Source organism: Pecten maximus, chromosome 15, assembly GCF_902652985.1.
Source record: "Pecten maximus chromosome 15, xPecMax1.1, whole genome shotgun sequence".
Classification (NCBI taxonomy): Eukaryota; Metazoa; Mollusca; class Bivalvia; order Pectinida; family Pectinidae; genus Pecten; species Pecten maximus.
This window is the reverse complement of record NC_047029.1, coordinates 10,797,290-10,869,378: the sequence shown is the minus strand read 5'-3', so window position 1 is coordinate 10,869,378 and position 72,089 is coordinate 10,797,290. Positions and strand designations below refer to the sequence as shown.

Genomic DNA, 72,089 nt, shown 5'->3' with positions numbered 1-72,089 from the left:
CGGATTCGACACATTACCCGTTCGATTTAACCAGTCTGGGGATGCTGTATGGGAACCAGGGGACGTGTTTGAGACAAGTTGTGACGCAAAGATTAGCAAATTCCCTTTTGACGTCCAAACATGCACGATAGACATTTTCCCGTATGGTAACTTAGAAAACGAAATTAATTTTACATCTACAGGAATTGATCAATCTAATTACGAAAAGAATGGTGTATGGGATATCGTCACTATAAGTATTTTTGAAGTTCAAGGCCATGCTGGAAATGGAGGGAAGGTTATGATAGAGATACAGTTTAAGAGACGATCTAGCTATCATATCATAAATATCCTCGTTCCATTAATCATTATGAGTCTTCTGAACATACTGGCGTTCATTATTCCAGGAGATAGCAGCTGTAGAGTGGACTATGCAGTGACAATGCTATTGACTTTGTCAGTTTTTCTGACAACGGTCTCGGATATACTTCCGGATTCGTCACTAGACGAAATCTCGTATATTTCAGTATTTGTCCTTGTTCAGATACTAACAAGCTCCCTGATACTTGCGTGTGCAATTGTAAGCTTTTCTGTGGGGTCACACAGCAAGACCAGTCTTCGAGTATTAGCTTCCGTTTTGAAGCCATTCATGGGTGTCGTAAACGTGGACGGAAATGAGAAACAGGAAGTACCTCCAACGGGTACAGATTTAGAATCGCCAGACGGAGGCAACGACCTGGCTCGTGAAGGGAGTGGCCAATCACTGGAGACTCAGATTAAGGACGTTTCAACAGTATTTGATTATGTCTGCATTGTCTTGTTCTCTTTCGAAGTCGTTATTGTCAATCTGGTTTTCTTCGTTATAACAAATGTGTAGTTGAATAACTGACAATAAAAAGAGTCAGGCTAGGTAGTGATTTATTTACTGAGGATATCAACTTTTGCTCAAAAAGGACCTTTATAGTAAAACTACTTTAGTATGTATGTTCTGAAACACAGAATAATTAACTATATCATTACTTTTTCACATGCAATGTTGTTTTATTTGACATTTTTAAATGTGTAAAAACCCTATTTCAGTATCACTTTTTTTGTGACTCTAGGTAACTTATGTATTAACTATCACTCACTTAAAATAGTTTTTTTAAGTTTCAAACTCAGAAAACCTACAAAAACAACAAAATTCGAACGTAATATGCAAGAAGTCATATTGAAATTATAATGAGTTATCGTTCTAGAACCGTACTTTTTTCATTTGAGTCGTTTTGCAGTAAGCTTGGTAAGTAACGCTACGAAAACGTCTACAGCAAGCGAATTCGATAGAATTTTAATCTTATGTAAAGATCAAATGAATTGTTGTATATTTGGGGTTATGCATAAGGTTATGCACAAAACTTGGAGGAACCACATCAAAACATAAATCAGCACAAACAGGAAAAAGAGATACGCACAACACCAGATATCAGCATGTGTTTAGCAGATTCCTTTTCCTAAAATAACCCACCAATAAATTAAACAGATGATTCCACCGGGAGGTATACTAAGATCATCCAGATGTATTTATACAAGATAAATCACGGGGGTATTAATGATATAAAAATTACATCACACACATTTACAATTTCTCAAGTTGATTTGTTTCACATTCACTGCCGTTCTCAACATCAAGTCATGCACTGGCATAATGTTAAAAAATATATAATGATAAAAAAAAATCCGGCGATGAGTTGAACAGGCTTTAGAACGTTACATTTTTGTTACATGGTTCGGTTTGTCATCTTTTAGAATAATTTTCGTATTTTGTTGTAGGAGAGATTTTTCATAAAGACAGCGAATTGCGTTGTGTTCTTGTACTTACCATTTGCATACACCGAGAGAATAGGGTAACGACGGGTAACGAATTCACATTTAAATGTTAAATCAACGTTCATACTAGGGTACATACTGTTCTCCCAACATGTAACCATGGTGACTGGATACGTTAGCTTTAGACACGCCCCCAACGTGACGTGATTGATAGTTATTTATATGTTTTCACACGTATAGGTAGACTGTATAACATAAAACGTTCGAACATTAATAAAATTAATATTGTTTTCTGTATAATTGTTATATTATTGATGCATCGGCTAATTATCCAAGAAAGTTTGTACCTACGAAATAATTCGAAGGCACCAAACCTCGAAAGAAAGTACTCACGAACATTTTATGTTATACAGTAAAACGCACTCTCTCGCGATGTGTAACTATGGTGACTTGCTTTGTTATTTAGTTATGTATCATCACGGTTTGTAGCCATGGTGACGGGATACGTTAGTAACTGTTCCTTCATGTCAGGTTACCATGGTAACAGGTTAGGTAAGTTATTTACTCTCAAAATGGTTGTACATTTTTAGCGTAATATGTTAATCAAATATACCCTCAGCGTTGTTTAACTATGTAGACTGAATATATAAGTTGTATGTACTCTTATGCTAGTTACATCTATACTCTATCTGAACTGTAATGTAATGCACTATATTATAAAGGAGGAATGAGATTATACATGTCTAGACCACAGGCGTCTGCTTCTTGTTAAAACAAATATTAGTATAGTAGGAGCATTGGCTTATATTTTCCCAACTATAGAAGGAGTAGGGGCTTATAGTTTTCCTTCAATAGTAGGAGTAGGGGCCTATATTTTTTCCTACTGCAGTAGGAGTGCGGCTTAGATTGTTCCTACCATACTAGGAGTACAGCAGGGACTAATATTTTTCTTATAAATACTAACCAGGAGCAGACGCTTGTGTCTAGACTCTTATCCCTAACTTTGTAAAGAATTATCGAGCTCTGTTCTTCAAATATCTAATGAATCGTAAGAATAGTAGCAGGGAGCATAAATAAAATATACGGCTATGATTATTCAGTTCTATGGTTTGGCTGTGACAGAGAGATTTCTGTAGAGTGCGGCTGAAGGCTGGAGGGGTTGTCTCCCCTTGGCGAGAAAAACAGAAACAATATGCCAAACTCCAGATACACTGGATAAATGTATTCCAAAATCTCTGGTCGAGTAGTAGCCGAAATATGAGATCACATAGATACATCTCAGCCGGATAGGTTTGCGTTGTATTTCTACCTTTAATATGTTAGTTTTGTTATTTTGAGTCCTAAATATAATATATTATTTTTGTTTTCCTGGGTCCAACCTTTATGATATTATTAATTTTGTAATAATTAATATGCAGTTTTACTAGAACGGTGTATATTTCCACTCCATGACATTTACCTACAACATTGGAAAGTTGTGGTCGCACAAAGCTCTGAATATGTCCTCTTCTGGACTTGGTATGGATTGTCATTTTTGATAGCTTTATTTTAATTTTAAATTAACTCATTCGTATTGATATCGATTGACACTTCTGCAATGTTCAATAAGTTTGAATTATAGTGTTCTTTAATACAGGTACAATAACCTGGATACATGGTATTGTGTTATTATGTCATCAACCATTGTAACAAGTAGGCATGGTATATAATCAGTATAATTACTATCGACGGGTTGGAAAAACACATCAACTAATTAATTGAGATTGCATCTGCTGTCTAAGGATACAAAAAAACAAAAAAACCCACCCCAAAAACAAAACAAAACAAAACGAAAAAAACAAACAAAAAAAACAACAACGACTAAAAAACAAAACATGCCGCCTCATTTTGTACATATATGTCTCTCGAGGGGCATTCTAAAGGATAATATCAAGCCAAATTTCATATTCGGATATGTTAGCAATTCCATATGTCACCAACGTGTTCATCACTCGGCCTTCGAAGTAAACCCTTTACCCTATACGAAATCTTTGGTAATAAGGACAATGTTGCCATTCACGAGTAATCAGCAGAAACAGAAAACGGCATACCATTTGTTTCATTTATATATTTACATTTGTGCTGCAGTAAATTACTTCATAAACCTACATCTTGTAGTAGGAACCGAAATGGTTACAAATACGAATGTAAGATTAATGTAAATAAACAATACAAGTCATACTTGATCTCGTTTGAAGCAGCCCATATTTCCTCTAGCCCTGACACCATGTCTGGAATAGGCTACACTAGACATAGTGACAGGGCCAAGGGAAACTTAGTGTAGTTTGAACGGGAACTTAGAAACTCGTCAATCTGGAACGAATTGCCCGAACATGTTATATCAGCATTAAATGTAAACTCCTTAAGCTAGACGATCACTGGAAAAACCAAGAACTTTTCTTTAACTACAAAGCATCAATTCAATCATAAAAAAACATTGTACACTAGACCGGACAGAAATACTGTATCAATATGTATTATGTATTATTTTGAGTCTGGTATAGAGGGCTTAAAAAGTCCTGAACCTGAAATAAACTTAACTTAACTGAACTTAAAATGCTATGGCAGTTCACGCTGTTTTCCTGCTATACAGTGGGCGTTCCTTTGCATAAAACCCGAAACGGAAGGTATGCAGCTTATTGCTTAATTAATCTCGCGTCATTCTAGTGTAAACAAATATGTTTCTAATGACTAGTGTATAGACTAAATCATTATATCAACGTTGAATTTTTTCTTCTGTACACGGTGCATCTCGCACCATAAAAACATGCTATTTGTATTACTTTTTCATTGTTTGGACATAATGTCTATCCAGTCAGGAGAATTAGGTACAATGCTAGTTTTATTGTTTGTCCCTGAACCTTTCCGCCCATGGCGTAGAAATACAATTGTCACTCAGATTACTAAAGCTTATTTTGCGAAGCATGCATTTTTCTCTATGTTATTTCCCAACTTCATCATGGACTCGGCAATCAAATAAAGTGAGAACTGATTAACAAGGCCTAGTGCTGTGATGCATACAATATGTAATCACCGACATCGTATATTTACAATAGTCGGTGTACCGTTAAGTAAAATACACCTGAGATTTCAAACCTGTCGTATTAGTGTCATCATTTAATCCCTATGTCAATGCATCAAACATTATCATCCTCTTGCAGCGGCGGCATTTCGTCTGTAGGATTAAGGATTGTGTCACACGCAGGTGAATCGTACATAGACCCTATATATATAAATATATATATATATATATAAAAAACTGATAATTAACAAAAGAAGACGTTACATTTTGCACTAGCATGTCGTCAACTTAAACATTTTCTAAATATATATATATATATATATATATATAATTGTCAAGTAAATTGTCGAATTTTCGAGGCAATCTGCCCTTTATCAAAACACAGGTAAATTACATACGATCATACACCTGTGCCTTGATAAAGGGGCAGATTGCCTCGAAAATTCGACAATTTACTTGCATGGGTATAACACACAACAATAATTATGACTATCTAACCACGATTTACTTTTGATTTTCATTTCCCGCCAAGCCATCATTTAAGCATACGATAGATATGGTAAACTAGAACATTTCGAGATTCAGATTCTTCATTTGCTTAAGTTTTACAACTTATCACAATAACACAAGACATGATACATTATATACAAAAGCAAACATAACAGCACAAGTATCTACCTGGCACACAACTTTCACCACACGCCTCTCGCCCATTCAATCTATTTGAAATTAGATGTAATTAGTGTGTTTGATGGAAACTTAATTACACATAACTTCAATCAGATTATGCCCATACTCACCATTCATACAATCTCAAATGTATCCCCTACCCCTCCCCAGCCACATACAAACCCAATATACACATATGAGATAGAGTGAGAGTACAAAAAATACACCTGGTCTTAAATCAAATTTGACTTTCTTCTTTCAAGGGCTAGACCGATATATTTCCCTAACTTACACAATTCTTTTATATTTTCTGTAGTTAATAACTGGACAAACTTGAACATACTCGGGTTCCTTCTGTAATATGGTTTCAAATATTTGTATCTAATATCACTATAAAAATTACATTTAATTATGAAATGAAATCCATCTTCTATGTCGTTATTATCACATAATGTGCATATTCGTTCATTTCTCTGTAAATTTCTATATCTCCCTCTTTCAATAAGCAAATCATGGGCCGATAATCGTATTTTGGCAATATTTCTCAAACATCTAGTATTAATGGGTTTATGTAAATATGGTTGCAAACAGAAACACATAGTTAAATATTTATACAAATTTCCTTTAGAAGAATTATTTACTATTGTTAAACATTCTTGCTGGAACATATCTTTTAACCTTAACTTAAAAATCTCTAAATCAACCTTCTGAACTGTGGGTAAATTGAATATGTATCCGATTCCAATTTTGTCTAACTCGTGTCTTAAATTTACTATCCAGTTATCATTATTCGCTACCATATCTTCAAGACACTCCTTTAAAATGCAATTATTAGTATTTTTGAGCTTCATCCAATAGGAGAATATTCTAATTTTTCTAACTATTAACAATGGGACTCTACCAAGTTCAAAATAAACCATTGAATTTGTAGTATTTTCCCTTACACCTAATAGTCTTTTCAAGAAACCGATATGGATCTTTTCAATGTCTGGAGCTTTGTGAAAACCCCATATTTCACACCCATAATTTAATATACTACTAACATATGTATTGAAGACTGCCAATGAGGTTTCTATATTAAAATAATTACGTTTACAAACATTAGACATAGCAAATAGAGCTTTGTTTCCTTGTTCGGCAATTTTCTTTTGTGTCTTAAAAAATTTCCCGTTATAATTCATCATTAGCCCAAGATAATTGAATTCGTTCACTATTTCGATTTCTTCATTATTGTAAAACCATTTCTCATTATCCCTAATATTGCCCCCGTTTCTAAATACCACAATTTTGGTTTTATTAATATTAACAGTTAAGCTCCATTTCCTTGTATAATTTTGTAACGAGTTCAGCATGCTTTGTAATTCTTCAGGGGATTAGGACACCAGCACCGATAACACAGATAAAAATAAGTGTGTGGCATGCAAGTCAAGGGGCTCTGTATAAAATAGAGTTTCAGTCTTTCCCCAAGTGTCTTTATTTAAAATTGCCTGTTAGTCAAGTCAAGATAAGCCCCAAAGGGGGACATAATTGCAACAAAATTTATTTCCTGGTTTTAATAATGATTGGTACCTACATTACAACAGGGGAAAGTCTTCCACATTCAAACTTTTTTTAAAATGCCTTTTAGGACGATCAAGTGAATAGAAAACATCTTCCAACCCGAGTGTAATATATATCTCTTCAAAATCATTTTAAACTTGTCGATAATATCCAGCATTATTCAAGAATCAGATATTACAGTTCAAAGTTGTTGCAGTAAGCAATTATTGTTTCTTTGCCCCAATCACAGGTAGGACGAAAAAAGCCTTTTCATAACGTTGAGATTTTTGTAGACTTTCTTTAGTTATAATATACACACTATTGATCATGTTAGCAAAACCATATGTTGCAATTACGTAGAGGTTAAACCCTATATTGATGGACTATGTTCATCAAGTCCATACAATAGGAATGTTATCTCTCCCGGCTTTACATACGCGACGATTAGGGCATGACAGTACATAGTCATTATCACGTGACCGGATGGAGCGTCATGCGTAGAATTTCAGTATGATGACACTAAAATACCCTTGAGTGATTCTATTGAAGGCGGGCGTCTAGGGATACGTCACTGAGAAATTCAGTAAATATGTTACAAAAAAAACAGAATAAATATATATTCGTTCTCCTTAAATGAAGATAAAAAAAAATATAGGTTATGATAAGCTAGCACGCAAATTTATATCTGAAAACAACCTCCAACATGCGGTATATAAGTGTATATGCAAGAAACAAATTCATCAAAAATGTTGTATACACTTGATATTTCGTTAAAGATCTACACCATGAATAAGCAATATAACACAAAGTGATTAGTATATTAATTAATTATCAATATAAAACCACGAGTGAATATCATGTATATGCACTTAATTTCAACAAATTTACAAAAGTAGAAAAGGATAAGATAACAGACATAGCATATTTAATCCGCACTGGAAGTATTTTTACACAATAACCCTGTTGTTATTACAATAACACCCCTTACATTATGTTATGAATACCGATTTGATAATTAGAAGGAGATTCCATTTTTTCAATGTTGACAAGATAACATCTTGATATATATATCTATATATATATCTTGTGACGTAACAAAAGAAAATAGTGTGGTAAAATAGTCTTTTCAGTAATGTTTACAAAACATATCTTATGTTATCAACACAATCTTACATTTGTTTCCATTTTGTCTGCCGCATTGTTTGTAATTTTTACCGAGTGAAACGTTTCAGTGTAAAACATGGAACAGAACACAAAGTCTACTTCACTCGGAGAGCTCTAGAACACATTCTCGTATTCCATTAGTAAGCTCTGGAACACATTGATTATCTCATTTGGTGAGCTGCAGAACACATGGTCTACTTCACTCGAAGAGCTCAGGAACATATTATCTCATTCACTTGATGAGCTCTAGAACACATTCCCTTATTCCATTAGTGAGCTCTGGAACACATTGCTTACCACGTTCGGTGAGCTCCAGAACACGTTACTCCATAACTTGGTGAGCTCTAAAACACATTCTCTATTTCCTAAAATGAAATGGCCTAATCTAGTAATCTAGGAAATGAAATATGCATATAATTCAATTAGTTTCATAGTATTCATCATTTTATTTTAAAGGAACTTCAAACACATGCGGTATGGATTAAATCGTTGCTTGTATGTAATTCGTAATTGCCCCACATTAGATGTCCCCTATAATACCTAACATGAAGTTGGACACGACAGGACAATCTCTGAACACGAGTGAGAGGAGGAAGGAATCAGGCTGTGCTGTCCAATAAGAAGGCGAGTCTCACATCCTGAATTCCCGGATCGAAACAGGGGTAAAATCACGAAGGAAGTTAGACAATATGATGGCACGGTGCCAGATGGAGATAAATATTACTTCTAGGCCCACGTCCATATTCTTCAGTCCTCGCTGTCCGAGTTATTATAAGTTTATGGTACAGGTATATTCTATAGAATGTTTCACCACCTTTAATTCACATAGGAAGATGTCTTACCGACATGTATAACCATATTATTCAGTCACAGGTATATTCTATAGAATGTCACACCTTTAATCACCTAGAGTCTTACCGCCCTGAATCACCATAGCAATAGTGACGAAATCCAGAACGCCGATCAACAAAATGAAGACGACGAAAGAAAACCTGTCAAAAGAAGATCCAACATCGCTCCAGGTAATGTTGGCATATACATCCTCCGTGGGGTTGAGATCATCTTTGTCATCCTGATTGTTGTGTTTTCCATCGCCGTTCATTTCATTTTCATCTGAACTTCTAATCCATTTCGGTCTCTCAAACTCCTGCACTTTAGTGAGTTCCTGATTTGCGGGGTATACGACTGTAATGTTATCTCGTCCTCTTCGCATCATCAGTTTCGTGAAGAATTTCGCTGAAATAGATACTTCCTCCGTGTCAGACTTGTGATAGAGCTGAACACTCTTGACAGTGAATACCATTACCAGCATACTAATGAACACGTGGATTGACACCATGTAACACATGATAGAGATCTGAGGGAGAGAAGACTGCGGAAGGTAGCTACCCACGACTGTCATAGAAACGGATATAGTCAGCAGCATGGTGGTCGCAAAGTCTACTCTGTTTCCTTCTTCAGCAGGGAATGAAGAAGACAGCGAGATTCACGAGACTCATTAAAACCACAGGCATTATGATAAGTAGGACAAAGACGAGCCCGCGTCTTTTGAATGTTACAGAGACATGTAGCATATGTTCATGCTGTTTTTCCGTTACAAACAGCTTCGTGTGAAGGATTTCCCACATGGTGTTCAATGTCTCGTCGTCTGTAGAAGCAATTGCGGCATCAACAGTAATATTGAGTTCGTCCATGTTATAGCCATACGAAAGGAAATCCATTGTACAACGCTGAATATCGAAAGGAAAATATGTGACGTCAGCATTACATGACGTCACAAACACCTGTCCAGGATTCCAAATTACCAAGCCATCAGAAGAAACTCTAACTGGCGCATCAGCAAACCCAATCTTGGCCAAGGACGCGTCGGAGTTCCAAAGCACAAAGCAAGGAGTCCAAACCTCACCCTGATTCAAACGAAGCGAACGAATATCGTCATGATTCGAAGCCAGCCATTTCAGTCGTTCATCTCTCCATGACGAGGTGAGAAAACCGGAAACAGCAAACCGGCTCATCTGGACATCAAAATCCTTCAGTGACATCAGACTAAAGTGGACAAATATCTGGAAAAAGACATCATTGTTAGATGTTATTACCTAATTACTCAATCTGCGAATTCGGAACGTCTCATACAGAGGAAAGCAGTTTGTGACAAGAACATTGAATTTATGTACAGAACAGACGTTTTTTCCCATTAGAGAACAATTCGAGAACTACCGCACAATAGATATGTTATTAATCGTTAATCTCTATATTATCTGTAATATTTCTTACCTGAACTGGCCCACCACCCGGACCGTCAGGGATAGGCTCTACGGTTATACCCATTCAGAAGACTGTCATGGAGAATGCTTCTCTGAGTTGAGTTTGAAGCTTCACAGAGAGTAGTAGCCAACAGGATAGCAATAAGACATTGTAATACCAATTCCCTTAGCGAATAGGAAATCATTTTGAAAGTCCTGCTAAACACACACAATTGGAGCCACACACCCCGATGTAAAATACCTCAATTCAATGCTACTGAGAACTGTGAAACGTTATCCAGGAGGAACACCAGTGGGAAAATCAGATTTTCATTTAGTTGAGGAATCTCTTCGTCATCTTCATGCTCCATCAGTATAGTGGTTTTTTATGTTCTCGATACACAACGGCTGTAAAGACATGGAAGATAACGGACTTCACGCTAGTTCAGCACAGCATTGTCATTCTCTAGCGACACCAAATATAGACTGATGGTTCATCGCGTGACAGGATTCTAAACTCGCACAATTGTTTGGTTTACGCCGGTGAAGTTATCACTGCCACGCCATCTGTAGTCATACACCAAGTACGAAATCCATAACGGGTATTGTCTAGGAGAATCACCTAATTGTATAGGTACATATCTAAGTATTTATCTCTAATCTGACCGTCAACGGTCAAACTAAAAATCCATATCGCCTTCCCGGAGACAGGACGACTGTTGATTCATTAACAATTAAGCGTCATATCAAACAAAATCTGGCCATTACTCGAAAGGTGGTTGTAGAAAGCTGGGTTTAGTTCAAATATAGAACGTGAAGCGCGTAAGACTGGCATGACTGTTTAAGTTGATCGATATCAAAAAGTCGTGTGATATCCGGTAAAAATCAATAAGCGATAAGTTATACTTATTAGTTACGAACACAAATAGACGTATGCAAATACAAGGTATACAAATGTATTGGGTCGGTGATGGATTGCTTTATTTTATCATAATACAGAACTTCGAAACCTTGTCATTTGAGGCTTCTCAAAAGCAAGCACGTCAATCATACACCAAAATGATAAATAGGTACAAAACTCTAATTTTTTAATAGTGATAATATAGTTATTAATTACACCGAAGCAACGTCTTATACATTTGAAATTTCCAACGTCATATCTAAAATCTGTGTACTTATTAATTAAACATAAAACGTTTGACCACAAATGTCGATCACAATGTGTCAATGACATCATGTTTCTTAAAATAAATGTGAAATTTCTTCTTTGCCAAATTGAAGGAACGCTTTCGTTCTTTTGTTGGAAGAGCTAGGAATAGACAAATGACAATGCAAAGGGTGTTTAGGGGCGGCTTCGCGCAAATCATTTAAATTCCTGGTTGATAGCACCCTTGTTTAGTTTGAAGACAGGATCGACCAACATACTATTGTCATAACCATGAACAAATAGTGCTCTCTCGGTCGACTTGTCTTTACCGTTTCCAACAGTATACACATATTGTTCACAATTTGATCTCGTTTCGTCAATTTTGAATTAGAATTATGGTTTTGTCAACACGTCACCATTCTCTTGTTTCCACAATCTTCGACCTGCGTGGCGCGCCCTATAAAGCGCATTGGATTATCGGATGTATCATTTTCCAATTACCCGACATGCATTTGAAGATGTCTGTTTCCAACAGACAACTATCATTGGAGGAATGAGCTATTCGTCGCCATTATGGATAGCCGTAGGCTGTTTCACTTATCTGTTTACACTAAAACCTGTCTTATATTGGATTAGAATAATCACAAGATATGGATATACCCACACATTAGAGAGTAGCATTCACGTCGACAATTTGTGGTATTCACACTGACAGCCCGTGAGAGTGCACACGATAAATCACAGATAATCTAAGAGTATGAAATAAGCAAATTGCGTGTTTTATGAGACTTCAATCAGAATACTCATTTAAAATTAATTCTATTTGAAGATGTTTCGAAAATTTCAATATCAACTTTACGTTGAAACAAATTATCAATACAGTAAAACTCGTTTATAACGAATTTCAAGGGGCCTGGAAATTTAATTCGTTATACAAGTAGTTCATTGTATAAATAGAACGAACGGGAAAAATGATACAAATTTCATAATAAGTGTTTATTGAATAGTATTTGTTCAGAAACGGTAAACCTCATGTCAGTTCGAATCGACGGATAGTTCGAACACATATTTTTCCCAATAAAAGCAATAATTTTCTAGCTAGTGTTAGTTCAAACTCTGTATAAGAAAACCAGATTTGGTCTGACGCCAGATACCGTAGGTTTGTGCATGAGATTCGCCACCAAGCAATTCCTAGTTAGTCCTTTGTTAAAACAAATCTGACCAAAGTACAGCACCGTTCGTTTCGGGTTTTAAAGCTCATATTTAGACTGTGTTCCATTAAACTCTGCAGATTGGGACTTGAGAAATTAATATCCCTGCTGCAATCTACAACATGTCGGAAACCAAGTGTGGGTATCCTCTTTGTCGAGTTAAAATTTTTTTTTTTTCATTCTATGTTTTTCCTCTATCCTCTCCACTCTTAGCTAGTTTTAATTACCGCCTTGCCAAAACTATACATTAGTCTAAAAATGGCGTCTGAGTGGGGGACGTTTTTAATTTTCTGACCAGGTCTAGCAAGGTAATTTAAACTGGTACTTACAGCTCTCTGTGTTACCCTCAGCTTTATACGGGTGACAGTTATAACTGAATTACACGTTGTCAGTATCATATCACCGGTTACATTGCCTTGACCGCACTTCATTATGACAACACTTTAAAAGTATACCATCATCTGTATGCACAATCTTTAAATGATGCACAGTGTCGTCGAGGAAGCAACAGACGCTAGGTCTTCCGCCACACCTGGTCTAAATTTCCTTGTAGGTTTCGATGGGTCTACATGTAGATCTGTGTTTTTGTTGGAACCCCCCCCCCCCCCCCCCCCCGGTTTATAGATTTCGAGTCAGAATTACGGTTTCGTTTTTTCATGTCGGTATTTTGTTTTCGTTGTAGCTGTAATAACCACGGCTGCTAATGTTTGTATAACCTGGATTCAGTACTATATTGTAGTCTGTACTAATTTGTGCGTGTTATCTGTCAACGTCAGACAATTTACAATCAACCCAAAATTGGATTGGGGTTTGCGTCCTGGCTCAACTCAATGTAGACCAACTTACACATTTTTCTATTGATATCGACCTTCATCAAAGGCAATATTGACTGGATCTTTCACTCGGGGAAATCTATTACTTTAAAAGCACTAAATAGGTTTGTTACGATCATCAGGTTTTACTTCTATTATTTGATTGACGGGAAAGCCCACACCTCATGATTTCCTAATGATCCAATTTAGCGCTTGGCGTCATCAATTGCTTGTTGTATTGGCAGGCATGACAGTGCGCGTAAGCTCAGGTGAAGATCCGAGGGTCGTGGTTCGACCCTCCCTACCAGTGTCGTTTGTTCCTTGGAAAGCCGAGAAGCTGGCCTGTCTGCGCTGTCGTGGTTGTGTCCTTGGGCAAGACACGCTAACCTAATTGATCTGGATGGCATGCGACAGGCCTCCCGTACGTTGTTCAATGAGGTGGTCACCAACTACTACAAGCAGACCCAGCCTCAAAATGACCCTGGCTGTTCACGGGGCGATAACCCCAGGATACAAACAATGTAATAATTTGGGTAGGCCGTCGATATTGAAAATGCAGATCATCCAGATTGGGGAAATTTTGTCAAATTATTAATATTTTAGGAATGTAGTCTGCGAGGTAATTGATATGTAGTATAAAACATAGGATAAGATTTTATGATACAAGGGTTTCCTTTAACCGTAATTTTGATTTTCGTATTTAGCTTTAAAACAGGCTATAATCTGGATTCGTTTAAATAAAGTGTATACGGTATACAAGATCGTTAATACCAATTATCCACCAGTAATAATGTTGACCAGCTGATTGATCCTTGGAACTTCTCTTGAGAAATTTTGATTTTGCAATAATAGAAATTTAGAGACCTTATTATGATCCGATATATTATCCTGTAACCATAATAATTATATCTCTCTATTCTATACACCAATGTATAACTACATATATATAGATGTGTATTGACATAATGATAGTATGTACTGTTCCGGGAGAGGGCTGGTATAGATTACGCTTGCTGCCTGATTCGCTTTTTTTCCTTTGTGCCAAGATCTGCACAAAAAATATTCTGAAAATAAAACAGGTGAGCAAAGTTAAAAGTTTCCTAAAGATACAAAACTGGGACCTTATGTTGCCTGCTGTGTTCTGCTTGTCGTTCTGCTCTACAGGCGGAGCCAACATCTAGAAAAATAATGAGTTCGCTTCCTCGGAAGGTTTACACAGAGTAACTACTTGTTTACTTCAGCTGTTCTTAAGCTATGTATTATAAATATCTATATTTACATTTATTATTGGTTTGCGTTATATTTTAAATATGAGTACAACACACAATTTAATGATAAAATCCATAGCAATCAATTCATTCAAAGCTTAAGATTGCACGGCGCTAACGATTCTACTATGTATTTCGTTGTCAAACTCCCATGTCGTAAATAGTTATATGAAGAAAACGGTGACACTGGCGCCAACATGTTACGAGTAGACATATCTTTGAATTATTTATTCTGTTCCTTGATCTACAAAAGGAATTGTTGTATATTTATTGATTCTTATTTCCAGTTGTATTTTGGCGACGACAAGGGCTGGCTATTGAGTTGTCGGTGTAATGTGACAAAGTAGAGTGCAATGCTTACTGTCCCGTCTATGGCATTTCAGTGGGATAGCACTGTAAAATTGCCTTTTAACTTCTTTGATCTCAATCTGTTACGGATCTGTCACAAACACAATTACAATTTTCAAAATTAGATCCTTTGGCTTGTGGTACACAATCTATGCTCAACTGGCTGGTTATAGTTAAAATGTGATATTTGTCCTGGTGAACTCATTGAAAACAAAAAAATAAAACTGTCTTTTGTAAAACATGTTTTACTTTAATCATGCATTGCATGTCCCTTCACACATCAGGTTCATTTTCTTAGTACATGTTACAGTCATACACACGGGTACAGTCGGGGGGCATCTCAAAGCCACCCTATACTGACAGTCGGGGGGCATCTCAAAGCCACCCTATACTGACGTCACTTTGAAGATCACACTCTTACACAACAAAGGTAATCTCAAAATGCTGCATACTAATATTATGACAAGGTTTTGAGATGACCCCCATCCATAACAAATGTAACCGATCTCAAAAACTGCTACATATTATCACAACTTTTGGAGACCTTTTCTCAAAATTCATGTTTCTAACATTATCACAAGATTTTGAGACTTTCCGTAAGGTACAGAACAAATATCAACCAAAAACCAAGTACATTGGTTTCTCAAATAAGTCCTTGGCATAACCTATGTCTCAAACAGTGGGTATTCCCAGCACTACTGCCAAGAACACCACCAAGATTTCTTCAACAGAAAAGATATTACACTGTGTGAAACGATCACATATCTCATACCTTGACCATTGTCAGTTCATTAAGGACAAATTGGGACCTAATTCTGGTCATCAAGCAATTCGATAAATGGAAACAAATCATGAATCAAATGTCATGTTTTACAAACTTTAATATTTTATTAAGATTGGAATTCTTAAATAAGAGAGCAAGAGAACACATGTATACAAAAGTTCTGTGTTTAAAACACATATCGCTATCATTACAGCTAACTTCACTGGCAATAAAGGGCAGTAACTTTCCCTCAAACTTCAGACATAAAATTGTATATTTACATATAAAACCATTGGGGATATGAGGTTTTAGGAATGCAGGGATATATTGTAATTTTTTCTTTCTGTCTTTAACAAATTTTAAGCAGATTTTTCTGTCCATAAAAAGCCCATAAAAAGCAATAAAGTATCTAAGCAAACTTGTTTTATATAGGTAAATGTGAAAACCAGATTCCATTCAAGTATAAAATCATAACAATTGTTACTAGCCAATGATACAGCAATTGACTTGGGCTACTGGTGATGATTCACAGAAAACGATGCTTACAGCCATGATAAATCACATTATTTCATTTCGCATCAAATTCTAAAATGTTCTAGCTCTCATACAGACTTAAGTAAGTGGTAGAATTGTCAACCGTTCTACCTGTTTATCACGGGGTGGGTATATTTGGTTAGTATTCAGGTAGATGGTAGTGATAATGAAATTCTCTGAACTAAAGAATTGTACAAGTAAAATGCATTGATGATCTTTATGCTGAATACCAGAAACCCAGTATACTGGTAATGTTCCGAGGGGTTCAATTTTAACAAGGACAGATGCTTCCTATTATTTTTGAAAAAAAAAGAAAAAAAAAAGAAAAATGTCTTCATCTTTGTATAGTCAATACAGCTCTTATTACATAACACTTTTTTTTTAGCTTTCCCAGAACTTGTATACATATACTCCAAATTTTTAGTGCAAAGTTTGAATTTACCTTGTTTTGTGACTGAAGATGTAGGCATACAAAGTATTCATAAAAAAAAAAAACAACAAAAAAACAATTTTAGAACATCTATGTAACGTCATATAATGACAGTCATTTAACCACAAGTAACCTGATAGGAACAATTTCAAAGATGAAATGAAACTTTTCTCTACTTGGGTTCAACTTAATAGTAAAGTATTCAGGTATCTTGAGATGCGTTTTTAAAATAAAATTTCATTGCAAGAAATCACTGTCATATAGTTAAATACTAAATTCTTTCCATGTTGTTCAACACTGCAACCTGATAATCATATTTAACTTTTTGTCAAATCCTAAAAATCCCTTAAAAGTTTGGATGTAAACTAATTTTAAGTGTGTAGAGTATTTCATTATATGCATAAATATCATCCTCTTGAAAAGTAACCTTAAGGAAAAATAACCTAAAGGAAAAAATAAAATCTATCAGATTTTTATCACTTGTAAATTATTATCAGATTTTTATCACTTGTAAATTATTATCAGATTTTTATCACTTGTAAATTATTATCAGATTTTTATCACTTGTAAATTATCATCAGATTTTTATCACTTGTAAATTATCATCAGATTTTCTATCATCACTTCTAATGTAAATGCTCCATATTTCAACTAACCAGTATCATCAATTAGTAACTGTTTAACAATCTTGAGTAAATGTTGTTTGTAGGGTATCTATGACCCATACTTAATTATAACAAGCTATTATCATAATCAAATATACTGAAAATTGAAACAAGATGATGTTAAATTTACATTATGTAGAACATTTACATAAGTAAGCTGCTCTTCAGTGAAATGTAACAAAAATCAGCAACTTTGATGCAGAAAAGATATTCAAAATATAAACCTTACTATCTTCCTATGTTTATCACATTTTCTATTTTTGTCACTTATTTACTACATTATATTTATACCAGAGCTAGTATTAAGTAAACTATTTCTGATAAGCATATGTACTGGAAAGCATCATTCTTGACCAATGTTGGTAAAATTGTGGTAGAGGAAATGTTATCCTATCATAAACAACAAAAAAATTATGTTTTTTCATTATATGACTTCATGTACAAAATATGAAAACAATTTAAAAATGGTAATGTCAGTTTTCACTGTTGGCCTCAATTTTCTATATAATATATACTTAAAGCTAAACAATTTAATCAGCAAAACTCAGAAGAGGTATAAATAAAGAGAGATTGTGAGGATGATTTAATACAGTTTGTGTACCACCATTTATCTATACAAATAAACTTTAATGTACAGATTTTACAAGCTTTCGTCACAGGAAATGCATAAAATGAAATTCCTAACAATCTGAAAATCAAAGGAGGAATAGTATTAGGCTTTATCAGCCCATACACAGAGCTATAAGGTGTTAAAATATTCAAGGGAATGACTCGTAAATTTACGGACAACTAATAAAGTAGTAAAAAATTCATTAACACGTATCATCATAGATCATCTCTCTTTTGAGTTTATTGTTCAAGTCACAAGAGCCAGCATATGATGAGATAATGTTGTTTGAGCAAATGGAATTCATTACATGTAAAATAAAATATATTGTTCCCAATATATTTTGTATCTAACAGGCAGGGCCTTATAACTTACGGAAAATATTGAATTTTTCATTAGATGTCTTGAAGACATCCATATTAAGTGTCTACCAAGTTTACTTAACTATTTACTTTGAATGGTCAATATTGTTGTATTTCATATTTTAAGCAATTACAATATAATATGATTTCTATAGATGTTACACAAGGAGTGGATGTTGGAAATGGAATTTATTTCACACTGGTACATTATTTTTCAAAAGTTACAAAAGACATTCGTTAAAGCTTGTGTCTTTTATAACTTTAAAAAAATAACATACTCGTGTGAAATAAATTTCATATCCAACAACCACTCTTTGCGTAACCTCTATATATATACGATATATCATACAGGTAGTTTTAGATACATTTTATCTCCTAACACTTCCAGTCTTTAGAAGGATACATACAATATGTTATTTATACTTCAAAACATTCCCAGACAAAATCAGGTTAGTATCGGGCTCTTTGTGGAATTTCAGAAATCTGTTTATCGCCTAAATAAGGCAAGACTATATTGCACATTATACAGTTCCTATCAGATATAAATGACTTGTATGGGAGAATTATGTACTGAAACATTTATCTAAGACGCCGTAGGAAATATACTGTAACACAATCATCAGCCAAGTATTGAATAACAAAAAATCAATTTCATATGATAATGAAAAATCCCCTACAATAACAGTGCTGGTCAGTAATGATAACAAACATGACTGATTTTTATTGAGTAGTAAATAAATTCTATAGTATACGATGTATGGAGAGGGTAAATTTGTTAGTTATTTTGTGAAACATATATAGCCTTCCATAAGATAGGTCCACAAGTCAGGCACAAAAAAGCCTTGATAAAAGACGGAAGACTTGAAATCACCAGAAATGATCGAGGGGAGCACATCAAATCTCACAAACACATCACACATTTTCATTACATTCTATCAATTTGTAGAAATATTGCTAAATCAGGTGCTAAAATGCAAAGTGTAAACACTGCTACACCAACAAGAATAATATAGAATACCAACATGCATATTATATCATCCTATGTTTACAACTTATGTTTTTTTGTATCGCTGAGGGAAGCCTAGCCATATCGCTGATACTGTATGTGAATAAGTGTACTTGTGGTTTCAAAGTTCAATCCATAAAATAAGTTTAATTAGTCATAAAAGTATACTATCCAATACAGTTACTGTAATTCAACACCTAAATATTCATAAAAATAGCATCTTTTTATTACATGAAATTTCTGTGCATGTTTCATTTTAAAACAACTCCTTTCATGTTTAATTTTAAAATAACTCATTATTTCCGATATTGTAAAAAGTTAAAGGAAACATCACGGTTAGATTCTTTCATTCCCAATTTGAATTTTACTCCCAATACTTCGAAATAAAATTGTCAATGAAGGAATTGGATTTCAATCCAACTGATGGTTCTGTTTAATCTACGATCAAATACGGGGTTTTACTGCCAGTAAAATATACTTGGTGTAATTGGACATAATCAATACACAAAAAGAGAAAACCACCCGGACAATACTCCTAAACAATACACACAATCACCTAGGTATCTAAACACATACACACTCAACTACATATGATATGTGACAAATGTTTACACTCGTGAGATCCAACATTGTACAGTAACATTCTCCACACTGTCAGGGTCTTGTTTGAGAACACATCATTTTCTTTTTACAAATTAATTTTTTCTTTTTTTTTGAAGTTACTGAGTACCAGGTATTCAATAATAATTACCAACTCTACTTTATTGTTTTATAAACAAATTCCAGAAGACTGAATAAGGATTGGGTTCCTCAAAGGATTATGTTCTAATGATAAATTAAGAGGAGTAGAATTTGTGGCTGTTAAAGAGATATCAAAGCAAATTAAAGTACAATGTTGTTAAAGAAAAGCATCAATTAGTCATTTTTTTCTATATTTGTATTTAGTTTAAATGTTATCAGTCTGGCAGAATTTTTACTGCTGTAACAAAGCTAAGATATTTTCCTGGTCTATTTTTTGTATCAATAACTTTGATTTCAAAGTTCACTTCCAAAAATTTTTTTTTCCCTAATGATCCAAAAGTCCAAAGGGACTTGCCACAAATTCCCATCCTAGCGTCCACACATGTTATTTCAAAACATTGACTTTCCAAACTGAGATACACAAACATAAGTATACCATAAAAAATGTTTTATAAATACATGTTTTTACCCTGATTGATGTTTTCAAACGATGCCACAGAGATAGCCAAATGGAGTCACGTGGGTGTGAGTGATGGCGAGTCCACGCAGTAATCTGCTTACAAGCAGTAACATACCGGGTATGATGTTATTTATAGTTGCGGACACTTAGAATTTTCGTAATTAATAAGGTAAGTCTTAGTTTTATGATATATTATTCAAAACATTGAGCAAGATAGTATTTTCCAACAGTATTTCTGTTAAACTACAGTAGCGTGAGGGTCTATACTCAAACCAATCCTACTATGATCATCAAAACATTTGATTCTGGATATGGGAACAAATGACTTTAACAGATACTTTTATGAAATAAGTTACAAAATTTTCATGTTGTGAAAGAATGTCTATCTCAACATCTCAAATATAATCAGATCTTTCTCCTTCTAGACCAAACCTATTATTTGTCTGCAAAACAAAAGGACCACAGGTTCAATAATGCTGGTGTACATATGAATGGAACACTTCTACATTACTCACTGCTTTCAGAAAAAGTATAATATTTTTGAGAAAAAATGGACAATCTGGTGTTAAGACAGGAATGAGTGATCTTACAATGCAAGTCTAATCTGTAAATTGTGTGAAAGACTAAAATAATAGCACTAGATTAAGTGGGTCATATTACTAGATGACCAATCTAAAATATTTCCCAGATAATTTTAATTTATACCGGTCAAACAGCTGGTTACATGTAATTTATTGCCGAGTTGTCTCTGTGCAAAATTCTCAAGTTAAGCAACAAAGTCACTTTTAATCTTTTGTATCTTAAATGTGAAATTTTTTGGAAACCAGGGTTTATATTTTATCATCAATATACTGATTCTATACCAGTCTTCCTGATAATCTTAAGTTACTTTTATAGAGTTGAAATAAAAAGCCACAAAATTCATTTCAATTCTTTAAATGAAGACATTTCTTAGAATATCAGGAAGCATATGTCCATGTATGCCTCTATTATATGGAGAAGACTTTGTTGTTTTTTAAATTATTTTAATAAACTTTTCTTTAACTACTGTACTTCCAAACTGTAACATGTACATTTCCCCCTGAATTCTTACACTTGTTTTCGCACAATAAAAGTGTATATTCATCAAATATCCCAACGACTAATCTGTATTGTGAAGTATATACAATGCTTGGCTGCAAGCACGTTATGTAAAACAGGACTACTTGACTTTAATATGAACTCACAACATACATTCTTTCAAATAATCAGTGCAAATATTAATATGAGGAATGATATTAAAATTTTAAGACTGAATGTTTAAACATATCATGGTAGGATGTCAGTCGCACATCATCTACTGTAAATATCTGATGTAACATATACATACTATATAATTATATAGGGCGGAAGGGAAGGGTATTATGACATATTTGTAAGGTGAAACTTCAATGAGAATCAGCTCAATTATATCAACTACAGTTGTAATGATGTACGATGAATGATTTATGTCATAACTACACAATATATCCAAAATATATCAAATATATTCTGAATTTTGTAATTTTAGTTTCTATAAATAAGACGATATATCAAATGTTATCAACCACTGCAAGCCCCTAATATTGGCATATACAATTTTATTTTATTACATTTTTTTTTTAGTTTTCGTGAAAGTATACCTTGGTATCTATATTATATATATATTGTATATATATAAATATACTTGTTGTTTTCAATTCCTAACAGTTTTCCTTACCATATTTACCCATCAATAAGCCTGCTAATAGATCCACACATGTCTACTGCCAGTAGAAATGATAACAAAAGCTATTTTAAAGCCCTACAAATAGTCCATACATGTACACTGCTTTGCATCAACAGTATGTGCATTTTCACTGGACAACAACCGGTATGTGCTGGTCCCCAGGGCTTATTACAGGATATATATGGCAAATAGAAATCTCGAAAATACTAATGAAGTGAGAAGTTGCCTGTATCGAGAATCTTAAAAGTAACATAATTGTGAGGGAAATGCTCTTGTTTACAGTAATGTTCAGTGAGACAACATCGTTACATAACTCGGTCGTTACGATGACCCTACCACAGGATAAAAAACCTCTAGTATTGCCATACTTATAGTGTATGCATAATTTCATACAAAAATTACCAATTCTGCAACATTTTAACAAGATCACTTCATAATGACATTTTTATCAATCATATTGTCATTTTCATAGTTCACAGAAATATAACATGTCTATAGGTCAGTTTAAAACAGGTGTATGGAATTTATAATGACAATGCTACAAGTCAGACTGATTAAATACATGAGTCAGCAATTCTTCACATTAAATCGCCTAAATCTGATTATATATAAACATTTTTTGTCGTATAATGTGGAAACATCTATTATGAAATATTCTGATAAAATATTTGCAGAATTATCTATTTAATGAATAAATAAATATTCCAATAAAATATTCAGTGTTCAAATATTGAGCCATTCCATCATGAATATATAATATAAATTTGTGAACGTTTATTGCTTTGCTTCATATAACATCATCAGAAGCCTACAACAACATAAGCAAAGTCAATCAGTGATTTTTGTTAGCCAAAAGACAAATATATCTCTGAACCACAATAATCAAATTTAACACGCAGTGAGAAATTGACGTCTCTGTTAAAGAGTATCTACACATTTTTTAAATCAGCTGTATTTTGTTTTAACAAGCACTAGTTGTCAACGGTTTGAATGAATGGGTTTTATAATAATGCGACCATCATTTGTTAATTTTCTCAAAGTTCTGAAAATTCAATTAAACTCATCATAAATGGCACAAAAACTCAACATCGTGAAGATTAAATGTTTTTGATATGAACTAGTAGCAATATTGGAAGACATTTTTCCTGTGTAATAAACACATTATCATCATACAGCAGTGATCAACAGCAAGAATCAAATCAACAAGCACAGAGTTTGTTACAATATTCATAAGCACAAAATATAGCCGACATCTTTATGAAATAGATGGTAGGTACCGTACAATGTTTATTTTTCAAATTATCAGTTTTGTCTATATTTCATTCTTACGAACAAAAACCACTGATTAAAATGGGTTACTTATTTGCATTCCATAAATATGGCAAGATATCTATCTGTTGAAACATAAGTAAAAGTGAAATTAATGTTTTCGCAAATTATATCTGCGCATGTGGTAATTTTTTCAAAATGAGAAATTTGAAAATAAGAATGGATGATAATAATATAAAGGCAATTTTGACAAAAGCTTGCATTAATGTTTTCCCTACTATCAGCAGAATCCATCAGATAAAAATAGAGGTTTACTGTACTTTTTAATATGACGACGATTACTCAGTCAAAACTTAGTTCATATTCCAGATAGTTTCCACATATTTTGCCATATAAATCGAAAGCATTATAAGATAACCTCACTGGCAAACTTCATACTAACAGTTAACAAGGAAAAAAAGAAAATGATGGCCATTTCTGTAGGTGAATGAAGCATTTAAAATGATCCGCAGCAACACAGAACTCAGCCAAAATTTGTACACATCACAAAGTTGTCGAGTTACGTCGCCAGAGAGAACTCTCTGTAAGAGACGGCAGCACTACTGACACGTGTGCACACAGGAATCACACATAAGCCAGGCCTTGTTCACCAATCCTTGTGTCCAGCAGGCCATCTCACTGATTCACTAAAGCATTCCGTGCTTGCTTCATTTTCTCCAGTCTTTTCTGCATGTGTTTATTGGAATTTGTTAATTCTTCCACATGATTCTGTGCCTCTCGTAACTGCAAAGATAAATATCAAGAATGTTTTTTTTTGCCAAATATATGGATCATAGTACTTCTAATCTCTATGTTCGTTAAATTTTTTGTTGTACATATAATTCAACACTATAACAAATTACATTGCTGTAGCTCCTATTCTTTCTGAGAAATGGAGAAACATGAAAATTTGCAACATGTACATCAGAACTAGGACTGGGTTTCGGCAGCTGAACTCATTGGTTTATTTAATTGTACATTGTGATATGTATCGTCACTAGTGACTTGATATTAGGTCTGCTCTACTCATTTTCTCCCTCGGCCATCCTTGATTTTTTCGGGGGAGAGAAATGTCTCTTGTTTTTAACAGAAAAATTCTCACCTGTAGTATTTTTCAAAAGCATAATAATTACCCGTCAATTAGATCAGAAATGCAAACCATGTTCTTGAACATTATTATTGAGCGTTTATTTAGAATCAACTTCTTAAAACAAAAGGTAAGGGACACAACTCTTGTCAAACCCAATTACAATCTCCTAACATCCTAAAGCCTGAAAAGGGTGGGAAGAAACTCAGCATCATTGGTCCTTCACTCAGGCAAGTTTTGGTTCAAAAGTACTTGTCCAAAGGTGAAATATAGTGGTCCAATTAAACTTAATTTTAATTAGGTAGCATCCTAACTTACTCAGGTTAAGGACAGGTTAAAATTGCAAGTAGTCAACAATATTTATTTGCCTACAGACCAAACTTACTGGCCATCAGACCAGGGTTTTCTCACTCTGCTGTTCTCTGAATTACTACTTTAACAAATGATAACTTCATGTGTTTCAAAATCTGTAATATCAACTTATTAGATTGTGGAATGGTCCACCAACAAGGAACATGTTCATGAGGGCCAGTAACTGGTGGATGAAAAAGAAATGTGAAAAGACAGACTGATTTTATTAGCTATTTGCATTAAGTTTACTAGTATGTTCACATATTAAACAAAATTCTAGATTTATATTTTGTTTTTCTTTGCAATGATTTACCTGTAATTACTTATAACAGGTATCATAAGAAGTTATCCTCATTGTTTCTTCAAAATGGTTAAAACAAATTCCACTTGGTGTTATGACGTCAAGAAAGTACTAGTTATCTCCCTTTGGCTTACATGTATACTGATTAACAAAATATTATTTGAAGTTTCACACTCTCTATGGAAATGTTTAGGAAGAAAAATACGACTGGATGCCTAGAATTGATATAAAACAACTTAACCAAGCCCAGCCCTCATCAACAAATTGGAATTCCATGATCCTTGCTGTCTTCGAGTACACGAGTAGTTATCTATATGTATATATATATATTAGCATATGATATAGAATTTCCTGTGATAATGGGAGAGAACAGAATGCAATATTTTACCAGAACTATGTCGATGTTGTGAAACACTAATACATACTTTATCAATATCTTTAACAGGCATAACATTACAAGTGATTTTCAACTTGGTATGAATGGAAAATGATGATGTAATTTGAAACTAATTATCACTGATGTATATTATAAATGTTTAAATTACATGAATAATACAACTGCATTGGACAACTGACCAAGCCTATATCAAAACTCTCCATAAATGTATATATCTAAATCTTTGTGCAACAATAAAGTGACTCCTTTCCCCACACTCATTTATTGACTGTATAATGCTGTCTTTAATAAATGAACAAAATTGAATGCTAAAACGTAACTTTCAAACTGCAAGGACTAGCATCACATATGCCCATGCTTTAACCTTAAAACATCTACCTACTGATATATAAAATCATGCATAAATAGAAAAAATGTAGAATCAACAAGACTTTCTCAGAAGTGCTTGTCTAAATAATTGGAAACAGACTACTTTAACGGCAATGCTTAAACCATCCATTTATTTACCATAACAAAATCTATTTGAAATGAAATCACAAACTCATTCCTTTAAAATATCACAAGTATCCCTTTCTGTGACATTTGTTTGACCCAAGAGCAGATAATTTTAATGTATATGAACGTTTACCTTGGACAGTGACATTTCCTTTTGATCTATTTAATTTTGAACTTCCACAATAGCCCCTAAGGCAACAAAACTTTATCGCTTCAGAATAACCGACGGTTCTAGGAGGAAGAAACAACTGTATGATGTCCCTAACATCACTAACAAGTCCTAGGACAGAACAGCTGTATGATGTCCCTAACATCACTGACAAGTCCTAGGATGGAGCAGCTGTATGATGTCCCTAACATCACTGACAAGTCCTAGAAGGACGGAACAGCTGTATGATGTCCCTAACATCACTGACAAGTCCTAGAAGGACGGAACAGCTGTATGATGTCCCTAACATCACTGACAAGTCCTGGGACGGAACAGCTGTATGATGTCCCTAACATCACTGACAAGTCCTAGAAGGACGAAACAGCTGTATGATGTCCCTAACATTACTGACAAGTCCTAGAACAACAAAACAGCTGTATTATGTCCCTAACATCACTGACAAGTCCTAGAAGGGCGAAGCAGCTGTATGATGTCCCTAACATCACTGACAAGTCCTAGAAGGACGGAACAGCTGTATGATGTCCCTAACATCACTGACAAGTCCTAGAGGACGGAACAGCTGTATGATGTCCCTAACATCACTGACAAGTCCTAGAAGGACGGAACAGCTGTATGATGTCCCTAACATCACTGACAAGTCCTAGAAGGACGGAACAGCTGTATGATGTCCCTAACATCACTGACAAGTCCTAGAAGGACGGAACAGCTGTATGATGTCCCTAACATCACTGACAAGTCCTGCGACGAAACAGCTGTATGATGTCCCTAACATCACTGACAAGTCCTAGAAGGACGGAACAGCTGTATGATGTCCCTAACATCACTGACAAGTCCTAGAAGGACGGAACAGCTGTATGATGTCCCTAACATCACTGACAAGTCCTAGAAGGACGGAACAGCTGTATGATGTCCCTAACATCACTGACAAGTCCTAGAAGGACGGAACAGCTGTATGATGTCCCTAACATCACTAACGAGTCCTAGAAGGACGGAAATAGCTGTATGATGTCCCTAACATCACTAACAAGTCCTAGAAGGACCTCGTTTGTTGCCATAGGATGATCACCATATCTACCCAGGTTTATACTTACCTGCAGGGCAGTGGAACACTAGCCAAGTTTTACTCATAGTTAAACTCACCTCTCTTTGTAATTTCCGTTTCTCTGTTTTAAGTTCATCTTCTAATTTCTCCGATTCTTCAGCATCAGTTTTATACCTCTTTACTTGTGAATCTAATCTAGTCACCTATATTTGTCAAGTCATAAAATGAGAAAATCATATAAACAGTACACAACCAATGCAAATCAAACCAAATATCAATTGTTAACTCCTTTTTTAAGTCAACTCACAATATGCTTAATACGGTTTTGCACAAGCTTCAGTCAAATCTTTTTTTTTTTTTAAATACATGTATTTGACAAAATAGTGAACAAAAAATGTCAATTCTACAAAAAGCTCATACATTTTCAAATTCTTAATGGAAAATAAAAAGTGAAAATATATATCTAGAGCAGTTGACAAATATAAAACAAATATATACATATATAAGACTTTACTAATCATCAAACATACAGATCTCAGTATGTGTTAGTAAGAAATTATTTCTAATGGCAATACATGTATAAACAGATAAAATATGTTCATGAAATTGGAAAAACAAACTTTTGCTATTCCTATTAATTCAGATACATAAAATTTAAACATCAATAAACAAAACTGCAACCAGATACAAAACATGCTAGCTTTTTTCTAATGCATTTCATCAAAATATCACACGAACAATGATTTCTATGACCCTAATGTAAATAGAATATTATTTATAATGTTAATCAAAGATCCCCAACAAACTGAGAAATATTAATGCAAACTACACTGAATGGACGTTGGTTCTTTGGGGATTTCCCCACTTTAACTTAAACTGAGAAATGATATGTATTGTAGTATAAGACACATCAGCGTTCAATCATAATTAACCAGTCAATTATAACACAAAATAAATGTCACTACACCATGCTGTTTGGATAAACATCAGCTGTTTTACAGTTAAGGAATCCCATATTAACAAGTATACTGGATATTGCTAAAGCAATACATGTCCCCTACTGGCCCACACTAAAACAGTAAGTGACCTTGACCCCAAAACCCTGAAGCTTGAACATGTTCCAGATATCATGGTTCTTTATCATTGTGTGAAGTTAAATCAAACTCCCACGAAGAATGAAGCCGCTAGAGTGCTGACAAACTTTGGCATTATGTACATATATACAAGTTGAACAGAGAGGAAGGATAATATAACTCCGCCCCCCCCGCCCCCCTTCCAGTTTTCAAAAAATAACTGAAATTTCTGGATTATAAATTTATGCATTGTGCTATGTTTTCCACAGAAAATGTATTGTTCAACAGTACTTCGTTTTCCTTTAGCTAGGGACAGGATACTTGGCTTGGACTTGAAAAAGATATATTATGTATTCAATGTTTAAAAAAGGATTGTTTTAATAAAGATTTTTTTTTAATGAGGTCAAATTCATGTTTTTGAAAGAACTGATCTCAGTCTTATTTTGCAAGAAATGGTGAAAAAGGTTATTCAACCTGTCTTCAATCCAGCGATAATAATAGGACAATATGACACCATTTAATCAATGCATTATACCTTTTATACAACCTAGCTACATAAATTCTTACAAGTTACATTGATCAGTTAATTTTTTTTAATCCCAGCTAGAACTTTTTATGATGGCAAAAATACACTTAATGTAGTGGCGTCATACAAAATGACTCATTTAGTGACGTCATGAACAATGCTTTGTGTGTCACTAAACCAAGTGAGAATTATGATCTGATAATTATATAACTTTCTATTTTGTTTGGCAAGGTTATAGTGACAATGCAGAGTAAACGAAAATATTTTGCGAGAAATGGTGAAAACCAGACAACTTACAGTTCCTTCTAGATTAGTTATGTCTTGTTCCGCCTTCTGTAGTTTTAGTTTATATTCGTGAATCTGTTTACTAGCTTCTCCTTAAAAAAAGAAACATATTTCATCAACACAAAATATTGACAACTGAACCTCATTCAATTTTCACTATTACATATCACCTCTCAAACCGAAACAGCCAGATGGTTTGAGGAGAAATGTATTTATTCAATAATTTCATTTTAGTAGACAAAAGTCTTAAAAGTATCTATTAGTCACTATATATTTCACTGTGGCATAGACTGGCTGGTTTCTTGAAATGTTGACAAAATCAGAACTTATCTTCAGTCCAAACCCAAGAAACAAGACCGTCTTTCTTGAAATTATGAAGGGAAGTCCCTACTACATGAAGGAGGTCAATACTGTTAAACTCACTATACATTAAATTTTTCTATGCCCGATCTTGACTTCCACCAGAACGTGAGACACTACCAGATTTATACAACTTCATATCACAGAATAGAAATTTACATCCGTAATTTATATGTTTAACACTACAGCAATTCCACTTGTCAATCTAAATGACGGACACAACAGCAGTGACTTACTCTGGACTTCATACAACTGCATCTCGGGACCATTAATTTGTGGAATTTTCGGAGACGAATGCTCTCGTTTAGACTTCTCTTCCTCAACTTCAGCTTGTAATTTTTTAATCTGGAAAAACAGTGTCAAGAATTTACAAAAAATAACTATAATGTGAAGTTTCCATTCAACAGATTAATGTAGATGTTAATGATATTTATTTTTCATAAACTGTTGGACCAATCAAAGTGAAATGGGGGCTCAAATTTACCTCATACTTTTTTTAAATTGGTCAAGAATGACCTTTGACCTTAATAGGCATTGACTGAAACTTGATGTTACCATATATTGACTTAATTTAATGACCTGTTCATACAATATCAATTGTGAACCTATTAAACTGAATGATCCCCATCAAAATTGAATCAGGTGTTACTCCAGAAGTTGATATACATACTGTTGAAAATATACATTTATTGAGTTTCTGTTGCTCTTGAGACATCTCATGCAAAAGTTGTTTATCAGCTTTTGACATGTGTTGTACAGTAGCTTTTTATCAGTTCTTGAGATGTCTCAATTGTAAAAGCTTTTTATTAATTTTTCATAATTTTGTCAAGAAATTTAACTGATGAAAAGCATACCTCTTTAGTTAACGCATTCCTTTCTTCTGCAAACTTTTTAATTTTATCATCTGTTGAAGAAAACATTAAATAATGAAATTTCCTTCTTAATTTCAACAAAGATTTTAACAAGAAATGGGAAATGAAAGGACTATCATAGACCTAGCCTGTTGTCCAATCCCTTTTGTCAATACTTTGCTATATTTTCTATGTTAAATCACTTGTTTTTTTATCTGTTGACAAATTATTTTGGGACTATTATTGTATCATATATTTACCTGGAAAGTAAAATGAAAATAACTTAACATATAACACAAGAAGAAAAAGTCTTCTTTTCATTTTTCTGTCTTTCTCTTTTTATCTCCAACAAAAGAACAGCTGTCACTGTCCATATTAAGTGATTTTTATATTCAGTCACCGTCCAAATTAACTGATTTTTATATTCAGTCACCGTCCAAATTAAGTGATTTTTATATTCAGTCACTGTCCAAATTAAGAGATTTTTATATTCAGTCACCGTTCAAATTAAGTGATTTTTAAATTCAGTCACTATTCAAATTAAGTGATTTTTAAATTCAGTCATTATTCAAATTAAGTGATTTTTTGTATTCAGTCACTGTCCAAATTAAGTGATTTTCATATTCAATCTGATATTAATAGAAGCTTTCAGACATAGAAAACAAGACAGATTGATACTATTTGGTTCTTGCCTACCAAACAAAAGTCTATCATATTTATATTACTGTGAGCTATTTTGTTCCTTCATTAACCCACCTAATGACCCATCTCCAGCCTTGTCTAAAATATCGGCAGCCTCTACTGATATAAGTAGACTTCCTAAAGCCGGAGCAGGCGATGTGTTGGGTACAGATGTACACTTCTCTAAGGTGTATGAACCCTCCGCCGTCGATAATATCACAAGACCACTTTCCTGTAACAGCACGTAAAACACAGATGGGTTTGAAATTCAAAGATGTCTTATGGGTAAAGTGTTTCATCATCATAATTAAAAATGATTTTTCATCACCTTTTTTTAACACAACTGATGTGTTTAGACATTTTTGATATTGTATCTAATGTATTTAAGTCATGACACAATATAGGTACACAATATTTTACATGTTTTTAGATAATGGTCCATTTACAGGCACTTTTTTTCTATGGTGCGATGACAGATTTTGTGTTCTGCATCAAAATATAGATGAGTCATACAAAAAGTGAAACAATCAGGAGATTTTCTTAGAGAGTTCCTTTGTAAGTGGTTTACACCTGACTTTACTTACCTGTTTAATTAACACCTGACTCGTCTAAACTTTGTAACATCTGCTTACTTACCTGTATAAGTCTGTCTTTAACCTCTAGTTGTAATTTTAAATTATTATGTTCAAATTCTAAAGTCTTCATGTCTCTCTTTTGCATTTCTACTTCCTGAAAAGATAGGAAAAAAGTACATCATCAATATTGAGGATGGATTTGGTTCACAATGAACACTATACCGGTACGATTTAATGTCCTTAACAACATTTAATTTTCTCACTCAGAAACAAGGTCAAATATAGCTTTTTTCTTCTACTGTTTCGTACTCTTTTACATAGAGTTTAGACAGGTTGAATAAAATAATAGGATATTCAGTAACTATAATTAGGTGTTTGGTGTTTCTTTAGATTGGCAGTGCATCACTTACATCACACATTGACAGAAAAATATGATATTCAACCTAAAAAGTGTACCTGCCCTATAAGGGCACCCCTACCTTTTTTCAAGAAAAGAGGATGTGCCCACTAATTAAAATATATGAAAACTTCCTTACTATGCCAATATAATTCTCAGTCTGTCAACCAAAGACTCCGGATTATATTTGCTGCATAAAGGTATGTAAATGAAAAAGTTATTTTTTCCACCCAAATTTTGCATAATAACTTTTTCCAATTCATGATCTTATTTAGTGCACGCTTTCATGCATTTTGTTAGTGCACAGTGCGCTTATTACATAAATCATAGAATATCATTTTTATTCACCCATAATTCTAATTGATAAGGCAGTTAAATTTGACAAACATATAAACGCTACCCTTCATTTTTCAACATTTTGTTTTGCAGCATAAATGATCTTAATTCACATACTGTTGATAATAAGCTCTGCATACACATGTAGGTCTCTGGGTGATAATTATCAGGGGAGACAATACATACACATGTAGGTCTCTGGGTGATAATTATCAGGGGAGACAATACATACACATGTAGGTCTCAGGGTGATAATTATCAGGGGAGACAATACATACACATGTAGGTCTCTGGGTGATAATTATCAGGGGAGACAATACATACACATGTAGGTCTCTGGGTGATAATTATCAGGGGAGACAATACATACACATGTAGGCCTCTGGGTGATAATTCATCAGGGGAGACAATACATACACATGTAGGTCTCTGGTGATAATTATCAGGGGAGACAATACATACACATGTAGGTCTCTGGGTGATAATTATCAGGGGAGACAATACATACACATGTAGGCCTCTGGGTGATAATTATCAGGGGAGACAATACATACACATGTAGGTCTCTGGGTGATAATTATCAGGGGAGACAATACATACACATGTAGGTCTCTGGGTGATAATTATCAGGGGAGACAATACATACACATGTAGGTCTCTGGGTGATAATTATCAGGGGAGACAATACATACACATGTAGGTCTCTGGGTGATAATTATCAGGGGAGACAATACATACACATGTAGGTCTCTGGGTGATAATTATCAGGGGAGACAATACATACACATGTACGTCTGGGGTGATAATTATCAGGGGAGACAATACATACACATGTAGGTCTCTGGGTGATAATTATCAGGGGAGACAATACATACACATGTAGGTCTCTGGGTGATAATTATCAGGGGAGACAATACATACACATGTAGGTCTCTCGGGTGATAATTATCAGGGGAGACAATACATACACATGTAGGTCTCTGGGTGATAATTATCAGGGGAGACAATACATACACATGTAGGTCTCTGGGTGATAATTATCAGGGGAGACAATACATACACATGTAGGTCGCTCGGTGATAATTATCAGGGGAGACAATACATACACATGTAGGTCGCTCGGTGATAATTATCAGGGGAGACAATACATACACATGTAGGTCGCTCGGTGATAATTATCAGGGGAGACAATACATACACATGTAGGTCGCTCGGTGATAATTATCAGGGGAGACAATACATACACATGTAGGTCGCGGGGTGATAATTATCAGGGGAGACAATACATACACATGTAGGTCGCTCGGGTGATAATTATCAGGGGAGACAATACATACACATGTAGGTCGCTCGGTGATAATTATCAGGGGAGACAATACATACACATGTAGGTCTGTGGTGATAATTATCAGGGGAGACAATACATACACATGTAGGTCGCTCGGGTGATAATTATCAGGGGAGACAATACATACACATGTAGGTCTGTGGGTGATAATTATCAGGGGAGACAATACATACACATGTAGGTCTGTGGGTGATAATTATCAGGGGAGACAATACATACACATGTAGGTCGCTCGGTGATAATTATCAGGGGAGAAAATACATACACATGTAGGTCGCTCGGTGATAATTATCAGGGGAGACAATACATACACATGTAGGTCTCTGGGTGATAATTATCAGGGGAGACAATACATACACATGTAGGTCTCTGGGTGATAATTATCAGGGGAGACAATACATACACTTGTAGGTCTCTGGGTGATAATTATCAGGGGAGACAATACATACACATGTAGGTCTCAGGGTGATAATTATCAGGGGAGACAATACATACACATGTAGGCCTCTGGGTGATAATTATCAGGGGAGACAATACATACACATGTAGGTCTCTGGGTGATAATTATCAGGGGAGACAATACATACACATGTAGGTCTGTGGGTGATAATTATCAGGGGAGACAATACATACACATGTAGGTCTCTGGGTGATAATTATCAGGGGAGACAATACATACACATGTAGGTCTCTGGGTGATAATCATCAGGGGAGACAATACATACACATGTAGGTCTCTGGGTGATAATTATCAGGGGAGACAATACGTACACATGTAGGTCTGGGTGATAATTATCAGGGGGACAATACATACACATGTAGGTCTGGGGTGATAATTATCAGGGGAGACAATACATACACATGTAGGTCTCTGGGTGATAATTATCAGGGGAGACAATACATACACATGTAGGTCTCTGGGTGATAATTATCAGGGGAGACAATACATACACATGTAGGCCTCTGGGTGATAATTATCAGGGGAGACAATGTTTATCTCCTACATCAATATTCATACATATACCAAAACAATACCATCTAAAGATGATCTACGGAGCTCACAAAAATCAATTCCTTGTGAGAACACATCAAGTTTTATATATGTACTGTCAGTAAACAAAACCAAAATATTTAAAATAGAAAATAACTATCATGTTAAAAGCCCTGTGTAATGTCTAGACGATATGTACCCTAGTTTTCTGTTTAGCCTCCCTTTGTATTTCCACCAGTGTTTCCTCCAGTTCTTCCATCTGATCTTTGAGGAGCTCTGCCTTGTAAACCAGTGACTGTTTCTCGTTGTCCAGAAGAGCGTTGGTCATCATAGCCTTTTTGTACTTTTCGTCCATCTCACGTAACTTAGACTGAAATCAGCACAGAACATAGAAACCATCTTCTTCTAAAATCTTTGTAGAATAATATGACCTCCTTTTTTTAGCTTACCAAGTTTCTAAAATGATTTTAAATAAACCAGTGAATTATGCTCCATGATCCATATTAACACCAGAAATACGTAATGCAGTAAAAATATAAAGAAAGTAGATGGATTTCTTTTATCTATATTACATTATACTTTATATACTATACCCAATCTCAAATCATTTTTATATTTACCATATACCCTGACCTCAAATTATTTACAAATTACACCCAAGCTCAAATCATTTGCATATTACATTACACATGACCTCTGACCAAGCATCATCATATTTTTAAGAAGTCAGTTGTTAATAATTTTCAAATCTAATTAATCAAAATAGACATGACTATATTCGCACATTTGTCCCCACACACAGGAATATGAGATGTTTAAATCAGATAAACTTGTGGATTTTATATGTATCAAATCCAAAACAATCAAAACATCTCTATCTTACTCCGGTGAGGACACATACAAAATGTAAGTACCTTAAGCTCTCTAGCAATATCCTTCATCTCCCTGGGTCCCTCCATATCGTCAATGGTGGATGCCGAGTGGCTGGAATCATCACTTCCTCGCCGCCCGATATCTCGATTCTGAAACACGAGAGGTTTATGTTTTAATTAAAATTTGTATTCATAATAAGCATCTGTCAAAAGTTGATGTAATAGTAACCTACAAAATTAAATTTTCTTTAATGGTTCCCACATTCACCTAAAAAATCAAAATTCATTTTCATTTCTTTAAAAATTTTTTTCAAATATCTGCAAACACAATTTATTTTTTCAATAGATATTTTTTCCACAATATGGGGATTTCATTCTAATAAAAAAACTAATAAAATTCTATAGTTTTACCTGTATAAGTAGGCATATCTAAGTAATTTTAAATCCCTCAAAGTTGCAACTGAAATCCAGCAGGAATATTCAGCAAAAACCAAAAATTAGTGCAACCTGACTTTGCATCCCTTAAGTTGAATTCCAGCAAGGATATTAATATTCAGCAAAAAGAATCATTGCAACTTGATTTTACAAATTACATGTCCTTCGGTTAAAATCCAACAGACAAATTCATCAAAACAGGAGCAGCACAACTTGACTTTTGTGAAGTTTTATTACACAAATCTCAACCACTAACGTTCCATATTATGATAAAGATATGTGATAATATTTTGTGTTGCCCTATGAATGAATCATGTCGTTTTATCTGGGAAATAAGTTTGAATATTTAAGTATAAAGATGATTTCTGATCAGATTGGTATATTTCTGTAAGGGGTATTTAATAGCACTGTCGGCTGTATCACAGGTGAATGAAGCTGTAGTGGCACCACCTGTGAGGTTGGGCTACCACATGTGGTGGTCAAGTGGTCTCAATGTAAGTGGCTTGTATATATCCATCTTTGATCTGACAGGAAGCAGTAACAGTTTTATCCCTAGGGTTCAACTAGCTCTGTTAGCTTTTCACTAGTTCTGTTTTCAAAAAACAGTATATATATGTTTTAATAAACACTGCTTTTACAGAACATATCATAGGTTTTTATGTCATCGCATTTGATTACTCTCACACATAAAAGATTTTCAGAATTTTAAATTTAGAAAAAATGTCTTAATCAAAATTCATTTAATGTACAACTAGGTACATGTATATCCTGTATCTGTTGTAGCCTGTGGATAGTCCAGCTGTCCAAATGTCCCTCTAAAATTAGCCTACACAGGAGACGACCATAGAATCCCCTTATGGAGGATATATACCTACATCAGTTACTGGAATTTACTTACCAACTATGTCATATTACAACCTGCCCTACCTATGAATTCTTACTTATACAGTTTGTTAGAAATCTATGTTAATCATGACATGTATATAATTTAGGAAATCTATGGAAGTAGCTAGCCCCGATATATCCTTGAACCAACTTAGATGGAACTGAACATTGTCTGATTGCAAAAAGGATGAAAGTGTTTTTTTGTTAATAATCACTTCACAGCAGTCTTATGTGTGAACATATAGCCATGCATCTTTCAGTGTTGGTACCCTAATGGGAAAACCTCAATATGTATGATACATACAAAGTATCACAAAAATGATACTGCTAATGCAATATTATAGACAAGAGATCCCAGAAGGATCTTGACACCCACTATTGAATGATCTTTATAGGTTCCATGCCAGATTGTCAGATTGATCTTCTCTCTATCTTTCCCTCCCTCTTACTAATCTGTGTAAATTGAGAAACATCCCTCCAATACTTTTCAAACTAGGGGAACCTATATATGAAATTTGAGATTTAGCGATAATGGGTGTCTGTCGGCCATGTTGTTTTCAGATTGTTCCGAAAATGCAATACGAGGGACCAAGGGGAATCTACATATGAAATTTGAGAAAGATCCCTTCAGTACCTTCTATAAAATTGCGATAACAAACATCAATTGTCAAAATCCAAGATGGCTGCCTGTCAGCCATGTTGCTTTCAGATTGGTTCCAAAATTCAATATGCACAACTAGGGACCAAGGGGGAACCACCCACATATGAAATTTTAGAAAGATCCCTTTAAGTACTTTCTGAGAAATAGCAATAACAAACTTCAATTGTCAAAATCCAAGATGGCTGCCTGTCGGCCATGTTGTTTTCCGACTGTCCCAAAATGAAATATGCATAACTGGGGACCAAGGGCAACCTACATATGAAATTTGAGAAAGATTCCTTCAGTACTTTCTGAGAAATAGCGATAACAAGAATTGTTTATGGAGGGAAGTGTACGATGGACGACTGATGATGGTGGGCTAAAAATGTCATTTGTAATCAATCAACCAATTCAATCAGCTTCAATGTGAGAATTTGGACAAGCACTGAACTCGAGCATGGAACATCTATAGAAATTGTACAAGGCAAGTTTCATCATGATATAACTATTCCTTGGAAAGTCATAATCTTGAGGCAATCATTTCAATCTTATCACAGCAGACATATTAAAGCACACCATTTCATCAAGCATCAAACTGCAGAACATAATTTTCAGTAATATGACACATTCTGAAGGGATGGCAATGAGCAAGTTTACTTCTCAATAGCACCGCAATGACTTACCCATGATTTGTAGTAGTGGGAGGACTGAAAAACCATTTTGGTGACATATACATCTATATATACATATAGTTCAAGGAATGGACAGTGTCATTGAATATATCAAGGTATTATATACAGTACAACACATACAGAAACAGGGAACTTTTTCATAAGTTTAAAACATTAGTTCATATAGGAAAAATATTAAACACTATGGAAATCAGGAGTCACAGGTTGAGAATCTAACAGGGAAAAGAGTACAATATAAACTTTATTAATTAATGTATATGTCTGTTAATTGTGTAAGTGATTAATGATGATTATATATAATTACCTGGCCATCTTCCTCTTGTCTTCTTTGTCGTTCTTCTTCCTGTTTATCAGAAAAATACCTTAATGCAATTAAGAATTTATAAAATGCAGAAACCAAGAACTTATATCGTCACACGTCAAGCACCAGTGATAAATCTACATGCGAGTCCCGAGTCCTGTACTCGTAGAATTTTTTATGGGACTCACAAAATTTCTGTTAAATTCAACATTGTGGGACTCATTATTTTCAGCATATAGATGGAAATTAAAGGAAAACAAATTGTATACTGATCACCGAAGTATATCCTCATAATACATATGATAGTTCAAGTTCATTATGGTAATTTCATCTTAACTTTTGATAAATGCTAAGCAATGAATACAAAAATAATATTCCATATGTAGCACATGCTATATACTCACCAAAAATAAACACCCTACAGACATTGATATTGAATTAAATCTATCCACACTTGGATGACATGGTACAATGATTACATTTAAAACTAAGATCTCTCTTGATCTGTGTGTGGTAGGGTGTACAGTATAAGATATTTATTGGGATCATTATGAGGTAATTCTCACTTCAAATTCGGTTAAATATTCCATTTATCAATAAACTGTGTGATGGTTTTACGACACCTGACGTAGCTGGAAATGTTCTGTAAACACCAGATAACTCTAATAGACCTATCATTTAATGTAATACAACAAATTAAAAGATCCTAACAAAAGGCACAAAAGACCTGTATCTCTTCTAACCTATTGTTTAAATAATGTTAATTCAAGTTGCAATTTTTATTTCAGAATGAAGAAAAATCTTGTGTAGGAGTTCAAATTTCAAAATCATTGCTTAAAATTAATGACAAATAATGTACAGAATGGTATCATTACAACTGCAAATAATGACTTGTCTGTTTAATTTTTTAAGGAAATCATTGAAAATAATTAGAATCATCCCTTACCTCTCTCTGTTGTCTCTCGATCTCCTTGATTCTGATGTCTCTAGCCTCAGCACGAGCAGCTCGCTTGGCAGCCAGTCGAGACTCAGCCTGGAACAAACCAAACGTTTTTTTACACAAACAAAATAGAATTAATGGATCAAAATATGAGGATCATTAAATAGTGTTTCCCATGAATACATATTGTTTCTGTGGCCATTATAATCACAGCTGCATCTTTTGTTCCAACTTAATAACAGGGTAATTTGGTTGTCAAAGCTTTTTTTCCAAAGGCGAAGTATACGGTATATATGACTACTTTTGGTCCTTGTTGGAAAACTGCATTTTGAATTAGTGATTCTCTGTGGATCAAGATTTTTGATTGAATATATTTTTTTGGTGTATGAGAGAAAGTTTTTGTATCAAGTATTGTCATAACAGTCACAAATATACTTATATATACATTTATATCTTCATATATTTAATGTAAGTCTTCTAATTTTCATGAAAAAAATTAAAAGCATCAACAAGCCAAGATTGAAACAACTGAATGTATAGATTTAAGTACATGTATAATAAAGTATTACATGCAGCGCTAGCTTTATATTAAAGTGCATCGTACCTATCCATGGGGAAAAACCTACATGTAAGATCTCTATATCCCAGCTGCTGTAGCTGATGGTTGCTAAATGACTTTACAGTCCTATACTGAAGCTGTAAATAGCAGCCCTTAGATGTCCTAATAAATCAGGTTTCCATAGCTAATATATGTATCATCAGAACTAGTGTGTAATTACTACAAAACTAGTGCTCTGCTTATTAGTTTTACAGGACAGGTTGAGCTGGCTGTTGTAACCACACTCCCCAGCCTCCCCAACTACACCAGGCCATGCCCAGGTACCATGCATGCATCAAAGTAACCAAGTTCCTATGTGTGGACCTCAGGGGAACAAGTTGAGAATTAGGGAAGCTAAAATTGCTACAACAAGAGTAGTTTATCAGGGCTGCTTGATTATGATAACATCTAACACTTTTATGGGGTCATGTACATGTAGATGGCTAAATATATATACTGTCAATGACGCTGAACTGAGAAGTTACAGCGACAAAGAAGCTGTAGGTTATAATATATTATTATATACTAGATCTTTATAATCTTATATTTACAGATATAACAGGTATAATGTTGGCCATAGAGACAACATCCCAATCCTCCCACAAAACATTAAGTCAAACCCAATATCCAATTGGACCCCCCCACCCCTAATACATGAAAGTCATCTGTAAACATTTCCCATATAACAATATTACACCTGGGCCCAGTTAACTGTTGTTCAAAAGTTGATTAGCTTAATTGCTTGATTAGTGAAAATCTCATTTCACCGTTACTTCAAAACCTCTGTGTGTGTATTCCTTAAAATAGGCAGGTATAGGACAAGACTAATGAGTGCTATAGTTTCATAAAATTTTGTCAAGTTAGTTTTACAAGAAATTATATTATCAGGATTTTAAAATTGTTGTTAAACTGTGATTAGCTTAATCACCTTTTGAACAACTGGGCCCAGGGTATATATGTACCTCTGTCAATAAGACACATGATCATGAGTAAACAAAAATATGTTTTATAAAATATAAATATCGAGGCTCTCTGGCACACCCTCTGTTTTAAACTGATAGCAGGATCACCTATGTCACGATGAGTAATATATATTGATATCATCTTATAGTTGATGTACAGGCAAAATGCAAAGCAACTCTAGATATCGGAGCCAGCTATATGTTGATATGTGTATGTGTGGCACCTGTTTTATCGTAACACATAGAGCACGAAATGTCGAATAATTATAAGGTTCACAACAAATTATTTAGTGTGCATGTACTGTAAACGTACAGTATTAGAATTTGTAGTACCTTTATAGGCCTGCAGGTTATCTATTTATGATTAAATCTTATGCCACTATAGCTAGCATCTGTACAAAATGAAGAATCTAAACACACATACACACACATATTATACATCATATACATATATACCACCTTTTGACATACAAATGTGGTTATTTTTATATACAAGCCCTGCGATCTTCACCTTATCTTGATTGAATCTTTCAACTTCCTGTTCAACTTAAAAAAGATTCCAAGATGTACAGTATAAGACTGATACATATTGATGGAAGATAAAATCCAATGAAGCTTGCTCAGAAAAGTGCATACATAATGTACGTAGTAAAACTATAAGGAAACTTTCAATTGATAGCACACCATTATATTAATTGATAAAGATTAAAACTACAATATACTGTATGTAATGTCCCTCTTAAATGGCCACCTAGGCCTGTAGTAAAGCCACACTTTGGTTACCTGAAAGAGTACCAGGAAAAGAGTTAAACTTGATAACTCACCCGATATTGTAGACTCCAACTGAGTTTCAATACAGTGAACAAAGGGCCATAACTCTAATTTGTGAAGAGTGGGATACACTAAGTCACAATTTTAGCAATGCAAAACTCTGCTGTCCTATATATGAAGTACTTGCAATTGCATGATATGAACTAACTCAACTGACTGACAAAGCACCGACTGCCAGCAAGCTGCATTCATGATCACTTGACTGCCAGCTGACAGGGCGCTGACTTTACTGACTAAGCAATGACTCGACTGACAAAAAGAGCATTGGCTTGACTGACTCAGACAAAGTACCAACTCAACTGACTGAGAGATCACTGACTCTGTTAGCTGACAAAGTACTGTGTCTTGACTGAGCACCGACTCCACTAACTGACAGCTGGAGCACTATATATAATATCATTCAACTGACTGACAGCGCTAGCATGCCCACTGACTCAACTGACTGAATGTACACTGACTCAGCTAGCTTACTATAGCAATGGCTCTGCTTACTATAACAGAGTACTGACTCACCTTACTATAACAGAGTACTGACTCACCTTACTATAACAGAGTACTGACTCGCCTTACTATAACAGAGTACTGACTTGCCTTACTATAACAGAGTACTGACTCGCCTTACTATAACAGAGTACTGACTCGCCTTACTATAACAGAGTACTGACTCGCCTTACTATAACAGAGCACTGACTCGCCTTACTATAACAGAGCACTGACTCGCCTTACTATAACAGAGCACTGACTCGCCTTACTATAACAGAGTACTGACTCGCCTTACTATAACAGAGTACTGACTCACCTTACTATAACAGAGCACTGACTCGCCTTACTATAACAGAGTACTGACTCACCTTACTATAACAGAGTACTGACTCACCTTACTATAACAGAATACTGACTCGCCTTACTATAACAGAGTACTGACTCACCTTACTATAACAGAGCACTGACTCACCTTACTATAACAGAGCACTGACTCACCTTACTATAACAGAGCACCGACTCACCTTACTATAACAGAGCACCGACTCACCTTACTATAACAGAGTACTGACTCACCTTACTGTAACAGAGTACTGACTCACCTTACTATAACAGAGCACTGACTCACCTTACTATAACAGAGTACTGACTCACCTTACTATAACAGAGTACTGACTCACCTTACTATAACAGAACACTGACTCACCTTACTATAACAGAACACTGACTCACCTTACTATAACAGAGTACTGACTCACCTTACTATAACAGAGCACTGACTCACCTTACTATAACAGAGTACTGACTCGCCTTACTATAACAGAGTACTGACTCACCTTACTATAACAGAGCACTGACTCGCCTTACTATAACAGAGTACTGACTCGCCTTACTATAACAGAGTACTGACTCGCCTTACTATAACAGAGTACTGACTCGCCTTACTATAACAGAGTACAGACTCACCTTACTATAACAGAGCACTGACTCACCTTACTATAACAGATCTAGAGTACAGACTCACCTTACTATAACAGATCTAGAGTACAGACTCACCTTACTATAACAGAATACTGACTCGCCTTACTAAAACAGAGTACTGACTCACCTTACTATAACAGATCTAGAGTACAGACTCACCTTACTATAACAGAATACTGACTCGCCTTACTAAAACAGAGTACTGACTCGCCTTACTATAACAGAGCACTGATCGTGACTCGCCTTACTATAACAGAGTACTGACTCGCCTTACTATAACACAGTACTGACTCAACTGACAGAGTGCAACCCTTTGGTTCACTCCATTTTATACCAGTGGGATATCAAAGATACGCTATCTTGAAGCAGAATACATTTTGATATTGTGATATATTGTTACAACCAGAGAAGCTAGCATTTTATAAACATATATGTATCTACATTTGAGAAGTGTAAAGATACAGTGGCAGAGAGAGACATGTATCTAGTTTCATTATAGTTACATTAACACATTGTGTAGAGATCGATGTCACCTTTAATTAGAGTGTGCAAGCTAGTAACGATGTTAGTTCGAACCCCAACATGCTTGGGGCAAGACAGTTTTTGGTGTGTATCTATTTTCCTATTTATGCTTTGGTTGCATTCATCAAGACCACTCCAACTGATGATGAGGCTTTCTTTGGGCTATTAAGAACCTGGGGATGCATGTTGTCTTTGCGGATGAAAGATCTAAGGATGGTATAAAAGTAGAGAGTACATATACATGTCGATCACCTTATTAGTTCAGAATGATGGGTCAAACTTTCCTTTTAGCCAGCTAGCTACAGGTAGGATTCGTAATTAGAGATCAATAAGCGAAAGGTAACTAGTTTCAGCCCCAGTGTTGACAAGATTTTCTTGTTAATGTATGTGTCGATGTATGCCTTATAATTAGCTTTCTTTAGTTGTTATTAAATCACAACTGTATAAACAACACTACCCAAAGCGAATATGTAACAATGTCAAATGATTGGAATTAAATGGCTAATTACTACATTCCTCATTAATATGAGCTAGCTTTAGCTACCAGTCTTGGGGTAGAATATATTTGTTTGTAATGCCAAAAACACTGGTGGTGGATATATATATAACCAGGAGATATGAGAGTGGAGGTCAGTGTTTAGCTGTAAATCAATGGCTAATGAGTGACACATGATCATGATCAACAATAACACTGGGACAGCCACCGTAGCAGTGATCTACCACATGCTCCGGAGGCTGGGAGTGTGCTGTTTAATATTTACATTTCCTCTATAGTAGTATACCATGCTCTGTAATAGACTGTATTCCTGTACATTGTCTTCACCGGCAATTGTTTTTTTTTCTTTTCTTTTTTTTCCCTCTCATTTTATGGGTGATAAGCTGATAGATATAGCTTCATGTGCAGCTATGAGATGGTGTGTATAACTCCAGTGCACAGCTCCCTGTACAATGTTCGTAGCAATTTAATGGGAATTAACATGTACATGCACTAGTACAGACCATTTTTCTATACAGACATATTTTTTCTTTCTTTGCACTAGTAGATAGCTATAGACAATTACACAAATAAATTGCAAAATGATGCCACTATGTGCGAGTATGAAATAAGTTGGGAAGGGGGCAATATTACAGTAGTAATATAAACGTTAACGGGAAGAAGTTAATTAATTCATGTCTGCAGACACTAAGGCAGTTTTATAAGAACTGGATGTTATTGTGAGATGATATGCAAAATGTGGATGAAAAGCCTTGCAGCAATGCCATAGTAACAAGAGGCTCACAGGGTCTGCAATCGCTCACCTGGATATTTTAATTATCTTGGCAAAAATATATCAGTTACATTACATCTATTTTTCTATCTTTTTCATATATTTTTTTTAAAATATGGTTTAAACCAGCTACCATTTATGCAAAACCTGTTCCCCTCCCCGCAATGATCTTTCTTACCAAATTTAGTTCAAATCCGTTCAGGACTGTTCGACTATATTAATATATAGCTAGTTGCTAATTACATTAATTACCTCGCGCTCTATTTCCCCTATTGGACCCTGTCCTCATGATCAGGCCCCATGAGGTAAAGGGCCACTATTTGTGCAAAATCTGTCCTCCTTTCCCCAAGGATCGTTTTTAAAATTCTAGCAGAGGCCTAGGCTACACCAGTAAAAATCAGCAGAGCAACCCTCTTATATTACATATAAATTTGAAAATATCACTACAACATAATTTGACACCAAGCCCAAGGTTTCAAAATACGGTATATCCCGATTGCAATTGGATATACATATACCCCCATAATTGCATTTTACTGTACAATCTATATATATGCAACCAGATCTAGATATACAACCAAAAAGATCATTATGTAAATAATCAAATGTGTCAAGGCAATTCCACCAAATATACATGTTTTCATCTTTTATATATACATGTATACATTTGTACATAAAAAAAAGAAAAAAAAATTGGCCTGGAGAAAGAATTTGTCTGACATTGTGTATTGGTAGTGACAAGCCAACAAGTCTTAGTCCTGTACAGCATGTTGTAATGTTCACTTTGTGTGTGTATCTCCTAACAGTGTCATAAATTGGATAGCTTATCTAGCTTCATTACCCCAAGTGAAAGACGAGTCAACTTTTATCTACAATGAAGTGTTGTCAGATGAGAGGTAAAAATCTCTCAAAATTAAATCCAGCACAATTACACATTCCCTTGGTCCTAGGACCAATATATAATGTATTGGGGCTAAATCAGTTTATCAGACCTGCCAAAGCCATTTAGAATTTTATTTTAGGACCTACAGATACAGTTAACAACAAATTAAATCAACCAGATGTGTAAGAAGCCTATAAATACAGTGTAACCCTCAGCTAAATCCCTGATGATGCCACAAGTATATATCGGCACTCCCATTTTAGCTATATTTTGATTTTTAATTGATACTGGTTTTATCCCATATAGCTAGTTTACAGGATGCATGTATAGATACTTGCCAATTTTCTGGAAGTTGTATGAAAGAGCTATAAAGTGTTTACTGTATGGATCATGATTCCATGCCTCAGAAAAGCTCATCAATTGTATACTCCCATTTAATATGACAGCTACCTGGTTATACCTCAAAATAACATATGTAAAAGCTCCCCTTCATAATTTACCAGTTACCATAAATATAATTTAGGATATAAGAAACAGGGAGTCTCAATCAACATGATCTTGTAATTCTTCATACCTACTCAGTGGTTATATTTAGAGATATCAAAAGTTTTACATGATATGTATATATATAGTGGCAAAATATACTAAACTGTATGCACATGCCCTGTTCCTATGCTATACTATGCACAGGGGTTTATAAGTTCATAACAGTATATCTTGGGTTATATTTTTAAGAATCTTGACCTTGGATTTTTTAAACCCCTATTGTACATCTGAACAGCACAGTGTTACACCATGTGAAGTTTCAATGAAAAACAGCAAGAAAAACATTTAAGTCAAAAGTCTGGATGGTCAGTCAGATTGACAGATTGCTTGCAAACCTCAAGTAAACTCTGCCATAAAAGTCAACAAAAAACATTATAAGTAATTCACTTTTGACAGTAGAATATGGAGCTAAATACCTGTGAACACTTGCTTCCTATTTAAAAGTAAGTATGACCTTAACCTTTAACCTTCAAAGCTGAAAAGCAATTGCAAACAATATTAATTAGCACTTCAAGAAAGAAGCACTAGTACTGTATACATATGACATCTCAGTTTGATTGGCAAAAGCAAACTTGAGTTATTGCTGCATGGAAACAGATTTTCTTTATTTAGCAACAGTGACCTTGACCTTTGACACAGAAAAGCAATCCCAAACAAGCACTTTTAAAAAGAAGGCACTGTATTAAGTTTGAATTTGATGGGCCCAAAGGAAACTCATGTTATTGCAAGGAAACTAATTTTCTATTTATAGTTACAGTGACCTTGACCTTTCAAACTAAATCAAATCTAAGCAAACCATTCAGTATGGAAGTACTGAAAGAAATTTTAGTTAGATTGTCCGAAACAAACTCTAGATTTTGTATGGAGGTGATTTGTTTATTTATATTTAGTAGCAGTAACCTTGACCTTTGAACTTTGATGCTGAAAAGCAATTCTAAACAAGCTCTTTCAATAAGAAAGCACTGTATGAAGTTTGATTTACATCAACACATGGAAACTCAGGTTGTTGCGACAGACAGACATAGTATTACCTTAGGGAACCCATACTTTTGTGCAGCCCTATATAGCTAGCTATCAATGCCAAAATCCATGTACATGTGTGTCCCTACCAAATTCAACAAATGCATACTTTCAAGCTATAATATACCCTTACATTCTTTTTATGCCGTACCAATCTGGCAGAAATCTTGCCATGAAAACCACATGTACATTTTCCCAATTACCCCTGGTAGGTATATGACAAATAGAGAAGGACTGTTCTGGTTAGGAATCCCCCAGCCTCATCACACGCTCCACTTGGTCTGATAAATCTCTACTACACAAACCCAATTGGTCTCCTACTCTCTGCTACACGATCCTAAAGCTGTTCCCCAGACTACAGTAACTGGTCAAATGAACCTACCAGGTAGTCCCTAAGAAACTGCCCATCATTAGTTAGTTCTAACCTGCAGCCTCTCCAGATGTACAGTATAGTATACCTCCTATCACCTACCATTGCAGCATAATGTTGGTTATTGAAGACTGTTTCTCCATATAGCATTTTAAGATGATGTTGGTAGAATATAATGTATTATATCAAGTAGCAATGGAATTAATTTCAAATTTAGATTAAGACAATCACATTTCACTAATGTTTGAAAATTTAGAAAACTTAATATGAAAATTAAATTTGACATTATGGAGGGTATATATTGATGCAGAGTTAATTTACAATACAAAAACATCAGTTGTACATGATTTGTTCATGGAGTTGGAATTGGTGATTGACAAACAAAAACAACCAGCAAACTTCAGTTTAAGAAAGAATATGAAGTGAGCGACGGCACACATATTTTTACCCATATCTACTGGCTGATACTGTATATTATGTATCATGATCAGAAGGCCTAAAAAATAATAAATGTGTTTCGACAGACATGCCAGAAAAAAATCCAGATGGGGAAATATCTTATATATATATTTTATAAATAGTTTTTACTTAAATTATTTAGACAAGGAATCTTGATTTTTGAAAGTCCTTTCTTCATAAAATCAGCCATGACTGCAGAATTGGTTATATGCTATAATTCAAATACTGATTTCAAATAAATACAAGCTGGTTGTAGCATTTATATCAATAGCATTCAATTTGGGTTAAATTAATCTGTCATCTGTGTAATTAGTGAGTTGTCATTTATTATGATTTTTCTCCTGCTTTCTACATTAATTGTATAGAATCACAAAAAAGTTTTCCTGTTGGCTGAGGAAGTTATGGCAAGGCCTGACTTATATAATGATATTGGATACTGTACATTACAAGATTCTCCCCTAAAAGTCAGGTCGATATATAAAACACATTCTCTATGATAGAGAACATACTTTAATTGCTAATGGCAAAAGGATGTTTCATTAAGTGTCTAATTAGCATTTCCGACTCAATAGTATAAAGTACAGCTATCAGGTGCCATAGATTGTGAGTTCGAGGCCCAGTCAGGGCACGAGCCATAAAATTGTTTTCCTTCATCATTTGTGTTAAACTTTGTTATATGTACAGCTATCATATATATATACGCCCCATTATAAGATTCTGGGGTTCTGCAATTGCCATTTACCAACTTCTTAAGTTTACATACTGGTTCTATCACTATAAATTCTATTTTTTTTTTCACCTTTATATAGCTCTCTTCCCCATAGTCAAGCCAATAATCAGTCTGGGTCTGAAATTCACTACATTAGTATACGTACATATCTTCACTGAATGTCACTAAATTACTATAAGCTGAGGTATATCTATCTGCTTACTAATGCACTGTTGCATTGAATTGGTACCTATAAATATCGACATCAGAAATGATTATGTACCTGCAGTGGTGCCCCCAAGGCATGATTATAAGAGCTGTCTAAATTTCGGATATTTACTCTTCTTCAATTTCTATTTTTTCCCCTCTTCCTAAGGTCTCTTTTGACATTAACTCATTGCATTCAATTTGAAAAGTTGATATATATATACAATTCGACAGATTGTAGGATAATAAAGATTACATGCATATAACTACTTATACCAATTCAAGCTTAAGCCTGTTGAATGGGACTGAAAACAGTGCCATGTGTGGGAATGTCCAACCGGAGGAACTCTTTGTGGTTATTCGGTAACAAGAAGGCGTGATATATATAGAATATAAGTACCCCTTTATCCATGGTCAAAACAGGCCATCCTGATGTAACATGGCTAATCAGAGATGGAATAGGGCAACTATTACGATAAGGAGTCACCTTCAAAATCATGAATATATTCTAGGTTAGATACACAAGATGACTCCCCAATTTTCTCCCTCCCTTTCTTGCTAGTCACTCCATACTATATCTCTTCGTCTCAATTAGACTCATTTTCCTATCTTTTCTCGTCCAATGAAAGGCTGTAATAGTAGACAATTAAACCTAGGCCTGTCAATGATAATTATTACCTCATTATATATCATTATTTGCCCTTGGGTAAAAGCTTTTATTTGAGTCCTGTCCCTATCACAGCCTCCTAATTAGGAATACACGTGCACATGTAACAGTTAAAACATACTCTCACATGGAATAAACAGGGAGGCTTATGGTCAACTGACCAAGCTAAAGAGAAGTTCTCTCAAGCCAAGTGGTACATTGTTGCTAGTATGCCATAGTTACATACTCTTCCTGTAGAAAATAACTTATCCTCAAGTTTTTGAGAGGTAGTTATAACGATTCTTGTGGAGCCTTTAATTTTGGCAGAGTGTTTTTCCCAGGCCCCAATTAGGGTATGTAACAGAAAGTTTGATAAATTAAATTATCTCAATGCCTTCACTAGGAGTTCGAACAAAATCAAATAAATATTGACTAACCTGTTCGAATTATTTGAAATTATGCTTCAGAAAATAAGCGCGAGTTCGAACTATCCGAGTCTATATCGACGAAAATCTCGGCAGAGTAAAATCATTAGACACAATGAAACACATCCATTGTAGATTTGATACGTAACAACGGTGGCCTGAACAATGGCACATTTATAAATAAGTAAAATGATAGTATTTTATTTAATTCAATGTCAATTGATCGTTAAACGTTCTTCATTTCGCGATAACTATGATGGTTATTAGGTGAAGCCGCTCGGGCAATGCGTAGCCTATATAGGCCCCAAAACAGTACAGTACCCGATTCATTTGCGACAGAAAAGTTAAACATTTGTACAGTATAATCTCTGCATGGTTATATTTTTTATCTGAATCAGAAACTATCGCTATATTATTGTAATAAATGGTCTCTTTAATACATCGAAGGCATAGTCTACATAACCTGTTGCGTTTACGAAAGCACTACTGAATAGGCGATATATGTTGATAAAATTAGGTCAGAACATCAACATGTCTGCTTTTAAAAATGCACAGTCGTATTACCTACCAAACATATATTTGATACCTGCAAAATTATCCATCACCTAATTGGGACACCTGTGGATTGTTTTGACTGGATATGAATGCTTTTCACGTCATTCAGCATGGCCAGGCGGCCGATCCTTTCAACTTTATCGCAAGCGACACCTCGCGTGGCCTGCTTACCTAGCATGAGGTCGTAGGTTTTCAGGTAATACCATGATTGGCAATAATTAAGAGATGTCCAGTCACAATTAAATAATCATACTGCTAAGTTCAGGTAATACCATGATTGGCAATAATTAAGAGATGTCCAGTCACAATTAAATAATCATACTGCTAAGTTAACACTATATTTGAAAATACACGGATGATTTCTTAATTTGCTATAACCACCGCGAATACAAATATCGCATGTTATTTAGGCCTATACATTGTCGGGGCCTAAATTTGCAATCAGCTGTCTCGTGCATGGTGTATTTTGCAATGTAAAAACTGAATTAACGCTAAAATATGTGGCATATATTAAATCACAGACGCATTCCAATGATCACGCATATATACAACCTAACAACCTAAACGTGCCTGTTGATCAAATTTAAGTCTTGGTATTTTTTTCTGGGCCGGTCGTCGCGTATAGATCTTTCAATGGCGGAGTTTGCTGAAAAAAATCTTACTTCACATTCTTAATTTGGCAAGTTTGAACTATCCGAAATAGTGTCAGTTATAAACAACCAGAGTTCGAACTATTAGTAGCTAAAAAAATATTGTTTTTCTTGAAAAAATGTGTGTTCGAACTATCCGTGTGTTCGAACTAACCGGAGGTAACTAATTCCTGAGTCCCAATGTGTGTGTCAATTAATGGAACAGAATGTATGATAAATTTGATTTATTTCAAGGGATCAAACCCTGGTCCTCTTACATTGATTACTTGAGTGTAACTGTGTTACAGTCAATTGAAACCAACCAAGCTTAAGAGAAGTTTTCTCAAGTCGAGTGGTATTAGTGGTGTAGCTAGTATTTACCATGGTCACATTATGATTAAGTGTATTAATATCAAGGTGCTTACATTACAGTTTAGCCTTTATCATGATTCTTAAATGTCCTCTGTCCTTCGATCTGATCATGAACTCCTCATGATCACACATGCATGACATTGATTTGAAACACTTGCAATGTCATTATGATAATATAATGTACAGATGGTCTATTAAACTAACATGGGTACCAGAATGAGGAACGTGACTATAAATAACCTCAAAGTTACACTTTGTCTAATGACGACATCTAGTTACTCAAGACATTTAGTATGGAATTGGCATGACGGGTTATAAATGACATTACTGATGACATGCATGCATGGTCATGAGTGTCAAAGAGCTCAAGCACCTGAATATTTGGCATCGTGACACGACCATTTTTGAGTGCGTCACACATCGGCTGATAGTATGTGAGCTTGTGCATACGGAAAATTAACAAGTTATTCATCAAAAACTGAAGATGGATACTACAGCATATAATATGGACTTGGCATGGACCGTCATCTCATGGATGTCATTGGGATAGTGGGGTTGACGGATGGTAGATTCAGTACTTACTTCTTTTGAAATTTGATTGAGGGCTTGCTCCTCTGCCGAATACTGGCGAGTGGCAGAACGCCGGCGACCCGTGGCAGAACTCGTACTCATGCTTACAATGTCTCGACCACCCCTTGGTCAAAATTGTTCCCCGCCTGAAACCCCACACCCCACAACACCCGTGTCTCGCTTTTGGAAAACTAGTCCAAGTCTCTTCTCTTGGAATAACATCTACGAAAAATAGGGTGTCATTGCTCAAATGCACAGACGTCTGTGTTTTAACCATACGAGCAAGCTAGCCACATTATTTCAAGTGTTCGTGCAATTTTTCTCTTCCGCAATCTCTGCAACTCACAGCAAGATGGCGGTCACCCGGATGTCAGCCCCACTTCCGATTTGACTATATTACGGATCCTTTATTAATGAAAAGAAATTAAACCCGTAAAGATCTCGTGAACGTTATGGCAAATATGCAAAAATTCATAGATGATGCATGTTTATTTTCATATAATTTTTACTGCTGTTTAGTTAATACATACGCAAATTAAAAGTTTTCAGGTTTCACTGCTGTAAGACCGTACGAGTTGCCTCCCTTAGAATGTGTAACTGATGTGTCAGAAATGATTTAAAAAGTACGATCCGAGAAACCTTTCGTTACATATAAACCCAATTAGAGACCTATATACTAAATTGCTGACCCAATCAATTATATGTTAAGCTACATTTCAGTGGTTGTTATCGAATATATTATTTTTATAGACTCCCTCAAATTAGGTCGGATTAGAAGATTATTTTAATGTACATCTAAATGACAATCTATTTTAAAAACATATGTTAATGTAGACATATTGGTAAATTGTGGTTCAGACTGTATAAAGTTATGTGAAAGTAAATGCAAAAACAAGTTTTGGATTAATATTTTGAAAGCTTGTTCAATACTAAATCAGGCAAATGAAGTAAATATAAACATAATTGAAACATACATGAAGACCCTTTTATGGTTTAATGACACTCTATAGAAGGTCAATTTTCATGAAAGACTGGTATAAACAGCGAGTTGTTAATATATGTGACCTATTTAAAGATTTTAATTCGGGTTATAAATGTTTATAATGCTGCGTCCACGGCGGTTACCGTAGCTTTTCCTGTTACGGTCGATTTAAAGAAAATAAACAAGACGCAATTTTGCTATTTCCTCATTCAAAACACAAAATGATCGAATTATTTTAATCAGAGACGTATACAGTATATCATATATACACGTCTATGTTTTAATCATCAAGTATTTATAATTAGGCGAATGATTTTAAGCAAAGTTTTGTGATAATCTGTGTTAGTGTCATTTTCATGCATCGATTTCGGGACCTCCTTGACATCGTTTTTGGTCAAATTTTTTCATGCGCAAAATATATGGATAGAAGGTTTTTTCCAGCACTTTCAGCCCCAAAAAGTACCTGCACAAATTACACTGGTGCGCAAATTACACGAGTTTTTACGGTAGTTCATCCCCCGTCTCTGCGAGTAAGGATGAGTGTGAATGTGTATAGATGACGGGTATAGAGTGATGTGTTAGATATATATCTGCAATGAAACAAATGTATGTACTCAAATTTCATATAATATGAAATCAATTGAACAGTTAATAATTGATGATGGAATGACTTATCAGTGACGATGATGATTATGATGATGATGATTATGATGATGATGATGATGTTGAGTGCATATAAAGATGGTTTTAAGTATTGATGTGATAATTAATTTTGTGGTACATGATGCTAGTAGTTGATTGGATGATGATAATGACGACGACGAGGATGATGATGATGATGATAACAGTTGCATAAAGAGTGTTAAATGATGATACTATGATATATGAAGTATTATCTATCATATGATGGTGATCATCTCATGTACGGTAATATATATGTTGTTGATGAATTGACTGGATGATGATGATGATGATGATGATGATGATTTTTGAGTGTTTTTGATGTTTGAGTGAGTGAGTGAGTGAGTAACCATCCTGTATGTATCAGGAAAATTCGAAAAATAAGAAATAAAAAAAAAGTTACATCACAGAGTAACAGAAATTATAAAACATAAAAAACAAGCTACATCAAAAGATATCTAATCGTTTATATGTTAAATATATTTCCACCGTCGTATAGAGATAATGATTTATGATTAAAAGTTTCATCAACGAATTGTAAGGATAACGTTTCTCAGAACCACATACTAGAGACTGCAATGGCTGTAACAAAAAACAAAAACAAAAAACAAAAAACAAAACAACAACAACAAAAAACTGAGATATTTTAACAAATAAGAGAGTAATCTTTTATCAAATTTAAACAAACACAAAGCATAAGGCCCAGATAAAAAGCATTGAAAACTCTAAGAAACAAGTTAGTACACGTTTATCTGAAATTAACTACCTGGGGAACGAAAAAAAGCTGACGTTAAGTCGATCTCCTAGAAAAGTGCTAAATTGGAAGCTTGGAATTATAGACCAGTCAGTAATATAATTGGTAAGATGTAAGAAAGGCTATTCTACCATGTTTGCTATGCAACGCCAGTTTTGATTGGTTTAAAACCATGTATTATTTTCCAATAATACACGCTCGTGCCAATAATACACGCTCGTGCCAATAATACACGCTCGTGAGTCACGGCTGCGGCCTTCGTTATTAATTTAATTGCAAAATATCCTCGTCCTCGTTGTATATCCTGCAACAATACACGAATCATCGTTAATGATTTCTTAAATAAGATACATCATAAACAACCTCCTCAGTAAAAAAAAAAAAGAAAAAAAAATTGATTTCACTTCTGGCAGATCTACACTATGGATGGTAATTATAAACAAATGAGGACAACTGGATGTCGTGTACACAGACTTCTTGAAAGCTTTAGATAATGTACCACATCGGCGACTGAAAAAAAATTCAAGGATCGAAAACCTGTCAAATAATCAGTGGAATGCCACAAGGAAGCGTACTAGATCCCATTTTATTTGGAGTATATATATATATATATATATAAAGGATTTACAAGAAATTCCTTAATCTCAGTCTCCACTATTTGGACAATATAAAGATATATAGGGAAATTAAATCTAACGATAATTTAGAAAATTTTGAATACATTTTAAGTAAAGGATAACCACGAGTTTGTGTAGAACCAACAAGTGATTTAATCCCACTCAAAAAATCCATACCACCTTTGTGCATCCCAAAGGTATTGCACACTATTCAGATATCCAACAGCTGGATAGATGAATAGCGCTAAAATAATCACACAGGTAAAACAATTGTTTATTTCATGGTTGGATGAACACACAGGTATGCACGAATGTGCATAGCATTGGTCACATCACAATGATATTGCCACTCGGACACCATGGATTCACCATTAATTATCTCCCCATATATTACAAACACTAAAAAGCATTGGCGGATTTTATTATTCAATCATATAATGTATATATGGGTTATATTTACATAAAAATCCCTTTTACCCTAGATCAATTTTATCTCTCTGAAGGTCCATTATATTTGATAGTTACAGCCCTTAGTAGGGGTGAAGGGGCTACAAACAAGAGTACATAATCAAGCATAATAATATGGGAGACAATAACTGAATTAAATTCACTTCACAAGAAAACACATGTACATTTTGTCAGAATTACTCTACTAAATTCTAATACTAGATTATCTCCCCTTAGATTGAAACTAAGGGAATCAGATATATCCTCGAGATCAAAAGCATAAACCTCTATCTAATCTATTTATAATTTTATAATTCTAGAGACAGGTGGCAGGCATACACCGACAGGCGAGATATCAAATTCATTAACACGTCACTGGCGATTTGCTATCCATGGACTCCGAAACACTGGACTATTCACTCGGGACATTTATTTTTGAAATCCGGAAAGAAAACGGAAATGAATATACAGGTAACAATCCTAACATACTTTACGAAATCATTATTGCCGTCCAACATGTCTTACTTGGAAACAGTAAATTTGTGAAATTGTTAGATGATGCTGAATTCGAAGGAGTCAGGTGAAATATTTGGCTGAATTTTGGACTACGGGAATGACAGTAGTATTAGAATTTAAAGCATGATGAAATTCTCAACTACGATTTGGAGCTGATTAAAACGGAATGAAATACCTGGGGCTAGTTTCATCAACGTTCTCTGAGCCCGAGTTTTCTCTGGCCCCGACACCATGTCTGGTGTAGGACATTGTGTCAGGGCCAGAGGAAACTCGGGCTACGTTCATTGAACTTACGAAACCTCCTTAACTAGATCCCTCCAGGACCACATTTGGACACATCTTCTGTGTATTCCAGGTCATGAAATACCTTATACCTCAGATAGTACTGTTGAGGATAATGTTTGAGAGGAAGGTTTGAGTGGGTTAGAACCTTATAATAAAGAGGGTTCTCTTGCACTTGGTGAAGCCTCTTAAAAATTGAAAAAATACGAAATACAATAAAAGACCAGGATCTAATGGTTTAACTAGTGACTTTTTAAAACTGACTTTTGGAGGCAACTTCAAAGATAAGGTACAGTTACATACATTTTTAAAGATGATCAACACGACACTTTATATAAAAGCTGGCGTCCTGTTTATCTTTTAAATATGTTTTATAAAATAGTTTCGGGAACAATAGCATGCAGGGTAAAGCAGTATTGCAAAAACATATAAACACATTTTTGGCTGGTAGATATATAGGTGAACAGTATTATGCTCATTTATGACACAATGCACTACACTAAAGAATATGATATGCATAGGATGATACTTATGATAGATTTTGAAAATAAACAAACAAAAAAAACAACAAAAAACAACAAAAAAACACAAAAAATAGAAGGAAATTCACTGTTTAAGTGTTTTGTTTTCATTTTTGAAATAGCAAAATAACAAAAAAGTCCAATGCAAATCTGATTTTTTTCCAAACAATATTTTCCTCTCTGCATCCTCTTAATGTAGATATATTGACCGGCGTTGACCTAAATGCTTGAAACTATGGTATTCTGTATCTATATTATTATGTGTCAGGCATAGGTCGGTTGTATTTTCCTCCATCTTGTACACATGGATCTTAATATATAATTATATGTATCTTTGATAAATAAAATGAATTGTTAATTGACCTATCATCCCTTTGTGCGTATTGAATGGGTACCAGTGCTATTCCTTTGTACCTTGGAGGTAAGTACTGTGTAGCGAGGCGTGCTATTGTTTATGTATATATACAATACTTATTTGTCTACATGAACTACTCACTTATAAACGTTGGATGGTGTGGTCAGATTAGAGTACTTTATGACACAACTTGTCAGATTTTATGGATGACTAGCGATTCCACTGACGAAACGTGAGTGTTGTCTGTCTGTAGTTAACACACAGAGCACGATTTTGTTTTGTAGTACACAAGGTATACCAACGACCGATCTAACTAAATCACCATGGATACAACAAGTTCTCACTGGACATAGGAGATTTCATCTCTTTAAACTGTTGTTGCACGACTGGATTTCTTTCTTCTTCATATCAAATAAGATATATTGTAAAAAAAAAAAAAAAAAAAAAAAATCGCTTACCTGGTTCATGCATACGAATTTAATTTTGTTACGATATAGCACTTCTCTGTAAGTATTTAAAATATTTAAATGGATTTTTATGTTGCTTTAATACTGTTGCACTGTTACTATAAATACACCCCGGACGGACAAAGCCGTCTAGCAATCACTTCCTTTCTATTTTATTTCCTTCGCTCTGCCCGAGTTGTTTTTACATTCCTATTCTTCGTAATAATGTTAATTTAAAAAAAAATGTTTTGGTTGTATTAGCCAAAGAGTTTGGTAGGTAGGGATTGTCCCATCACCTGCTCTATGAGTCTTTTTTCTTCAGTATTGAAAACAATGCGGAAATACACACTATGCTGATGATACTCAGTCTTTACTTTATTATCACTATTTTGCACATATGACTTTACATTAGTACCAAGTTTAACACCGTCGTTTATATTCTAAACCACTATATTAAAGCTACTTTTAGTTACATGACTGTTTTATCTATGACCACAGCTCGCATGATCTAATGCTCCTTAAAAACGCTTGGAAAACACAAACCTGTATCAATAAATGGCCAAGGATAGTTCATAAGGTATACCGAAGACATAATTTTTGAGATGATAAAAAGCAAACAAACTTCATTAAATTGTCCCTTTAATATGTCTGCAACGTTAATTAAGTTTTGTTTGTATCTCATATACACCGAGGCAGACTCTTATACTTATACATATTCAATCAGGGACCAATAGCGTTCGCCCCTGTGAGGAAGGCTTTGGGTTCTGTCCCCTTGCCGAGACATACCAGAGTCTTTAAAAATGGTAGTTGCTACTCCTGCTTAGCGCTCAGCATATTTGGAGTGGGACGACTGGTTCGCCTGTTGTCAGTATAATGTGACCGGGTGGGGTGTGCTGCTGGGTGTCTTCGGCAGTATGCTTCAGTGAGGTAGCACTATAAATCGGCAAAAGTTCCGGCCTATCACAAGGAGACTTAACACGAACATACCGCAGCCTCCCAAAACACACATACGCACTCGCCACACGCATGCATGTTGCACGCACGGGAGGCCGTCCTTAAATGACCTTAGCTGTTAATAGGACGTTAAACAAAATAAACCAAACCAAACCAAACCTTTAAATCCTATTCATGATATAAATACTGACATCTTACTATCTTTATTTAAATTTTGACACGTTTCAGAATATACTCATGCATAGGTCTAGCGTGCCTTTTCGAATTTTGTTATTTTTTTGGACTTTTGGTCGGATTCAATGCCTTCATCCTTTAGCATCACTGACGAGTCTGGGAGGACGGAACAGTTCTATGATGTAGTTAAATGCATTTGGCTCTACTGTATATCTTTCTCCTGATTTGCTTTGAAAGGTGTTAATATATTCTATTTCTTTTCTACAATCCTTTTATTCCGTGATAGAAGTTTCGCAAAAAGTGCAAATAAGATAAAATATTATTTTGTTAGTTGTTTGTTGATTTATCAGAGAAAATTTGTAAAAGATTAGGGTTTTGATGTCAAAGGAATATTATACCACCTTCTGGACTTCATTAATCAATATGCATAAAATGTGTATCAATAAAATGTAAACCGTATATCTAAAAAGACATTGTAACATTTCAGTCAGTGAAAACTCGTCAGTGATGATAGGGACATCGTACTGCAGTTTTCTCCTTCTAAATCTCGTCAGTGATGCTAGGGACATTACACAGCATTTTCCTCCTCCTAAAACTCGTCAGTGATGATAGGGACATCATAACTGGTTTCGTCCTTTCGTCCTTTTAGGACTCGTCAGTGATATCTAACGACGAGTTGCTTTGATCATGTGACTTTGATGTTACTTTAACCGAACAGTTAAATACGGTAAGGCATGATATTTTCCTGTTGTTAGCTCCATCGACAACTCTGTCCCCTTCTATCTCAAATTGCGTTGTCTATTCACAAACAACTCTTGTCGATAATATGTAAGCCGTCTTCCAACAATAGAAATATATTTATCGAACATATTGGAGAATATATGCAGCTATCTGTGTATCTATTCTATACATACTGGCAACACTTCAATGTTACAAGAAACACAAAATGGTTAAAGATTGGCATCAAATAAAATTTAAGAGTATTATATTACAAGGAAACTTACGATTATTAATAATGAAAAAAAAATAAAAAATATTCACATGTGTTAGGATTTTTTTCCTGGTCTAGGTGACGTCTGTTCCTCAATGTACCTGTACTTTTTCTAGAGACTAAGTTAAGACGACTGAAGGTAAACATGTTTAAACGACATTTCATGTTTCTCAAGAGGACCATTTTTTCTGTGTTTACTAAATAGGAATCGGGGAAATATTTCATACGAAAAGTAGGAAAATAATGTATAAATTTCGCTTTGGTAATATGTACATGTGTATTTACCTGTAGAAACAGGAAGTTAATTAGGTAGATTTGTGAGGAAGAAAGGACAGATTTACATAAATGTTGTAATGGGGACAAACATTTTTTTTGGTATCTCCAATGTTCGATAAATAGAGCACACGGAAGAAAATCCTCGATTAATCACATTGAAACCTGGTTTAGAAAAAAGGAACTTCAATCATGATAAGAATTCCGAATTCCGACATGCAATTATCCTTATAACACTTGTCATGTGGATAAAATATTATTCAGCTGTTGTTTTAAGAAAGTGTCATTCCCTTCAACTGTGAGGATTATTAGCTCTTTTTAAATCTCGCAAAATGTACTTGTTTCCTCTCAATGCTCCAAATTGAACAAAAGACATCGTAGGAATAGTTTTACTCTTATCATGCATATCACTTGCTTACGGCAATGTAACATACGATATCATATACATTGAGAACATTAACACTCTTTGTGTTTTTATACATGTACATAAGATACATTACTGTGCATGTCAGTGTGCATATAGACCAGATAGAGGAGACGCCAGTCGTTCTTCAGCTCGGATTAAAGACCATAGACGTATTATTTGACGGGGGTGATCTTTATGACGATGTGGTCTAACCTACATTGTATAATACCAATAAATGGCGTATGGCTGGTATTTTTGCAGGTGGATGAGCACACGAACGCATACTATTGGATGAATAAATGAATGAATGAATGAATGACGGTTTGAGTGGAAGCTTAATGTATCTCATTTTTAGTAGGTTAGTCAACTACGACTGGTAAGTAAACCGTGTGGTATGTAAGGAACGCGAGTTGGGTAATGACCGACCTCATGGTGTGATAGTGTGATGACTGTACAAACATTCCAATTAATCTTTGGTCTCATAGGTCTGTTTTGAAAATGTTTGTGAGAAATGATCAGGGTTGAAAAAACGTAATGATTCATATACAAATGACAATTCTAGTGACGTCAAACAGATCTTCCCTCAGGACATCTCCGTACTGGACTAATTGGGAGATGTTATAAACATCACAAATTATCATAAATTATATTTTCAGATTAATATGAAACGGCGCCTGGACATTGTAACATACCAATGATAACCGTCACTAGGAATTGTACAAAAGACACACATGATATGAACACCTTCGAAAACAAACTGAGAATTACACACAGCACAACCAAGATGAATTAGAATGATCATACGTCTGTTTCATTCTTTTAGGACTTGTCAATGATGGTAAGGTCCTAAAGTGTTGGTATTCCAAGGAGAGAGCTTATATAGGCAAAATATGTTGTTGTCACAAAGAGAAAGCTTATATAGGCAAACCATGAACCCTAGGAGAGAGTTAATATAGGCAAACCATATTGATACTCCAAGGAGAGAACTATACAGGCAAAGCATGTCGATACCCCTAGAAGAGAACTTATACAGGCAAAGCATGTCGATACCCCAAGGAGAGAGCTCATACAGGCAAAGCATATCGATAACCCAAGGAGAGAGCTCATACAGGCCAAGCATGTCGATACCCAAGGAGAGAGCTCATACAGGCAAAGCATGTCGATACCCCAGGGAGAGAGCCATACAGGCAAAGCATGTCGATACCCCAAGGAGAGAGCTCATACAAGCAAAGCATGTCGATACCCCAAGGAGAGAGCTCATACAGGCAAAGCATGTCGATACCCCAAGGAGAGAGCTCATACAGGCAAAGCATGTCGATACCCCAAGGAGAGAGCTCATACAGGCAAAGCATGTCGATGAGCTCATACAGGCAAAGCATGTCGATAACCCAAGGAGAGAGCTCATACAGGCAAAGCATGTCGATACCCCAAGGAGAGAGCTCATACAGGCAAAGCATGTCGATGAGCTCTTACAGGCAAAGCATGTCGATACCCCAAGGAGAGAGCTCATACAGGCAAAGCATGTCGATACCCCAAGGAGAGAGCTCATACAGGCAAAGCATGTCGATACCCCAAGGAGAGAGCTCATACAGGCAAAGCATGTCGATAACCCAAGGAGAGAGCTCATACAGGCTTATTTGATCCTCTTTATTTTTAATCAATCCATAGAATGTCTATGTCATAAAATGATGACACCAAGGTCAAAATCAGGATGGGGAGGCATCAGCCCCATGAATCAGCAGTTTCCATAATTTTCAAAATTATTTTCAATATTTTTTTTCTGAAATTTTGGATATATTAGAACAGATAATGGCGAAATTCCTTCGTGGTGAAAAATTGTTCCACTACGGAATCTATTTTTTTCCCATAAGAATTTGTCTGCTTGTTTCCAACCCGAAAAATTAAAATCACAAAACAAATACCCTTTTGGAAACAAATTGAATGAATTAGCATTCGCAGAAATAACCAGTTCGGCGGTAGATGTTTGTTTGTATGTAGCAATGACATATACAAAACATTGCAATACTAGTATTCAAATGTTATTAATATTTTGTTTTTATGGATTTAATCGAAGAACTCCCGATTTATTCTAATGTAATAGTGTTTTTTTACAATACCTGTGATGCATGGTGTAAATAGTATTAGGTACGTATTTAGATAATTGATCAATTCGTATATTTTTCTTCGCATCTACGTATTTAGTACCTATTTAGTATAAGGAAATCGTAATTCTGACATCTAACTAAAAATAAAAAAGGAGTCAAAATATGAACAAAATATTAACTTACACGGTGACTTATGGAACATTACAAAGAGAATACAACAGGTAGGGTAACCGGCTTTTGCTTCATCGACGACAGCCACCATACACATCTAGGTCAAAGCTGGGTTAAGTCACATTCTCAAAAAAAAGAGAACTAGGGAGTCGTCAATGGAACCTCTTGACAAATAATGGAATATCAGGAATACTAGTTTTGTTGTTGTTGTTGTTGTTGTTGTTGTTGTTGTTGTTGTTATTTTTGTTTGCAAATGGGATGATGATGTCGAGGTAAAATAAGTTTGCAGGCATCAGCAAAATTAGATGCCAGTATCAATACAATTGATATTTATATTATTTATCATTCTTATATTGTTGGTATTATATTACATTGTACAATGGTCCTTCACAAGGTTTGACCAACATATACCACATTCTTCAATATAAATCGTGATATTTTCAGAACATATATCAACTATACTAAATATATAAACATATATAAACTATACCAAATTAATAAAAATATATAAACTTAACTAAATATATGAACTGTACCAAATAAATAAACATATATAACTTTACTTAATATATACAGATGATATTGAATGGTTTCCCGTTATATATAACATATAATTCACAAGTATGACAAAATATCGATATCTTATATTCCTCCGAGTGAAATATATGTTATAATCAACGGGAAACTATTCAATTTATTGCATGCTTATGCTAAAAAACAAAATTAAAAATATCGAGAACTTAATAGTGTGGGAAAATGCGGGAATCGGTAACATATTCATGACGTCGTCTCTTTGTGATGTTACTCCATTTCAACTTGACGACGCCATTTTGAAAGGATTGATCAGCGCAATTTAAGCGTTTTCTACTGTTATCGGATAATCTGTACATAAAAGTTAACGTCAAGTGAGTATTTTGTCAAAACCTAGTCTGAATATTTCAGAAATACAATTTCAAGTGGTATGGTATGCTTTTTAGAAAATATGCATTGTGACATCAGAAAGTATTTGAGACTACACACTAATTTTATCTCACATTAACCCACGATATTATGACATAACCGTATTGAATAGAAAGACGGAGCAGTTCTGTGAGAAAACGCTTAAATTTTCAGAGCAATGCTTCATGTATAATAAAAACAAATATTTTCACATGTTTCATGCTTGTTGCCATACCTGGTGATTTAGTTGTCAGCACCATATAGTTCTCATTGAGCAGGTGACAAAACCGTTACCTCAATTAGTATACCGGGGGTTACCGATGAAACAGAGGTCATTTACCCTTCTTGAACGCCTGGTCTTAACCCACCTGTATTTTACGAGTATCCATGTAAATCAATTCTCGTTTGAGGAAGAATTAAGGTTTCATTTGTATTTTGGTATTTGCTTTTTGTTTTCTCTGAAATAATCTTCCCAGCTTAGTATCCTTTCTGTCATTGCCTATATTCAAGCAATGAACAGTGTGCTGTTATAGTCGATATGACAGCAAGATGTATGATTGGCAAATGGCATGGGAACCTGTTAGGTAGTCAATATTTACAGGTTCCCGTTCTACATTTGCACACATATATCTTGCTGCCATATCGGCTATAGCATCATTAAAACCACTGTTCAACACTTATATTTACAGTGTCTTTCCATTTTCGTCAACTTTGAAAAAAAAACCTAAACCACCACAAAAAAATACCGCCTTTTTTAATGTCACATGACCCACTGGGTGTTATAGCCTGAGGCACTGGGTGTTATAGGCGTATTGTGGCAACTGTCTCTTAGAATTGTGTCAATGCGGAAATGCGGAGCAAATGTAAATATTGTGTATTGTCGCTGTTTTCTTTTCACCCTGTTTAAAGACAATGGAACTTTTTTTTCTTTATTCTTTCCATTCACACATTAAACGATTGAAATGAAAATGTTTTGGAGCTTTAAATTCGTTCGTGGATACAAGCTTTCGTGATTAGCCCATGCAACAATAATGTAACTATAGTACATACGACAATAGCCGTTGTATTTATATTCATGTTCATAGCGACCACGAAAACAACGAAAGTTTGATGTTAAACAGTATCATACATATTACTAGGTATCTTATGGTGTCCTAGGAAGACGAAACAGCCCTAGTATCACTAACAAGTCCTAGAAGGGCGGAAGCAGCTGTATGGTGTCCCTAGCATTACGAACGAGTCCTAGAAGGACAAAACAGGTGTATAATGTCACTACTATCACTGAGAAGTCCTAGGACAGAACAGATGTATGTTGTCCCTAGTATTACTAAAGAGTCCTAGCATCACGTCCTAGGATAACGTTATAATTGTATGATGTCCCTGACATTACATAAGATTCCTAAGAGGACGATACAACTGTACGACGCAGGTTTACACTCATAATTCGGTAAATACTGTATCTTTACAAAATCCGTATTTCAACGGGCTACTCACTTGCGAGTGATGTTTAAAACACTTTTTGCATTTTAGCGCTTTTTTTCCTTGCTGAAAAATTGCAGGTTTTCTTCAAAAAGTCTAGATATCGAGGAAATTAGAATGGAAAGGTAAAATATTTTTTTTGCAACAAAGCGAATGGTGGCGTGTCAATTTTCATTATTGGTTCATTATTTCCTTACCATGTGGTATCCCCTTAATGGTTAAATACAATCAAATGTGGTATATCATGCTGTAATGAATAGGAAAATGAATCTTCGTCACCAAGTCCATTTCTGACCCAATTTCAATAAAACCACAATGAAAACAATTACCATTCTGGTCCTATATATGTTACAAAAAATATTTTAAAAGAAGTTTAAATATTTATTGATAATTGGCAAAACATTTAACTGTACATGTCGTAACAAATTACATAGGTAACATGGATTGACACCTTTCTAGTATATTCTTTCTATACGAAGTTATTTTGTCCTATTTCTCTTTTCCATTAATTTTTTTTTTCATGTATAAAGATGTAACAGGAGAGAAAATTGCAACGACCAGACAGAGACTCGAACCTGGGACTTTCGAACTCTAGACAGACGCTCTATCTTGTTACTGATTTTTAATTATTAATAACATGGAATAGTAAGGCTGATCAAACGTATTTATATATTTCGATCATAAAAAAAAAGAAAAAAAAAGATATGCACTGCCGCCACATGTAAAATAACACACAAACAAAAAGCTCTTATAATAGGAAAAATACCCTAGATGGACGTTCTTACAATTTGATCTATCTGGTCAATGGCACTCAGCCCAATCCGGTTCCACTACAAAGATGAGAAGTCATGAAGGATATCTAACTAGTTTATTGGTTTATTGTAGTCTTACCAAGGTAATATAAGGACGGCCTTCCGTGCGTGCGAAATGCATGTGTGTGGTGTGTTTTGGGAGGCTGCTACATGGCTGTGTTAAGTCCCCTTGTGATTGCCGATTTATAGTACTGCATCGCTGAAGCATACTTCCGAAGACACCCAGCAGGACACCCCAACCGGTCACATTATACTGACAATGGGCGAACCAGTCATCCCACTCCCAAAATACTGAGGGTTATACATCAGAAGCAACTACCATTTTTAAAGACCCTGGTACAATTGTATGTCTCGGCCAGGGAATAGAACCCAAAGCCTTCCTCACATGGGCGAACGCTCAACTAAAGGCCAAAAGTGAGGCACTGTAGGAAGAACTTGTTAAAAAAGACGAAAAAAGATAACGATATCTAACTATCATTACTGACACGAAAAAATCTGAACAGGAAAACTTGCATAAACACAAATACAATATTCTTCTTTTTTAAAAGATTATATATAGAGCTGTATCTATCAATGGTGCATTGCCTTTCATGTTAATCAAATGGATGTTGGGTATTTAAGCCCCTGCCCGCCAGAAGCCGTTATCAGACTGATACTTTTCATTTCAAATGGATATGTTCGAGCAAAGGATAAGTCGAGTTTCAAATTTTATTCATAACTTTGGGTCATTGGCCCATCATTGTAACATATTAAAATTACAATAGAAATACAATGCAAAATAATGTATAAAGAATGAATCTCTTATTACATACAATATACATTATACAATTTTATGAAATCAAAACATATTCAAGCTGTTCTTAGCTTATTCAATTCGAAAATATATTTACCAAATGCAAATACAATGTAGTTCATAAATGTCTTTTAAAAGCCAGATAGCCTTACAAACTGAAGAATTTTTTCTAATAATAGTGAAAAGTGAAAATACATTGTTTACAATTCCAAGTCAACAGCCGAAATGCTTTGTGTTTGAGATAAGATCATTTGAAAGATCGTCATAAAAATCAGGACAATTATTTTGAAAATTTAGTATTCTAATATGTTAAGCCATCAAATCCTATTTTTTCTGTTTGTCACTTGATGGACCTCATAAACAATAAAAAGTGTGTTGGACACAAACGTAAAACACAGGATTATATGGCAGATTTGGTACCGAGGTGATTAGGGTTGTACACGACAGGTCACTCCTGTGTCAAGTCGTGAGAAATGGTGAAGGATAATACGACTAATTGGGCTGCACCTGCAGTCTACCATGACAACCGTAATTAATCCCTTACGTGAAGGGAACTGCTATACTCGGATAATAATGCCGCTGGACATCAGGGATGACCGCATCTCGCACAATGACATTTCATGTCTGTAGAAATGTTGTTTGACATGACAGGTTATTCTGCTACTTAAACCGCTCCTCTGCCCTCAGTCAGTCTGACAGACAATGCCATATATAATACCTTGAAGAAGTGATAATGACCTCTGACCTTTCCATGGTTTCGGCGACTATAAAACGAATGAACAAAGACAAAGTGGTCAGCTGTTACCTGTCTGTACTAGCTCACCGACCACCTGATTCTCCCCTCGTTAAAACTCCGAAATGTGGACGCAGGCTATTGTTCTTGTCCTTCTGGGACTCACTTTACAAACAGGTAAGAGATACTTTTCTTTATCGGTATCTTTGTATTGAATATGGATTGTATTGAATATTCTTTGTATTGAATATGGTTTGCAAAATTGAAGTTCGTGAATAACGTTAGCGAAAATCATTTTTTAAGAATGCTAGGAGCTATTTTTCGTTTTATTTCACTATTTCTCATTATGAGTATATGGACAGATATCACAGTTATGAGAAGTAGAATTCTATGATAGTTTGAGTAACAATACTGAGCAGTTTTTCTTGTAGTATTTTTGAAACAGAAATGAACCTCATTGATAGCATGTTGATGAACAAATGTAATTTGATTATATTCCTTATTCACAAATTATCTATTTTACGTTAATTGTCGCTGGTGTAATTTTTTATTGGTTTAACTCTAAGCTTATTGAACAGTGGAGTATCAAAGGGAGATAACTTATATACCTTGGTACTACCCGTAAGGTAGCGGTTGTTCCAGTTTCATAATCCATCACTAGTCATTCGGTTAATATTATCTGCTGGTATTTCTGGCTAGGCGATTAGGTGTTGTAGATCGTTAGTTCGAGTCCCGGCCTGGGCACGAGTCATAAAATTGTCTTCCTTTGTCATTTGTGTTGCTATGTTATATATCTAATCATTAGCACAAAGTATGATTGTATAATGTTTATCCGAAGGTTAAGATTTGAAATTCATATCGTATTTGTACTGTGTTGTATTTTATATACATATACATGTATATATAAATAAATACATATCTGTTAAAATCTCCCAATACTTTGTAGTTATATATTTCGTTGTGTTGATATTATCTTTGATTTGAAACTCACAATGGGTAGTAATTTGAAATATCGAAAACATATGTGATAAAACAATACTATATACAGTACATAATTAATGACTATTCATGATATTGTATCACTGGTTTCGTTTCTTTTCGACAATGACTATATAAGATAAAGACTTTAGACAAATCTCAGAGTGACACAAAGCTAGTGTGTTTATTATGAAGTAGGATAATATATTTAGGTAAAATATCATTGACAAAAGTCTACAAATAACATGGCTAGCGGTGATTTTAGATGAAGAGATTAAATTTTGGATTTTGAACGCCTTTTCATACACGTGACAATATTAATGATATTTTGAACTATTTAAAAGGAAAATATAAACTAAATTCGTTGTTTTTGTTTACAGCTCACTGTCAAATGGCTAATGCGATGGAGCAGATGATGAGCAATCCCTTATTCGTTATGAGTATGATGCAGAACCAAAACCAAAACCAGGGTTCAAGCAGTTCTTCATCCGGAAGTGGAAATGCATCCGGAGGCGGAAACAACCTAAGCAACATGCTCATGCAAGCAGCAATGTTCGACATGATGGAGTCTGGAGGTATGGCAGGTATGGCCGGTATGGCTGGTATGGCAGGCATGGGAGGAATGGGTGGTATGATGGGCATGCCCGGTATGATGGGTGGCCTTAACCCCATGCTTCTTGCTGCTGCCAGCGGAGAGATGAACCCAATGATGACAATGATGATGCCAGGAATGGGCGGAATGGGAGGTCTTGCCGGTATGATGGGAGGTATGGGAAGGATGATGGGACCTGGAGGAAGAGCCATGGGCAGGCCAGCAGCCGGAGGAAACAGAGTAGGAGGTGCTGCAGCAAGAACACCAACATCCGGTTAAATCATTTAGGTGTCTAAATTATTAAATTATTTTGTTGTAAATATTGTAAACCAACTCTGTTTATTGTTGTGAGAATAAATAACAGAAAATAACAATTGTGTTTTATGTGTACTTTTTCAGCTACAAATTCTGAATATTTGTTCATACTTTATTGGTAGGTATTTTAACATGTTAAAATCTAGACAAACGTTTGCACCCCCCTATGTTTAAACCATTTACGGAGTTGAAATGAATAATAATGATAAAAAAACGGTGTTAGTAAAAAAAAAAAAAATAACCTGATAGATATGTTTAACCTATAGAACGATTGCAATTGTAATATGCAGACATATTTTGCGTTCAATAAGTCAAGTGACATAAAAAGCTGGTAAAATGGTTGTTGAAGGAATATTTAAACTGAGATTGAAAATCGACTAATCATTTTACCACGATTGTTGCCATGTCCGAAAGATGCACATACTACATCTCCATACATACATTCATAAACAACGTTTATCTATCTTCATATGAGGTAATTGTATATACAAGGATAGTGTACCGATCAATGGATGAAAGGACGGTTCAGAGGAATGACAGACTACCTAAAGACTATATGTCGCAGAAAAAATATCAAAGAATATATAAGTCAGTGATATTGACATCTCTTTACTGATTATAAACTGAAATTGAAATACAATACAAAGCCATAACAAAAGAAATGAAATACATGTAAGGGTTCGTCATTTGTAATGACATAGTGGATTAAGAATTTACATTGTAATGCTCGTTAAAGTTTGTAGTATTATCCGGGATAACATTTCAATTATGTAATATCTTCCATATTCAAATAAATTTTATACATTCTTAATCAATAAGATGTTTATTTCATAGGATTTGCATTATATGTACACATATATATGATAAATGAAAAATGATACTGTTTACATGAGGATAGAATATATATATTTGACATAAAATTATAAGATCACTCGAGACTATATCTAACTAAAACGTTTGTAATTTGAAACCAATATTTTGAGACTGATCTACCAATGACAGAATGTTAGTTATAGAAACTGGTTGAGGTGTAAGGGAATACTGTCGGGCCTCCACAGCTATACACTGTATCAACAAGTTAGCTGAAACATTAGCCACATATACTGCAACAGTTATCTAAATATTAGCCGGAACATCCAATAACATCCACATCAATATGATATAACCGGTTTTTAGTGCGCTATTGTCGACCATCAATGTATTTTATCAGTTGTTTAGATAATATTTTTTTCATAACAGTGATACATCAGGTATCTTTACAACTAATTAAAACACAAAGTAAACCAGTTAATTAGGCAATTAAACATTGATCAGAATAGAGTGGTGCCAGGGTTGGATATAAACACACACTGGCAGCTTCTCAGCATAGCAGTTTCAGCAATATTCTAAATAGAGGAAAGAGCACATGAAACTTCAATTAGAAAATCTGTAGTAAGTGAATTTCATTACGTGAAGTGATACAGATGACACTGGAACAAAGAAAAGTGATAATCAACTACAAGTATTTACATTAACAGTTTATTAATAAGGTAAGCCTTTTCAGAAGTTGACAACGACACATTAACTAATAAGTTGGCAACAGACCGAACAGTAAATAATTGTTTAGGGGAACAGCTATTTAGAGCAAAAATGACAACAGGTGCTAACGTTCATGCTATATTTAACGGTACAGAAAGCGGCACCAGGAAAAAAACAGTACTATATTCTCTTCTCTGTATTATAAGGTACCATTTTCAAAGCAAACTAATTCGAAGATAAATTGGAATATAGTTCGACGAAAATGAAGAAATGCAATGCATTTTGTAAAGTAGTTTTCTGAACTCACCACCTAAACATA

The 72,089-nt window shown here is 34.8% G+C and overlaps 4 protein-coding genes across 4 annotated transcripts in view; 2 read left to right on the top strand and 2 right to left on the bottom strand.

The window, feature by feature from the left end:
* Window positions 1-3,438, top strand: part of LOC117344185 (acetylcholine receptor subunit beta-type unc-29-like) — a 9,288-nt gene extending 5,850 nt beyond the window's left edge. The window contains exon 2 of the mRNA XM_033906840.1: window positions 1-3,438. This exon is cut by the window's left edge and continues 215 nt beyond it. Within this exon, the coding sequence (XP_033762731.1) occupies window positions 1-856 (856 nt within the window). The 3' untranslated portion in view covers window positions 857-3,438.
* A 4,427-nt stretch (window positions 3,439-7,865) lies between these two features.
* Window positions 7,866-10,929, bottom strand: LOC117344016 (neuronal acetylcholine receptor subunit beta-2-like). The gene is made up of 2 exons (XM_033906611.1): window positions 10,493-10,929; window positions 7,866-10,281 (listed from the first exon to the last, which is right to left on the bottom strand). The coding sequence occupies exons 1-2, from the start codon at window positions 10,544-10,546 to the stop codon at window positions 9,676-9,678; spliced, it is 660 nt and encodes a 219-aa protein (XP_033762502.1). The 5' UTR covers window positions 10,547-10,929; the 3' UTR covers window positions 7,866-9,675.
* A 4,545-nt stretch (window positions 10,930-15,474) lies between these two features.
* Window positions 15,475-53,325, bottom strand: LOC117344015 (leucine-rich repeat flightless-interacting protein 2-like). The gene is made up of 12 exons (XM_033906610.1): window positions 52,949-53,325; window positions 39,907-39,993; window positions 38,964-39,002; window positions 36,050-36,157; window positions 35,335-35,505; window positions 32,125-32,217; window positions 31,564-31,720; window positions 30,811-30,860; window positions 30,193-30,301; window positions 29,609-29,688; window positions 27,811-27,915; window positions 15,475-24,614 (listed from the first exon to the last, which is right to left on the bottom strand). Exons 1-12 carry the CDS (start codon window positions 53,036-53,038, stop codon window positions 24,507-24,509), a joined length of 1,197 nt encoding a protein of 398 aa, XP_033762501.1. The 5' UTR covers window positions 53,039-53,325; the 3' UTR covers window positions 15,475-24,506.
* Window positions 53,326-68,410: 15,085 nt separating this feature from the next.
* LOC117344014 (signal recognition particle 54 kDa protein homolog) lies at window positions 68,411-70,311 on the top strand. The gene is made up of 2 exons (XM_033906609.1): window positions 68,411-68,544; window positions 69,726-70,311. The coding sequence occupies exons 1-2, from the start codon at window positions 68,493-68,495 to the stop codon at window positions 70,214-70,216; spliced, it is 543 nt and encodes a 180-aa protein (XP_033762500.1). The 5' UTR covers window positions 68,411-68,492; the 3' UTR covers window positions 70,217-70,311.
* Window positions 70,312-72,089: the final 1,778 nt, after the last annotated feature.

What these genes read in the sequence shown, in the direction of transcription:
- LOC117344016 (XM_033906611.1), bottom strand. Translation starts at nt 10,546, where the DNA reads ATGGGTATAACCGTAGAGCCTATCCCTGACGGTCCGGGTGGTGGGCCA. An exon ending in CGGGTGGTGGGCCAGTTCAG is followed by an intron (nt 10,282 to 10,492) that starts GTAAGAAATATT and finishes GTCTTTTTCCAG; the next exon opens with ATATTTGTCCACTTTAGTCT.
- LOC117344015 (XM_033906610.1), bottom strand. Translation starts at nt 53,038, where the DNA reads ATGAGTACGAGTTCTGCCACGGGTCGCCGGCGTTCTGCCACTCGCCAG. An exon ending in TTAAAGACAGACTTATACAG is followed by an intron (nt 31,721 to 32,124) that starts GTAAGTAAGCAG and finishes GTGCTGTTACAG; the next exon opens with GAAAGTGGTCTTGTGATATT. An exon ending in GCAGTTGTATGAAGTCCAGA is followed by an intron (nt 29,689 to 30,192) that starts GTAAGTCACTGC and finishes TCTTTTTTTAAG; the next exon opens with GAGAAGCTAGTAAACAGATT.
- LOC117344014 (XM_033906609.1), top strand. Translation starts at nt 68,493, where the DNA reads ATGTGGACGCAGGCTATTGTTCTTGTCCTTCTGGGACTCACTTTACAA. An exon ending in GGGACTCACTTTACAAACAG is followed by an intron (nt 68,545 to 69,725) that starts GTAAGAGATACT and finishes TTTTGTTTACAG; the next exon opens with CTCACTGTCAAATGGCTAAT.